Here is a 72089-nt window from a genome sequence, read left to right on the forward strand (position 1 = left end):
CTACTTGTACCTTATGTAAATGTGTATTCAGCCTGTTAACTTGGATTTGCTTGTTTTCCCAATTACATGCGATCTGACTTACTTAATAGTGCATTTCGCAGGTTAATCATGTGTTGATCATTTCTGTAGGTTCATAAAGCTTAAATTTTAAATGTGTTCTTAAACGCCAAATTGTTGATCTTAGCAAAAATTTGCGTTAAAGGTTGAATTCAATGTCAAAATTTCAGAAAATTTTTCTTAAGATTCTTTTCCTTAAAATTTTTACTGAATGTTGTTTTTGGAGATTTCGTAAATTCCATCACCAGTGGCCTTGGTTTCAAAATAAAGAGTCACTAGTAAATTATGATGTAGTTACTAATATTTTTTAGATCTTTTCGATGCGTCAGTAAAGTGGTTTATATTTTATTAAATTTAGTAATAAAATTATGGTCCTGTACCCTACCACTCAACACCAGCTCCCTACCGCGTGTTACTGTTCTTGTTGTTTTTGTTTTCAGTCCAAGGACTGGTTTGATGCAGCTGGTCTATCCTCTGCAAGTCTCTTTCTGCAGAGGTACTGCAGTCTTCATCGATTTGAACGTGCTTACTGCATTCATGCCTTGGTCCCTCTCTACAATTTTTAAGACGCTCACTTCCTCCCATAACTTCCTTAGCAATTCCTCCGTTACCCAGGGTGTGACGTATCAAATGATTCCTTCTTTTTTCCTCAGTCTGATACAGTATCTCCTCATCAGTTACTCAATCTACGAATCGAGTCTTCAATATTCTTCAGCAACATCACATTTCAAAAGTTTCTATTCCCATATTGTCCGGACTGCTTCTCATCGACACACTACGTACAAATACCTTCAAAACAGGTTGCCTAAGATTCCATACTGTGGAAGATAATAGGGCAAACGGTCGAAATCCCTTGGGCCTTCAAATAGTGGATTTAGTCAAAATTCCCATAATATTTCTCTAAATCTATAAACGCTATAAGCGTACATTTTCCCTCGTTCTATCTTCTAAGATCAGCCATAGTATTGGCTCGCATATTCTTGCATTTAAGTGGAACCAAAATTGATCTTCACCGAGGTCAGGTTCTACTGTTTCTTCCATTCATCTGTAAACAATTCATATCAGCAATTTGCAGCTCTGCTGAATATTCAGATGGCTAATTAGGAAGGTTTTCTTTCTTCACCTACAGTTCCTTGGTTAAATGTGAGAGCTGTGCATTAACGTAACTCTTCAGTGTAGTTTACGATAATGAGTTATTTTTACTGTTTACGATGACAAGAGAAGGGAGGGGTAATGCCTAATATCAGTACTACTGTCGAATAGGGAACACCAAACTGGGCATCAAAATTTAACTACGCGGTCTTCTTTCTGTGAGAGACTGCGGAGAGTGTCTGGTGAAACGGAATCTTCCACCGCCATACCCCTTCTTCTTCTAAGCAACGAAAATTTATTTCATCATTAGCATCAGAAGTAGGTTACATCACAACTGAATATCACTGTAGATGCTTGCCTTTGTGACCCCACTTAGGAAGGCGAGTATGTAGAGAGTGTTTCGAAATGAATCTGCTGGTTTTGAAGCACTGTACAATTGATACATTCAACCTACGAGTATAAATAGTACATGAAGTGAATGAGCAACATTTCTTCTTACAAGTACTCATTGTAAGCACCATTCGTCACACATTGCGTTGTTAGGAGAGTTCTTCTCTAAACTTGATCAATGTGTCTGGCATGATTATTGCAACAATATTGTTTTGAAAGTGGCGTATATCAGGTGGTAGTGAAGGCACATACACATAATCCTTTATGATCTGTCAGAGGCGAAAATCGTATGGCGTCAGATCGTGTGTGAACGTGGAGGTGATGCAAAACAAGTTCTGTCATTCGGTTACTTGCGAGCAATCCAGCGGAGGGGGTACAACGTCGTTTAACCAGATGCGTACTGAGTTATGCCAATAAGGCGATGCACCATCTTGCTGCCAAATAACTTTCTGTGGTTTAGCTTCTTCCAATTGAAGAAAGAGTCATAGTTCTGGAGGGTCAAGATAAGAAACACGTGTTACAGTTGCTTCAACGACAAAGAAAGGCCCATAAACTTTCCCCCGGGATGTTGCACAAAAAGCATTCACGTTATGGGAGTTTTGTTCCAACCGTACCACCTCGTGGGAATTTTCTAACCTCCAAGAAGCGCACAGTGTGTGTGTTCAAATTTCCACTTACGTGAAACGTCGATCCATAACCGAAGACGACACGATCAAAGAAAATCCTCGTCATGCAGCAACATTTCTTTTGAAAAGTTCGTAAACCGTAGTCTGTAGGCTTTAGAGCTTGAAACAACTGCAAATGATAATGATGTTGGTGCAAGGGTTTCTTTAAAAGCCGTCGCTGGAATTGCTGATTCACTTCTAGCCTTCCGACCTGATTTTTTGGGGCTACGCACGAAGGACTCTCACACGCTCAAGACCTTCTTCAGTCACTCTTCGTCGTTCCAGTTCCTTCCCTTTGCGTACAGTTATGCAAAGAAAACTTTCTAAGTTTATCTTTCGTTTTTGGTTGACATTAACATGTTATTGAAAAATTAGTACAAATAGAGCATCTGTCCCCTTTATTTAATACATGAACCTTTTTTTTAAAAAAGAAAATAGACACTTTAAGATAACTGTAGCGAAAGCTATCTTAATAACAACTCTTAACTTTCCTAAGGCAGACACCATGAGAACGGTGGCCGTAAAACACTTACAAGATTTATAATTTGTGACAGCAACCAGCCACAAGTGTAGCTTTAAAAAGTTTATTTAGAACTATGCAAATGGCCAAACTAACCATTTCAGAGGCTACTGATAATCGCTCTCTGTATCTACGTATTAATCTATTTATACTGGCTAAATTTTCCTACAACAAATACAAATGCAACTGTTGTTCTCTTTTATGTTCCGCTAAACCATGGACCTTGCCGTTGGTGGGGAGGCTTGCGTGCCTCAGCGATACAGATAGCCGTACCGTAGGTGCAACCACAACGGAGGGGTATCTGTTGAGAGGCCAGACAAACGTGTGGTTCCTGAAGAGGGGCAGCAGCCTTTTCAGTAGTTGCAAGGGCAACAGTCTGGATGATTGACTGATCTGGCCTTGTAACAATAACCAAAACGGCCTTGCTGTGCTGGTACTGCGAACGGCTGAAAGCAAGGGGAAACTACAGCCGTAATTTTTCCCGAGGGCATGCAGCTTTACTGTATGGTTAAATGATGATGGCGTCCTCTTGGGTAAAATATTCCGGAGGTAAAATAGTCCCCCATTCGGATCTCCGGGCGGGGACTACTCAAGAGGATGCCGTTATCAGGAGAAAGAAAACTGGCGTTCTACGGATCGGAGCGTGGAATGTCAGATCCCTTAATCGGGCAGGCAGGTTAGAAAATTTAAAAAGGGAAATGGATAGGTTGAAGTTAGATATAGTGGGAATTAGTGAAGTTCGGTGGCAGGAGGAACAAGACTTCTGGTCAGGTGACTACAGGGTTATAAACACAAAATCAAATAGGGGTAATGCAGGAGTAGGTTTAATAATGAATAGGAAAATAGGAATGCGGGTAAGCTACTACAAACAGCATAGTGAACGCATTATTGTGGCCAAGATAGATACGAAGCCCACACCTACTACAGTAGTACAAGTTTATATGCCAACTAGCTCTGCAGATGACGAAGAAATTGAAGAAATGTATGATGAAATAAAAGAAATTATTCAGATTGTGAAGGGAGACGAAAATTTAATAGTCATGGGTGACTGGAATTCGAGTGTAGGAAAAGGGAGAGAAGGAAACATAATAGGTGAATATGGATTGGGGGACAGAAATGAAAGAGGAAGCCGCCTGGTCGAATTTTGCACAGAGCACAACATAATCATAACTAACACTTGGTTTAAGAATCATGAAAGAAGGTTGTATACATGGAAGAACCCTGGAGATACTAAAAGGTATCAGATAGATTATATAATGGTAAGACAGAGATTTAGGAACCAGGTTTTAAATTGTAAGACATTTCCAGGGGCAGATGTGGACTCTGACCACAATCTACTGGTTATGACCTGTAGATTAAAACTGAAGAAACTGCAAAAAGGTGGGAATTTAAGGAGATGGGACCTGGATAAACTAAAAGAACCGGAGGTTGTACAGAGATTCAGGGAGAGCATAAGGGAGCAATTGACAGGAATGGGGGAAAGAAATACAGTAGAAGAAGAATGGGTAGCGTTGAGGGATGAAGTAGTGAAGGCAGCAGAGGATCAAGTAGGTAAAAAGACGAGGGCCAGTAGAAATCCTTGGGTAACAGAAGAAATATTGAATTTAATTGATGAAAGGAGAAAATATAAAAATGCAGTAAGTGAAACAGGCAAAAAGGAATACAAACGTCTCAAAAATGAGATCGACAGGAAGTGCAAAATGGCTAAGCAGGGATGGCTAGAGGACAAATGTAAGGATGTAGAGGCCTATCTCACTAGGGGTAAGATAGATACCGCCTACAGGAAAATTAAAGAGACCTTTGGAGATAAGAGAACGACTTGTATGAATATCAAGAGCTCAGATGGAAACCCAGTTCTAAGCAAAGAAGGGAAGGCAGAAAGGTGGAAGGAGTATATAGAGGGTCTATACAAAGGCGATGTACTTGAGGACAATATTATGGAAATGGAAGAGGATGTAGATGAAGATGAAATGGGAGATATGATACTGCGTGAAGAGTTTGACAGAGCACTGAAAGACCTGAGTCGAAACAAGGCCCCCGGAGTAGACAATATTCCATTGGAACTACTGACGGCCGTGGGAGAGCCATTCCTGACAAAACTCTACCATCTGGTGAGCAAGATGTATGAAACAGGCGAAATACCCTCGGACTTCAAGAAGAATATAATAATTCCAATCCCAAAGAAAGCAGGTGTTGACAGATGTGAAAATTACCGAACTATCAGCTTAATAAGTCACAGCTGCAAAATACTAACACGAATTCTTTACAGACGAATGGAAAAACTGGTAGAGGCCAACCTCGGGGAAGATCAGTTTGGATTCCGTAGAAACACTGGAACACGTGAGGCAATACTGACCTTACGACTTATCTTAGAAGAAAGATTAAGGAAAGGCAAACCTACGTTTCTAGCATTTGTAGACTTAGAGAAAGCTTTTGACAATGTTGACTGGAATACTCTCTTTCAAATTCTAAAGGTGGCAGGGGTAAAATACAGGGAGCGAAAGGCTATTTACAATTTGTACAGAAACCAGATGGCAGTTATAAGAGTCGAGGGACATGAAAGGGAAGCAGTGGTTGGGAAGGGAGTAAGACAGGGTTGTAGCCTCTCCCCGATGTTGTTCAATCTGTATATTGAGCAAGCAGTAAAGGAAACAAAAGAAAAATTCGGAGTAGGTATTAAAATTCATGGAGAAGAAATAAAAACTTTGAGGTTCGCCGATGACATTGTAATTCTGTCAGAGACAGCAAAGGACTTGAAAGAGCAGTTGAATGGAATGCACAGTGTCTTGAAAGGAGGATATAAGATGAACATCAACAAAAGCAAAACAAGGATAATGGAATGTAGTCTAATTAAGTCGGGTGATGCTGAGGGAATTAGATTAGGAAATGAGGCACTTAAAGTAGTAAAGGAGTTTTGCTATTTGGGGAGCAAAATAACTGATGATGGTCGAAGTAGAGAGGATATAAAATGTAGGCTGGCAATGGCAAGGAAAGCGTTTCTGAAGAAGAGAAATTTGTTAACATCCAGTATTGATTTAAGTGTCAGGAAGTCATTTCTGAAAGTATTCGTATGGAGTGTAGCCATGTATGGAAGTGAAACATGGACGATAAATAGTTTGGATAAGAAGAGAATAGAAGCTTTCGAAATGTGGTGCTACAGAAGAATGCTGAAGATTAGATGGGTAGATCACGTAACTAATGAGGAAGTATTGAATAGGATTGGGGAGAAGAAAACTTTGTGGCACAACTTGACCAGAAGAAGGGATCGGTTGGTAGGACATGTTCTGAGGCATCAAGGGATCACCAATTTAGTATTGGAGGGCAGCGTGGAGGGTAAAAATCGTAGAGGGAGACCAAGAGATGAATACACTAAGCAGACTCAGAAGGATGTAGGTTGCAGTAGGTACTGGGAGATGAAAAAGCTTGCACAGGATAGAGTAGCATGGAGAGCTGCATCAAACCAGTCTCAGAACTGAAGACCACAACAACAACATGGCCTTTAATAAGTAAAAGTGTACATATAAACACAATGAGTATGCGCACTCACCTTGTGCGTATGGGCCATCAGATTTATCGAGCTACATAGCTACCAACAGTTGCAATAAATTTTCAGCAAATGTAGAATTAATCGACTTGCCGTGAATGGCTACGGAACAGATAAATTTCGTACTGCATAAATCATCGTTTCCATATCAAAATGGCTTTGTGCTGCTAAAAACAAGAATGAAAAATGATACATGAGATCAATGACCGAAATTGTGGATTTACTTTTAAGTTGCAGAGTAGGAGGGTGTAACGTCAAAACAAACTTTGGGACTCAAGCTGACCCTAAGAAAAAGTAAGTTTGCTCTGCAGAAAATAACTGATAACTGTATAATAAATTATATTGGCCACAGCTTTACAGAATTAAGTGATGTATAAACGACAAAGTTAAAGTTTTATTTGCATTACAGGCAGAAAATAAAAATTATCTAATGTACTTTTAAATTGTTAAATGTCATATTTCTCCAAACTTCATACGTATCATTTCCTTAGCAACTAAGAACAACTGAAGAATGTTCCCTGTTCAGTTAATGATGTTTCTGTGACATTGTTAAAGATTAATCCAAAACCTACTCTGCTACACTGGCTGACTTAAACCAAAACATCATTACAAATCATGCACATACACAAGTCTGTTACAAGGGCCTCAAAACATAATGGTGTTTCATGAAAATCTTATTAAACATACTTATCAGTGAGAGAGAAACCATTTTACTCTTCCACGCCGATCCTTTCACTTTACGGATGAGTGGGCGCTGTTTTGAAGCTTATTCCAGATTAAAACTGGCGGCTGACCGGGGCGAGCCCGGAATCTAATGTTTCAAAGACATAACCACCTTTACGTCTTTACTTCTACCAGCATCTCCTTCTTACTTTCTGAAATTTACGTATCAGATGCACACCTTGCAAGACTAGCGCTCCAGGAAGAGATGCAAGTTCTCTGGCTCGGGCCACCAGTCCGACAGACACTTAAAATCTGCCAGAAATATCGTTTGGATGTGGACGTCCAGCAAGGTACGTGAGGTACTTCTGTGAAGTTTTGAACGTAGGAGAGAGGCACTGACGTAATTGAACTGTGAGGGTAGTTCGTGAGTTGTAGATGGATAGCTCAGTCGTTAGAGTGCTGCTGACAAGATGACTCTTGTATATGTTATTATTTCTATATACTTGACGATGCTGGTGCTGATTTTGTGTGTAACATTTGACGATGTCACTACGGCTCCAGTACATTAGCATATGTTTTTGTAAAACAGGTCTGAAGATGGTCATTATAGACCGAAACCGGTAGTCTGATGACAAAAGAAATGATGACCATAGACTTAAAGTAAAGGAAATTTATTCTATTTTCTGGTCACTGCTTTATCCCCGACCATGTCGCAGCTTGTGGACGAACTTATTCGTTCCGGAAATGCTTCCATCCTTGGCCCGAAGGTCAATGATAATGCCCATTTGGACTTAGTAGAATCATTCCTTTCTCACATTACGACAATGACCGCACTGTTTTTCTCGCAGTCGCCCCCCCCTCCCTCCCCCCCAAGTTCGCTCTTTTTATATATCATCCAGTGATTGTGCTACCAGCTGCCGTCTGTGAGTAGTTATTGCAGGTTGATATTAAATATAGGCTGTGGCCACATTATAATACGACTGGACTGTTCAATAACAGACGGTAGGAAGTGATATCCTCACTTACGTTTCAGCTGTATCAGCATCCTAAGAAAATTTACTAACGTGCAATCGCAACATATGTATCGAATCTATAGTCTATACTGCATTAGCTTTATTTTCATGTATGGCCTATATTTTCTGTCTGGGTAACCCAACGGAAGCTGAGATAAAGCAGATTATCGTATAAATGATTTAACCCTACGCTGAGACCGAAGGTTAAGTGTAACTCCTCTTCCTTCATATATGTATTTAAGTTGTTGCAAATAAATTAATGCGATTATGTACCGCCGATTCTGAAACTGGATTAAAATTTTAGTTTCATTGTTGTGCTCATAGCTGGTTAGTCCTCAGCAATTGTAGTCAACCGGTGAGGGTGAAGCACTCTATCTCCTGTAAGAAAAATCCGTCTCATTTTGATAAGGTATAATGTATTACAAGACGGTGCCTTGTCCGATATCACGTGAGAGAGAGTTTCACTTCATTAATTTTAGTCTTGTCTAAATGATGCAACAGGCCTTATGCACCTATCGTGATATTTTAGTAACCGTGTAGGAGAAGATAATTTCATATTACGCTTTCTGCTCCTTCTCGTACACGTAGTAAGTAAAGCAGTATGTAACGACAGTCAATTCTGAGTAATAAATGGCAATTCACAATGACAGGACGGTGAGTTTTGCTACAGCGTCTAACAATACCACCACTTGCAAAGTAGGTTAGAAATCAGATTAATAATGTTGCTCAAGCAGCATATGTTCGCTTTATCAGGCAACAACAAAGTTATTGACTGTGGATGGTATCGTCAGAATGGAAATAATGAAGTCACTATAAAAAAGTCATTAATGTTGGCACTTATCTTGAATGGATTCCCACGTAGATTTCGTCGAAGTTGTTATGGTTCATCTTGTTGATTCTAGGGTGATTCCACTTTGACTGCTAGGAGGTCGAGATCTGTATTTTAGCAATATATGAAGACCTAACAAACGCGTTTTTCAGGAAATTCTTAATGATCAAACAATCCCAGATTAGAACAATGGTGTGGTAGAAATAATTTTTGAATTGGTGTTCACGATCCACATTTTTATTAAACTTCTTGTAAATTTACATATACTTCTTCTTAATTGTCACATCGTCAAGAGAACAGTTTTGTATCAATCTTCATATATTTAATTTCCACTTTAACCAAACACAAGACTTGAATGTTCTTTTACAAAGCGAAATAACAACTTAACTTCTGCAAAGTGAAACAAAGACTGCTCTGTGCGCATTAGCGCCAAAACGGTTACAAGTAAGTCAAAGATTATGACAGTCTCACAGAAATGAATACGCACAAGAACCATATCGCTGTAAAATATCGATACATCCGATTACCTATACATTAATAAAACCAAATGTGAATATTGTCACAAAAATATGTCTGTTACTTCGCAGAAAAGTAGTACTATATTACTGGTATCGAGAACTGGGGTTGGATGGTCACGTAAATAAAGAACCATTACAAGCGGCATTGTAAAAGCCGTTGACCTGAAAAAGAATGAACAAAATAAGAAAATTGCTAAATGTAAACTTTGACGAACTGTAATTGCTTTGAGCGGAGTATTTTAGTAAGTGTAATATTGGACACAAACATAACGCTGCAACCACTGGCAGAGTCATCTGTCACTCAGAAAGGCTCGTTATAAAATACAAAGAATGCTAAACTGTCGAAACACTTTCCTTTCAACGAGGTTGACATTTTGTCAGTGAGAGCCCTCAGAAATGCATGTGACTACTGCTGAAACGGATATCATTGATCACACACCGTTTGGAATCACATGGCGTAATGTCTAATTAGAACGAAGCAGAGAAGTGTTGAAACTGCATTCACAATTCTCTTTGCTGGAAACAATCGTTTCCTTACGGGCTAAACGTTTCCTTTGGGAAAAGTTATCCTCATCGCAACTGGCATTGTAATCTCGTCAATTACTGTCTTAATTACTGAGAAACCTTTCGCTTTTGTCGGAAGCCATAAGAACATAAGCAAGTTTTTAATGAGGCGGCTTACTGCTTCAAAGACACCTCTTTGTGAGTCGCACCGTCTTCCGGGTTCAACTGTCGCGTGATTAGCGAGTCATTCGCCTCTGGAGACAGTGCGCACCCAGGTGGAAACGAAAGCAGAAGACTCATCCGTCAAAGAATCACCCACACTTCAGGGGAGGCCGTTACTATTTGCTCGCGCTAAGACATCCCTACATCCGTACTGACTAATGACTCAGACTCGAAGTTACTGATGTCAGAATTTTATTAATGTCAACCGACTTCATTATAGCCGCGTGGGGTGGCCGCATGGTCTAGGGCGTCTTGTCACGGTCCGCGCCCCCTCCCGTCGGAGGTTCGAGTCCTCCCTCGGCCATGGGTGTGTGTGTTGTCCTTAGCGTAAGTTAGTTTAAGTTAGATTAAGTAGTGCGTAAGCTTAGGGACCGATGACCTAAGAAGTTTGGTTCCGTATGACTTACCCCAAATTTCGAATTTCCGACTTCATTATACTGTTTCAATCTGATATACAAACTGACTGTCGTCCCCGAATCACTTAAAACAATGCTGCTCTACAAATACCTCACTAATTCACAAGAGGATTTGACTGTGATAGTAAAACTATCTTTCTCACGACCCTGAGGTGAAAATCAAATACATCTTTTCCCTGCCATGAACTATACCTCATACAGAACATGCTGTGTATCTAGAGGAGAGTAGGTGAATACACCTCAATCAAACCAGATATTACGAATCGAATGGTCGAAAACAAGAACAACAACAAAAAGAGAAAGCTACCGTCGTAGCTGCCGATGCATTACACGTCTATAAAGTAAGGGCGATGCGTGTTCGTTTTCTTAGAATAAAATGCCGGGAGTTTTACAGCTGTGCTGATGTTCTACCCGTTGTACTTTGTTTAATATAACAACATATTATTACTTCGGTTACTTATAACCAGCAGTAATGCGGAAGCGTATTGCAAAAATATTCATGGCTTGTTGCTTGGAATTCCAAACAATCTTCTCGCACTCTCTCCTTTGATCTTATACAGTAATTAAATCATGAGGACGAGGAATAAATTCTTGACTAGCATAATTTAATCGCAGAATCGAATTTAAAGTCGTACAAAAGTTTCGGAGAATATTGACATATAGTGGCTTGACGTGTATTTTTAATAACGAGTGTGGCTGGAAATCGGTACAACTCACACAGCCTCAAAGATACGTGGGGAGGCGCTGGCGCCAGTCGCTTTCACCGTTCGATTCACCCGGATCGATTGTTTCCCTCTGGCGTTGCTTATCTTTGCCTCGTTGGCCGGTGGTGGTGCTGGTGGGCTGGATTTGGGCTTCGGGACGGCCGGTACGTTGTAAGCAGGCTGTTTAGGTTTCTTATTAGTAACGCCACGTAGCAGTCTGTATGAAAATCACTGGCTGTGCTGTGTGCAGTCTGTGGCTAGTTTGCATTGTTGTCTGCCATTGTAGTGTTGGGCAGCTGGATGTAAACAGCGCATAGCGTTGCGCAGTTGGAGGCGAGCCGCCAGCAGTGGTGGATGTGGGGAAGTGAGATGGCGGATTTTTGAGACTGGATAATCGAGAGGTATGGCCATCAGAAACAGTACATTTGTATGAATGGATGTCATGAACTGCTATAAATATTATGACTTTTGAACACTTTTAAGGTAAATACATTGTTTGTTCTCTATTAAATCTTTCATTTGCTAACTATGCCTATCAGTTTCAATCTTTTATTTAGCTGGCAGTAGTGGCGCTCGCTGTATTGCAGTAGTTCGAGTAACGAAGATTTTTGTGAGGTAAGTGATTTGTGAAACGTATAGGTTAATTTAGTCAGGGCCATTCTCTAGTAGGGATTACCGAAAATCAGATTGCGTTGCGCTAAAAAAAATATTGTGTGTCAGTTTAAGCACAGTCATGTACAATTTTTCTAAGGGGACGTTTCATATGTCGACCCTTAGCCGAGGATACCTCACTGGAATCTTTTGATTTTTTCTTGTAGTTTGTGTAATTAGTGCAGCATTTGTTTATTGATAGCGCGTAATTGTAGAGAGAATTTCCTTTGTAGTTGTAGTTTTTCATTCTTGTACAGTAAAACAGTTGTGGCATGCATGTACATTTGCACCAAGTATTTCGCAGCTGCACTTGCAATTAACGAGATATTATTTTCAATGCTACGTTAATGTGTTTTCTCTTCAAATTGTGGTTTTATGTGTTGTCGTGTGAAATATAGTGACAATAATGGCGTGTGAAAAACGTAATACTAGGCTCCAAAGTAAACTGAGAAATGGCAGTGAAGACGAAAGCAGTGTGTTAGCGCCACCGACTAATGAATTAACTAATGTTCAAAGTAGTAATTTGGTAATTGTGCATAGGGAAATGGAGCAGGCTGCAAATAATGGTGTAGGCAGTGAAACAATTAGTGAACAGGGAAGCATTATCGATCGATCGGTCGGAAACAGCTCGCCTCAGGAATCCGAAATGAGAGGACACAATCTTGCAAATACTGTAGATTGAGGTTTTGCGTCCTCACCGTTTTCTCAAATAAGTCAAGACACACTTTCTGCTTGTCAAAATGTGAATGTTGCCGGTGCAAATGCACTGCCGAAAAGCATAGAGGAACAGATTCCAGACACTAATACATTATTATTGCAATTAATGCAACAAATGAAACAAAATCAGAGACAAACACAGCAACAGTTAGACACAACGGAAAAACATCAGAGACAAACACAGCAAAAGCTTCAAAAGTTAGACGGAATGGAACAAAAGCTTCAAAAGTTAGACTCAGTGGAACATACGCTTGAACAAACACGTGAAGATTTAACTACTGAGTTACATAAAATCGAATCGAAATGTCAAAAGTCTGTAATGACGTAAAAACACAAATTTGAGAGCATTTCCAGCCTATTTTTTCGCGGCATGAAAATACATTACAATGTCACGAATTAGTCATAAAAGAACTGCAAACTATTGTTCATGAAAATCATGGGACCTTGCAAGCTAAAATTGACTCAGTTGCATCTACCGATTCGGTTACGCAACTTGGAAAAACTCAGGAAAACTTAAAGGCACAGTAGATACGATTTCAACACAAATGGACACTCTGAAATTTGGTTCAGAAAAACACACTGAGCAAATAAGTACACTATCGGAGAAAGTAGCCGAACTTTCGGATCAGTTCACTAACTTATCTGCAAAGGTAGATGATGATCTGAATTACACAAGACCTGTAGCCATCACTGACACAGAAGAGTATGAACAAATTAAGAAATTCAAACAAAATCAGAATCAAATTAATATGCAATCCGGGAAGTACAAGATCGGTTGGCACAAGTAATACAAGAATTACATATTTCAGAGGACACCCGCGCTCCAACATGGGAAGAGGGACTTACAAATACGGAAAAGCCGCAAAATAATAACACAGGGCATTTCGGAAATTATGAAAGAAATTGGCAAGGTGCACCGAATTTTGAGATGGAACCGCCGACACGACGTAACAATGACCTATATGCTACTCGCCGACACGATGATTTTGACTATACGCTGTTCATTACTACAAGTAAATTCAAAACATTTAAGAATTGTGGCAACGACATTCATCCACAAGCGTGACTCCATCAATTCTCTCATTGTTTTCCTCCCAACTGGTCATTAGAGCACAGATTAGAATTTATGTGTGGCTACTTAGAGAATGAACCAGCTGAAAGAATGCAATAGGTCATTCACGATTGTCACAGTGAAGGATAATTTTATCATGCCTTCCTCTCAAGCTGCACAAGACCGAGTAAAACATAGCATCATAATAATGAAACATTTCGAACAATCTGAATTTTCCAGTCTTGTGAAATATTTTGAAGACATGTTGCACAAGAATCAGTACCTGTCAAACCCATACAGCCCCTCAGAACTCATCCACATTTGCTTAATCAAACTGCCTGAACATTTACGACATATTATTTTGGCAGGACGTTGCAAAGACGACATTGAAGCTTTCCAGGGACTGTTAAAAGAATTGGAAATTGACACTGACAATCGCGGAACGAGAAAACAGGAGCACAACAACTACAGGTCACATCCGTCACAATTCCGTGATGACAGATATAATAAAGGGACACGACAAGGCTATTCTTTCAACGTAAATCGTGACCAAAACAGATACCACCAGTATGACAGCCGTTGGCAGAGACAACCATAGAAACAGACAATGTGGGAACCAAAACAATTATTATCAAGGGAGACAGAATAACTTCAGACACAATGGTCCTCCACTCAGTTACGACTCAGGGAGAAGTTCTCCACCACGTGACTGACAAGAAATTAATTACAGAAATTACCGACATGACGACAGACGATATAATCGTAACGACAGACCTGAATTTCATCAGAACTGGCGGGATTCAAACAGGGCAGGGCCCTCTCGACAAGGTGAATTTGTAGAAGGTAGGTCTCCAAATCCCAATAACGATGCGCGTCAACAAAGAGACAGACAATGACTCGCACGACAGGCAGCCACGTGCGCCGGCTGGCTGAGAGAAAAATAACATAGACGCTAACCTTGAGAAAAATTTGAGCATTCTTTACCGATGTACCATGTACCACATGATAATTCCGTTGAAGCTGGAGCTCTGCGTAGTAGGAAGAGTAAAGACTTGCACATTTCACATGTAAAACCGTTTATTCAAAGATAATCTGCTTTTTCACTTTGTCTTTGCCATAAAACTTTTCACTTTACATTTCTAGTATGCTTTGTCAGACTTAGAATCTGTTAACATGCAACAATGTTTGAAGTTAAATATCCAGTCAAGAACCAAGAGAACTTATTTAAACAGAAATTACGAATGCATTGTTATAGTGAACAGAGGACACGGTGTTATTGTGTGTGTATATTCTTGCTTGTTAATTGCAAGATTACGTAACGACTATAAGGCTTACATACTTAGAACATATATTGCTAATGAGATTTTAATGCAACATTTTGGTTTACTTGAAAAGATACTCTTTATTTGAAGTACATTCGGTGAGATTAAAGATGACATAGCATTTGGTTTCTTTGATAGCTACACGATTATATCGCAACACTACTAATAAGTGACACAATTTAAATTGTTGCTTTTGCGGTGTTTCTGTTTGATATCTGTACAATTTTTCTGTATTATTCTGGAAAGTAAAACATGTTTTATTAGTAACTTTTGTGGTATAGCTACAATAAGACAGCCTTTTCTGTTGCACAACAATATGTTATGTTATAGTACTTTCTTGATCACGGTAAGGTACGTAATAACTACGATATCTATACGCAAAGCATTTCACTTTCGTTTATGATGAGGTAAGTACATTGATTTCAGCAGGCCTTTGCTTACAGAGGACGATAACTACGACACTTCCACAGAGATTATCTTACAACAAGACGCAGAGTTTAGCGCTACAGTACACGTATTTGAGTGATTAATTTTGTACTTAAAACATTTATTTTTAAAGATTTTTAAATTACAAAGATACAAAGGTTTTCCATGATTCATTCTATTGCTGTAATCTGTAACACCTGAGGGTATAATTACATTAATCCTCAGGGGGTACATGCTTACTTTGTGCACCATGTGTTTGGCAAGCACAAGGAGCCCTAGCTAATATGGTATTTGCTTATACAACTTTACACATCGGTACTATATTTCTCTAACACATAAATTACACAGCTATGTGATCATTTAACTGAGAGAGACAAATATTTACTTTACTACATCAGTGACAGATGTTTACGTAATTACACAGCCTGGGGGATGTTTCCAGAATGAGATTTTCACTCTGCAGCGGAGTGTGTGCTGACATGAAACTTCCTGGCAGATTAAAACTGTGTGCCCGACCGAGACTCGAACTCGGGACGAGATACTGGCAGAAGTAAAGCTGTGAGTGCCGGGCGTGAGTCGTGCTTCGGTAGCTCAGTTGGTAGAGCACTTACCCGCGAAAGGCAAAGGTCCCGAGTTCGAGTCTCGGTCGGGCACACAGTTTTAATCTGCCAGGAAGTTTCAGGGACTGATAGTGTTTGCACGTGTATTAATAATTCAGCAAGGGACTGGATAACAGCATTTCTGATTCTAAGGACATTTCAAAAAAAATTTTGTGAATGCACAAGTGAACTGTGGTTCATGGACTTGCTATATTATCCGCAAGACTCTTCAATGGTGATTGTGCACCCACACAGTCAGAACAGACGGCTGCTGGCCATCTCTACAAGGACTAGAGTGGGTCTGCATCTCTGATGGCTCACCAATACCGTAATCTCTACCAGGACTACAGTTGATCTGCTCTGTGATGGCCTACCTACCAATATTCTTCAAAACTTCGACTGACTCTGCAGTGGGTTTGCTCTGTTGTGGCCCATTACCTGTCTGCATGTCAAGAGTCAGCACTGTCTTTCTGTTGGAGGGACAACACTAATTCTTCAAGGCTGCATTGAAATCCACTTCTTCCGTGTGCATTGTCTTTTACTGCTCAAACTTTAAAAAAAGACTGTAATTTTACTGTGATGAATGATCAGGACTGTCTTTATGGGCTGTGAGAAAATTTTAGCTTTTGACCAACCTTGTATCAATAAGTGTGTGTATATGATTTCTTTGTTATTGTAATTGTGAAAAAAATAACAAATATGTATCGGCCAGTGCCCAAAACAATTTGTAAAATTTTTTGTGGGGAGCAAGTGGGCTATGTAAGTAGGCTGTTTAGGTTTTCTTATTGGTAACACCACGTAGCGCTCTGTATGAAAATCACTGGCTGTTCTGTGTGCAGTCTGTGGCTAGTTTGCATTGTTGTCTGCCATTGTAGTGTTGGGCAGCTGGATGTAAACAGCGCGTAGCGTTGCGCAGTTGGAGGCGAGCCGCCAGCAGTGGTGGATGTGGGGAAGTGAGATGGCGGATTTTTGAGAATGGAAATCTAGAGGTGTGTCCATCAGAAACAGTACATTTGTATGAATGGATGTCACGAACTGCTATAAATATTATGACTTTTGAACACTTTTAAGGTAAATACATTGTTTGTTCTCTATTAAATCTTTCATTTGCTAACTATGCCTACCAGTAGTTAGTGCCTTCAGTAGTTTCAATCTTTTATTTAGCTGGCAGTAGTGGCGCTCGCTGTATTGCAGTAGTTCGAGTAACGAAGATTTTTGTGAGGTAAGTGATTTGTGAAACGTATAGGTTAATTTAGTCAGGGCCATTCTCTAGTAGGGATTACTGAAAGTCAGATTGCGTTGCGCTAAAAAAAATATTGTGTCAGTTTAAGCACAGTCATGTATAATTTTTCTAAGGGGACGTTTCAACGTGTCGCTGCTCAGAGAGTGAAACTTGTGTATGCGTGGAGTTAGCTGGATTTGACCGGTGTATGTGACTCGGAGTGCGGAAGCGGGCCTGTTATTGCAAGTTCTTGAGGTGTGACTGGGCCATAGTCTTCTACACAGGACGCTAGTGGAGTTAAACTATGTACCATGCAGCTGTCTATTGAAGAAATACTCATTCAAGCTTTCTAGCTTTTGCGCTCAGGCCTACTCGTGTTATCATTAGCTTCTACCTTTTCTTATGAGTGTCAATATTGTATTGGAACTGCGACGTGCTGCTGTAATATATTATGCTTTGTCTTATCGTTGCCCTTTTAAAACTAGCCTGTTTCTGCTGGTGCAATTTTACATATCTTGAAATTTGAGGTCTACAGTTAATTCTTTTAACCATTTTTAATTTGCTTTTGTCTTGTTGTGATCTATCTTTGCAGAATTTTATATCACTATATTCTGGGGCTGTTAACATTGTTTCTTTTGCCTGTGACTGTGTGTTTGTGCTTTTCTGTTGCAGCACTGCAGCGGGCACCTAGTCCATGTCTAAATCGATGTCCGGAGTACAACGCCTTGGCTGACCAGTACCAGAGGGAAGGGGAGGTTCTTTTGCCGCGGGGAAAATGGCAACCGATACGGCGGCCACTGAGTTCTTCGGGTTGCAGTGAGTGGGGATCTTGCATTAAGTTAAGTTTCCTCTGCATTGGGACGCCAAGGCGTCTGTTCCGTTTGCTATACTGCTTATATATTTACCTTCAAAACCATGAAGGAAGGAGACTAGTGTTCTGAATTATACCTTACGTGCAGCGGGAGTTGAAGTTACGTACATGTTAAAGAGAAATACTTGGTGGGTAGCGGAAATTGGAAATTATGTGAATTGTCCTATTGCGCTTGCCCAGGCGACCTATTTAAAAGAAACTTATTTCACCTTTATTATTCAAGTGCTCTTTGTTAAATGAAACTGATCTTACCTTTTATTATTGAAGTGCTCACATTCAGTAAAGAAGTTATAAGAAGTTCTTGTTTGCAAGTACTTCAATCAGAAAGGTTATGTGAAATGTATTTTTCTGACTTGTGAATGACAGACACTTGCAGAAAATTTTCGGAAAATACTGTGCCCTTTGGGTTAAACTGTTGATCAGTAATATATTAGTTGTATCTTGCAAGTCCTCTGTACTTGTTATTATTTCACTTGTCACCGGTTTGCACGTAAACTCCATATTGGACGCACTAGTTAATTATGAAAGTAACTACAGGGACAAGCCCTTGTATTCTAGTAAAATACAGTAGCAGAAATAGCCTTTGGACATGGAAGAGGAAAACGAAACCCATGCCATTGAAAAATATGGCTGGTCTTGTGTTTCTTCACGTTGGGCAGCAATCGCTTGAGTTCCGATAGAACTATTTAGGTTTTCAGTTAGTTTCTCGTAAGTACAACTTAACTGTAGCTCAGATTATACAGTATTCTCGACTCTGTGAAATTATCATTGATTCTCTTCCGATCGAAATTATTTGTGAATCATCCGTTCTATAAAATTATCCCCACAGAGGTAAGGATACTGGAATCCAACAAGTTTTATCTCTACAACAATAACATATTATTTTCGTTGCAGTACGTGTATCCTATGGTCAATACGACCACATATCCACAATCAGACACCGCGAGACCGAAGTACGCACTTGCATATGCAGGGGGTGTCCATTATTGATAGTCATTTACATCACTCTTTAAAGAAAGTGAGCGGTTGTTACAGACTACAAATATTCAGAAACCTTTTACTTATTCTAAACATTTTCTAGCAGTGGCAGGATATCCTGCCAGGCACAGGTGGTTCCTGTTTATATCTCTTTATATCTCTGGATGACAGCTGCATACAAACAACTGATAGAGTGTTGCAAAAATTCCACGCAACAATATTTTATGACAGAGTTTAAATCATGTAGCTCAATTATGTTCTCCTCATATCAGGTAAGGTGAGTTTCCAGTCTCATAGCTTACGCATAGTGAGATATAAGACATGTAATGAGATATTTAAACATTTTATTTTAATAAACAGTAACATTTGTAACAGTTCTTGTTCACTGTTATGCTTTACTTTATTGTTGATTATGTCTGCCAGGTGTTCGTGTCATTGGTATAAACAGTGAAGCGCCAAAAAATAAAAAAAATTGGGGCAGGCATTCTATTTCAATTACAGAGATATGTAAACAGGCAGAATACGGTGCTGCGGTCGGCAACGCCTATTTAAGACAAGTCGCTGGCGCAGTTATTAGATCGGTTACTGCTACTACAATGGCAGGTTATCAAGATCTAAGTGAGTTTGAACGTGGTGTTGTAGTCGGCGCACGAGCGATGGGACACGGCATCTCCGACGTAGAGGTGAAGTGGGGATTTTCCCGTACGACCATTTCACGAGTGTACCGTGATTATCAAGAACCGGGTAAAACATCAGATTTCTGTGATCGCTGAGGCTGCAAAAAGATCCTGCAAGAATTGGATCAACGACGACTGAAGAGAGCCGTTCAAGACTACAGAAGTGCAATCCTTCCGCAAACTGCTGAAAATTTCCGTACTCGGCCATCAGCAAGTGTCAGCGTGCGAACCATTCAACGAAACATCACCCATATGGGCTTTCGGAGTCGACTGCCCAATGTGTACCCTTGACGACTGCACGACACAAAGCTTTACACCTCGCCTAGGCCTGTCAACACCGACATTGGACTGTTGATGACTGGAAACATGTTGCCTAATCTCGTTTCTAATTGTATAGAGAGACGGACGTGTACGGGTATGGAAACAATCTCATGAATCTATAGACCCTGCATGTCAGAAGGAGAATGTTAAAGTTGCTGGAGGCTCTGTAATGGTGTGGGGCGTGTGCAGAGGTGTGAGACTCCTGACATCTGACAGGTGACATGTATGTAAGCACCCTGTCTGATAACCTGCATCTATTCATCCATTGTGCATTCCGACGAACTTGGGCAATTCTAGCAGAACAATGCAACACCTCGAGCGTCCTGAACGGCTACAGAGTGTCTCCACGAACACTCTTCTGAGTTTAAACACTTCCACTGGCCACTAAACTCCTTAGATAGGAATACTATTGAGCATATCTGGGATACCTCTTATTGTTTTATGGACAGCCCTGCAGGATTCATGGTGTCATTTCACACCAGCACTACTTCAGACTTTAGTCGAGTCAATGGCCACGTCGTGTTGCAGCACTTCTGCGTGCTCGGGGGCCCTACAGTTTCTTTGGCTCTTCACTGTAATAGTCTTATTATAAGAAAGTTGAATCACAGTAACAGAGCAATGGTTGTTCTCTCTAGGGACTTATCAGTCAGTGAAATTATTGATCCATTCGAAACAAGTATTGGTGAGTTGATAGAAACACTGTGGATTTTATTATGTTTTCTCCTGCCAAATTAGCCGATCTAGAAACTGATGGTGATTCTGATACATCAGATAGTCCTGTACATTTCACAATAAAACTATACCAGTGCCAAGCTGAATTTTCACAGCAGTCTACCTCTGAGAAATTCATATAATGAAGTGGGTGACATTAATACGAAGGCAGAAAATGTGTATATAATTCAAGTGAGTGGTGAAAATGTGGCTAGCATTCATGAAATGACACAGCAAGATAATACTAGCAAAGCAAATGGTCCTCCAACTATATGACAAGCAAAGGCAATATACCACATAATAACTAGCAGTGGCAAAGGCCTAAAGAAGAAAGAAAACGAAGATGCATGGAAAGCTGATGCATGTGATTGAAAAAGAAGAAAGCATTTTCATGAGCGAACGTGAAGCAAAACCGGAATCTAAACCTGTTGCTGTCTTAAAAAAGAAACGAAAGTAGTGTACAAATGAAAACAGTGTTGGAAGCAATATTTATTATATTGTGTCGGCCACTGTGGGGATCGGTGCCGACACAAAGAAAGAAGAAGAGAAGTTGCGATGGCCGATGGCAGCAATCAAAATCACCTGTACAAAACTCTTGGATTAATTAACACTTTATTTCTACGAAGAAGAGAAGCATTACTTAATTTGTTGTCTCAACATACGTGCAGGTACATTGATAATCTATTGCAACTCGCAGAACGTAGGCTAAGTCCTGAGGCACTCGAAGTCTGCGACCGAACTGGCCCAATCAGCGTGGGGTGGCTGATTAATCAGCGCTGACACGGGGTGCTGAACTCTGTCTTCCTGGAAGTGCCACTCTTTGCGCCTTGTTGATACCGTTTCACGGTGCTGCGCTCGTCACATTCCTAATGTTAGCAGAGCCCAATGAGAAGGTGGGGGGCTCTGAGCCTGTCGCATGGTATGACTTTGTTTCCCATTTAAGTGCATGTGATCCATTATCGAACGCTCTTAATATATTCTTTCTTACGTTGCAGGTTCTGGACATATTATGGAAGCCAGGAATATGATGGGGATATCTTACTCAGCAAAAGCTCGGTTGGAATATGAACTCGCAACTCGACAGTAAAAATTGTTGGTAACGTGGCGGAATCAGCGCAGTGGCTTCGCGGAGTGCCGGGACGCTGTCTTGTTGTCAACACGGAAATTCTTGTGCTTGTTACAGTAGCCTCTGGAAAGAGCGCAGGTTGGCGTATAGTAATTGCGGCTTAGTGTTCCTAGCCATGCGTAAGTGTTCCGAACGCAAGCTCAAACGCATTTGCTTAATTGCGTTCAAGACAGTGAAGCTTTAAATGCTGACTCTAAACAGAAAGCGGTTATTCACGACTTACAAAATAAAATAAGCAGTAGTTATAACTGCAGTCAGCTCATGCAAGTCCAAGAGGATAAAGAAATGTGAAATAGTTTTACCATACCCTCTGTGATACGCTAGATTCTAGCCTACGTCCTATTTCATTATACAGTATTCGTAGGCGGACCTGCATCTTGGTCGTAAGTTGTTTCAAGGGGAAATACGCTTCATTTTCGTAGCGCAGACCTATCTTACGATGTACAACTATGCAACGTCGTCCGTAACGCCTGCTTGGCTGTGTTTGCATCTCAAATGCTGCTACCGGCCACCGTGATCTCATATTATATATCTCGAATATTTTACGATAGGTTTCAACACTAACAAACGCTACGACATTGTAATTGTCTTCTCTAGAGCTATCGAATGCAATTATAAAAAGTATACGGTCCAATTTTTTAAAAAAATGACATATTTGCTTCTATATCTCCGTTGATACCAGGGCTAATAACATTAAGCAAACAAAAAAATACGTTTCCTACACGCTCTAACATTTGGCAAAAACAGCGTTTAGTCCTGAGACTGGTTTCATGCAGCTCTCCATGCTACTCTATCATGTGCAAGCTTCTTCATCTCCCAGTACCTACTGCAGCCTACATCCTTCTGAATCTCCTTAGTGTATTCATCTCTTGGTCTCCCTCTACGATTTTTACCCTCCACGCTGCCCTCCAATGCTAAATTGGTGATCCCTGGATGCCTCAGAACATGTCCTACCAACCGATCTCTTCTTCTAGTCAAGTTGTGCCACAAACTTCTCTTCTCCCCAATCCTATTCAGTACCTCCTCATTAGTTACGTGATCTACCCACCTTATCTTCAGCATTCTTCTGTAGCACCACATTTCGAAAGCTTCTATTCTCTTCTTGTCCAAAGTAGTTATCGTCCATGTTTCACTTCCATACATGGCTACACTCTATACAAATACTTTCAGAAACGACTTCCTGACACTTAAATCTATACTCGATGTTAATAAATTTCTCTTCTTCAGAAACGATTTCCTTGCCATTGCCAGTCTACATTTTATATCCTCTCTACTTCGGCCATCATCAGTTATTTTACTCCCTAAATAGCAAAACTCCTTTACTACTTTAAGTGTCTCATTTCCTAATCTTGCCGGCCGAAGTGGCCGTGCGGTTAAAGGCGCTGCAGTCTGGAACCGCAAGACCGCTACGGTCGCAGGTTCGAATCCTGCCTCGGGCATGGATGTTTGTGATGTCCTTAGGTTAGTTAGGTTTAACTAGTTCTAAGTTCTAGGGGACTAATGACCTCAGCAGTTGAGTCCCATAGTGCTCAGAGCCATTTGAACCATTTGAACCATCCTAATCTAATTCCCTCAGCATCACCAGATTTAATTTGACTATATTCCATTATTCTCGTTTTGCTTTTGTTGATGTTCATCTTATATCCTCCTTTCAAGACACTGTCCATTCCGTTCAACTGCTCTTCCAAGTCCTTTGCTGTCTCTGATAGAATTACAATGCCATCGGCAAACCTCAAAGTTTTTACTTCTTCTCCATGATTTTTAATACCTACTCCGAATTTTTCTTTTGTTTCCTTTACTGCTTGCTCAATATACAGATTGAATAACATCGGGGAGAGGCTACAACCCTGTCTCACTCCTTTCCCAACCACTGCTTCTTTCATGCCCCACGACTCTTATAACTGCCATCTGGTTTCTGTACAAATTGTAAATAGCCTTCCGCTCCCTGTATTTTACCCCTGCCATCTTCAGAATTTGAAAGAGAGTATTCCAGTTAACATTGACAAAAGCTTTCTCTAAGTCTACAAATGCTAGAAACGTAGGTTTGCCTTTTCTTAATCTTTCTTCTAAGATAAGTCGTAAGGTTAGTATTGCCTCACGTGTTCCAACATTTCTACGGAATCCAAACTGATCTTCCCCGAGGTCCGCTTCTACCAGTTTTTCCATTCGTCTGTAAAGAATTCGCGTTAGTATTTTGCAACTGTGACTTATTAAACTGATAGTTCGGTAATTTTCACATCTGTCAACACCTGCTTCCTTTGGGATTGGAATTATTATATTCTTCTAGAAGTCTGAGAGTATTTCGCCTGTCTCATACATCTTGCTCACCAGATGGTAGAGTTTTGTCATGACTGGCTCTCCCAAGGCCATCAGTAGTTCTAATGGAATGTTGTCTACTCCCGGGGCCTTGTTTCGACTCAGGTCTTTCAGTGGTCTGTCAAACTCTTCACGCAGTATCTTATCTCCCATTTCGTCTTCATCTACATCCTCTTCCATTTCCATTATATTGTCCTCATGTACATCGCCCTTGTATAAACCCTCTATATACTCCTTCCACCTTTCTGCCTTCCCTTCTTTGCTTAGAACTGGGTTGTCATCTGAGCTCTTGATATTCATACAAGTGGTTCTCTTCTCTCCAAAGGTCTCTTTAATTTTCCTGTAGGCAGTATCTATCTTACCCCTAATGAGACAGGCCTCTACATCCTTACATTTGTCCTCTAGCCATCCCTGCTTAGCCATTTTGCACTTCCTGTCGATCTCATTTTTGAGACGTTTTTATTCCTTTTTGCCTGCTTCATTTACTGCATTTTTATATTTTCTCCTTTCATCAATTAAATTCAATATTTCTTCTGTTACCCAAGGATTTCTATTAGCCCTCGTCTTTTTACCTACTTGATGGTCTGCTGCCTTCACTGCTTCATCCCTCAGAGCTACCCATTCTTCTTCTACTGTATTTCTTTCCCCCATTCCTGTCAATTGTTCCCTTATGCTCTCCCTGAAACTCTCTACAACTTCTGGTTCTTTCAGTTTATCCAGGTCCCGTCTCCTTTAATTCTCACCTTTTTGCAGTTTCTTCAGTTTCAATCTGCAGTTCATAACCAATAGATTGTGGTCAGAATCCACATCTGCCCCTGGAAATGTCTTACAATTTAAAACCTGGTTCCTAAATCTCTGTCTTACCATTATATAATCTATCTGATACCTTTTAGTATCTCCAGGATTCTTCCAGGTATACAACCTTCTTTTATGATTCTTGAACCAAGTGTTAGCTATTCTACAAGGTATACAACCTTCTTTTATGATTCTTGAACCAAGTGTTAGCTATTCTACAAGGCGGCTTTCTCTTTCATTTCTTCCCCCCAATCCATATTCACCTACTATGTTTCCTTCTCTCCCTTTTCCTACTGACGAATTCCAGTCACCCATGACTATTAAATTTTCGTCTCCCTTCACTACCTGAATAATTTCTTTTATCTCGTCATACATTTCATCAATTTCTTCATCATCTGCAGAACTAGTTGGCATATAAACTTGTACTACTGTAGTAGGCATGGGCTTTGTGTCTATCTTGGCCACAATAATGCGTTCACTATGCTGTTTGTAGTAGCTAACCCGCACTCCTATTTTTTTATTCATTATTAAACCAACTCCTGCATTACCCCTATTTGATTTTGTATTTATAACCCTGTAATCACCTGACCAAATGTCTTGTTCCTCCTGCCACCGAACTTCGGTAATTCCCACTATATCTAACTTTAACCTATCCATTTCCCTTTTTAGATTTTCTAATCTACCTGCCCGATTAAGGAATCTGACATTCCACGCTCCGATCCGTAGAACGCCAGTTTTCTTTCTCCTGATAACGACGTCCTCTTGAGTAGCCCCGCCCGGAGATCCGAATGGGGGACTATTTTACCTCCGGAATATTTTACACAAGAGGACGCCATCATCATTTAATCATACAGTAAAGCTGCATGTCCTCGGGAAAAATTACGGCTGCAGTTTCTCCTTGCTTTCAGCCGTTCGCAGTACCAGCACAGCAAGGTCGTTTTGGTTAATGTTACAAGGCCAGATCAGTCAATCATCCAGACTGTTGCCCCTGCAACTACTGAAAAGGCTGCTGCCCCTCTTCAGGAACCACATGTTTGTCTGGCCTCTCAACAGATACCCCTCCGTTGTGGTTGCACCTACGGTACGGCCATCTGTATTTCGTGTGATAGAATTACAAATTAACAATTTGCGAATTTTTGTCCTTTACATGTACTGTCAAGCCGTGCTTCATGCCAGATTTCAATATTCTAGGTCAACGGGAAGTGTCCTACATCTTTTGTTGAGTGAATATGCATCAAAGTATGTGACACAAATGGCCGTATCTTTTGACTGCACTAATTCAGAACTTTACACCAAAGGACGATAGACTTCACTATGCGACATTATTGTCAACTTGATATCTTTACCCATTCCTCGAAAAAAAAAAAAATTCAAATGGCTCCAAGCACTATGGGACTTAACATCTGAGGTCATCAGTCCCCTAGACTTAGAACTACTTAAGCCTAAATAACCTAAGGACATCACAGACATCCATGCCCGAGGCAGGATTTGAACCTGCGACCGCAGCAGCAGCGTGGTTCCGGACTGAAGAGCCTAGAACCGCTCGGCCACAGCGGCAGGCTACCATTCCTCGGAAAAGGAGTCTGAAGATAGAGTTGGATAAAAAGGAAAAAATATTTTTCGTGGTTTTTCCATTTATTTGTAATGCGAAACGTTGTTTCTTGCAAATTTAATTGTTATAGGTAAACGCTGACTATCATAAAAATGTGGCATGAAAAAAAAATGTGGCATGAAGGGCCGTATCGTGTGATTGCATTGATTTGGGAGTTTCAAGTTTTTACACCGCCAAGAGATCGTAGGATTTTAACATGGGACTTGAGAAAAAGTGTTTTTAACAGTCGGGCAGACAGACATGCAGACGGGCGGTCGGATAATAAAGTGATCCTATAACATTTTCGTTTTTACCGCTTGGGTTACGAAACCCTAAAAACGGAACTGGAGGATGTTCATGTAACGATTGGAGCTAAGTTTAAAAATTTCTTCTGAATACAGACCACTCACAGAATAGATTTCTTTTGTTGACGTAAGTACATCATTTCAACGTACGGAGCACAAGGCCATATGCGTTCATAAATAAATGCAGTCAAGTGCACTTCATGTTTAAGATCCCGAAAACCTACGAGCTACGAATGTTCTCGGTATACGCAGCCATGACACTGTCAAACTGAAACTAACGACATCAAGCAATCAGCACTGGTACCGCAATCGGGAAAACCGAGCTACATAACAGTTAATATACTCCCGTAATGAGAACTGAAAACTGTACGCTAGAGTGGCCGTCCAAACATTCGTACGGAGTGGTTACATCTGCTGCTAGCAACAGAGCGACGCGGAAATTACAATTTAGCGACGCTGGAAGGGTTTTATTTACCAGTAACTTCTGGTCGAACGCGTCGCATCGCAAAAGAAATGCAGTAATTGCAAGTATAAAGCAATTGATGTTGTATCAGTGTGCACGGTAAAGTCAGATACATTTTGATAGCATCGTATTCGAAGCAGTTCCGCACCTTTTTACCATTTATGATCGCAACAACGCCAAAACATTCGCTGCCGCTCGCAGTTCTACAGGACGTAATTTCCACCAACCGCGTTCCTCTTCCAGCAGAGGTCGCCAGTAGATGAAACTAATATCCGCTTTTAAACAACGTTGTAGCTGCACCTACAGCAGAAACGTTTTTGGCTGAAAATTTATACGGAGAATGCTACTGCTGCACATGTACACATTCACTAAGACACTGGAGCGATTCGTGGTGAGTTCCTTTCAGATTTTCTTCGATACACGATATGTAGCTGACCGGTTGTCGTTGTTCCTTATGACAACTGCCATCTCAGGGATAGAATATTTGCAGAATGCGATAGTTATCGCGCATGTAGAATTCAAGACACATTGTCACTCTCAAAACTGTTACATGCCCTCACCTAAATTGACTGACAAACTGCTATTCTTGACTTACAGTTAGTAAGCCCTACGCCACGTAAGTCGTCTAAGATGCTGCTGTTAGTTACACGGACTAGTCACATTAATGTGACCACAGCCATGCTCGACGTCACTCACAGACAGCGGGTGGCAACACAAGTGGTGGAGGGTACAAAAAGCTTGGCTGGGGAGACGCGGTTAACAGTGCAGTCGTTTTACCAGACGTAGTGAATCGGTGCCAACGATTTGACGAAATCAGCTCAGGTAATGGGGATTCAGATCGAGAAGTAAGGCCATCGACATCGGCTAAAGACGATAATGTCCAGGCAACTGACGAAACTGATTCGCAGCAATCATGGATTTCCCGACAATGAGGATGGTAACGCAGCAGTTCTCGAATGGCTCCGTGACAGAGTTGATTTCTGTCGTCGAGGAACTGAACATTTAAGAGAACTTCTCGATCCTTGGTTGCAGAGACTTGGTGACTATGATAGAAAATAATGTCTTGCATCTTTCTTACTTTGAAGTGTAGTGCAGCATTCAGTAGAAGTTTTAGTGATGACCTTATTAAAGTTTAAACAACTTTTTGGAAGTTCCCTCATATAAGTCACGAGTGGCACCTTTTTAAGTTTTTGCAAAAATAATTAAACAAAATGATTTTAAAAACAGAAAAACAGAGCATTATTGTTCCATAACTGTAGCATTGCGCTTTTTGTATAGATTCACAATCCCCAAATCGTCACATATAACACTCACAGAGCTCTTTGTGATGTTGTATACACTCTATGTTCAGTCTTAAGTTGTCTAATGATGGCTTAGAAAGCCATATATATATATATATATATATATATATATATATATATATATGTGTGTGTGTGTGTGTGTGTGTGTGTGTGTGTGTGTGTGTCTGTGTGTGTGTGTGTGGTTCAAATGGCTCTGAGCACTATGCGACTCAACTGCTGAGGTCATCAGTCGCCTAGAACTTAGAACTAATTAAACCTAACTAACCTAAGGACAGCACACAACACCCAGCCATCACGAGGCAGAGAAAATCCCTGACCCCGCCGGGAATCGAACCCGGGAACCCGGGCGTGGGAAGCGAGAACGCTACCGCACGACCACGAGATGCGGGCTGTGTGTGTGTGTACTATTGTGGAATAATATTACTCTGTGTCTCAGTTTTTAATATGCACTTATCCAGCCAACCTCCGTTGCCGAGGTCACTAACCCACGGACACACGGCTGTGCAGTGGCGCAGACTCGAAGCTACGAAGATGGCGCAGTGATTGACACACAGGACTCTCATTTGAGAGAACGACGGTTGAAACCTGCGTCCGATCACCATGATTTAAGTTTTCAGTGATTTTTCTAAATCGCTCTAAGTGAATACCGGGATGGTTCAAATGGCCCCGCCAGTTTTCGTTGCTATCCTCAAAACAATACGAGTTTGTGCTCTGACTCTAATGACATCGTTATCGACGAGACGTTAAACCCTAATTCTCTTAAGGCACGAAAGTTCAAATTCTGGTCGTGGTTGCTATCTTCACTACCCATATTTGGCTGGTAATGAGAGGAAAGGTCTAGATGAAGACGTGAAGATCTAGATCGCCAGTCTTTGCCCCTGGGTATTGGATTACCTTCCAAACCTGTCACCAGTAATTCATGGAGTGAGAGCATGTAGCATTGTTGATGGTGATCTGTCCATCGAATAAGAACATTAAGCTCGGTGGCCCCTATGTACTACCTCTAGAGGAGTAGGATATGTAATCTGGATTTCACCCTCTCCTTTCCCCTTGACCCAAACCCAACACTACAGTGGACAAGCACTCATGCGACAGCTTCCACTACTACTAAATTTCCGATGAAGCCATCGATTACGTCACCACGTAAATTTGTCAGATTTCTCTCCCCATTCCTCCTTAAACGTATAGGTCACTTGTCCTAGGAGGTTTTCCCAGCCCGATGACGTCAAAATCGAAGACGGCAGATCGGAGGATCATACAATAAAGGCTTTCACGACCGGATGGTACTGTTGTTGATAATTCTTCCGGGTTATATGGCCGTGGTCCATGGAATACTTCTATTCCTAACGTTTCGTCCAATACCACGTTGGACATCCTCAGAGGTATGACTGGTCCTGTTGAGCCCCGGAAGAATTATCAACAACAGACCTGAGGATACCAGGAGGATTACATGCTTATCAGGTAACTTGTGCTAAGTTTAGAATCTATGGTGACTATTGCGTTTTTCCCTCAGGTTACAAATAATTCATCCTAATTTTTAAGTATCAGGAAATTCCTAAATGATAACTTGTACTAAGTACAGATTGTTACCAGATTTACCCTTTCCCTTCACCCTTACCTATCCTTCTGACGTCACAGGCCAATTACCCTATGCATACAGAGCTGTGAAAATCAAAAGATGGTGGGGTTTTGTGTGCCAGATGACCATCAGAAAGATGGAGACAGTTCATCATGAGTATTATTCTTATTTACAGTACAGAGCAGCACATTAATCAGATGGTATAGCTCTATACTCGTCTGCACCCAGTCACTCACAACCGTATAATGTACAGATGCAATGCATTTGCTCTATTTTTTTATGTCTACGTCTATGCGAGTGTCGTGGATGACCACCATAAACCTCACCCTGATGGATCAACCTTCGAAACTTATCCCTGATGTACTGCATTCGAATCATCCATTAGACACTGTTCCGGATATAATGCACGGTGGATCCACCAGCGGGGGGACACGATCGGGTTTGTTGGAGCCATCGGCAACACACTCATGGACACAGAAGCAAATGCATTTTATCTGTAGAATATTTGGTTGTGTGTGACTGGGCGCATTCGAGTACAGTACTAATGTGTTGTTCTCTACCGTACATAACAGTCATACTCACGAAGGTTGGTCTCCCTCCATCCAACGGACATCTAGCACACAAAATAGCGGAATTGGGATGATTATGTGTCGTCATCGTGGATCTTTAAGAGTATAAACGGAGGCGTGATAGGCGCAGCAAGATGCCATGATTTGTTGTTATTACTCGAGAATCTACGCAATATTGTTGTGAAATATTGGTAACATAAACTCGCATCGAAGATGTTATGCTCTATAGCAGGATGAATTTAATTGTGCTTACGTTCTCTACAGAATCGACTTGCTAAGAATTTTTTGCTATGTGCAGGGCAATAGCACTGTCTTAAATAACGTACAAGCAGGTGAAATCGAGGCTTCGCGATGGGTAATATGCATGCATAGTCTCTATGTGTATATGTGTAGAGCTGTCAGTGGTGGACGGTTGCGGTTCGAATTTATAGCTTGCTAACGGTTCACCTATAAATTACTCTGTAGGTACGGGGAGGGGAAACTCTCATGGTTCAGGATGCTAAGTGCCGTCGACACACTGTCAGCTAATGAATAACTTATTACTAGGATAAAAAAACTGAGATCTACAGCTTATAGATATCCTGACATGGTGGTGGGGACAAATCAGAATTGGCAGGTGTAAATGAAAGTAGCGAAGCTCATCCTGTAAGCAATAAGAGCATATAATTATGGAAAAAAAGTCAGAGCAGTAGCAGAAATCAGCTCTGTACACAGGCCAGTTCCCAGTTGCAGATCCCTACACGATACGGTGAAAGTCAGGTTAACGTGTAGAACTGTGCTAGACTTCGAGTTTCCATGAGTGCATCGCCACATGAGTCGACAGACAAGCTCTTTGATGTGCCATAGCAATACCCTGATTTGCTTCCAGATTACCAGTTTCCGATCTACAGCACCCACTAAGTCTCATCTAGGTAAGAGGAGAGTGTTACTGTACTTTTCATGACATTTCTATCCAAAATGCATGCATGTAGATTGTCCGGAAGAAGGAAATTTTTAGGATTTTTAGTAGTGTATAGGACACGCAAATATCTTCGTATAAAATCAAACAACGCATGGGTATTCCGGCAATATGACCGTATACATACGGAAAAAATCAAAAAACCTTGTAAAAATTATGTAATATCGGTAAAAATCGAGGAAAACCTGGTATAATTACGACAATTTGCGGGAAATACATAAAATTGAGGGAAATTGGACGAAATATGTAAAATCGCGAAAAAAAGTTGCAAAATTACTTAAAATGATTGGGAATACGTAAAATTAGAGAAAAACGTACCATGAAATGCGAGGAATTGAGGTGGCTTGGGGGTGCACTCAAGACCGAGAAAAGCTTAAAAATTATGCTGTGGTTGCGTTCACTTTTAACTTCTCCCCTCCCATGTAAACGATGTCGGCTTTACTAACACATACTCCACCAAAGGTGACGTTAAATATTACACAGAAGCGCCACATGAACGCTGGCAAAACAAATGTATTCGGGTCCATAAATGTGTTTTCACACTTTCACTCGATTATAGGTCTCACCGAATTAGAGCTGGCTCTCACTAACAATGTTACTCTTTAAGTGCTAATTAGAAGAATCAATGCGTTTATGAGGCGTAAGCCATTCTCTATAATGTTCTGGAGGAGAGTGGACTGATGTCATATATAACAACTTCAATAGTGTGAGGGTGCGGTACTGAAGAGGTGTGGTGTTAGGATGAAATTGCTATATTATCCCGCACATGAAGGAAACTGCCTAACATCAGACCAGGATTTCTTTGTGCAAAAGAACTGCTATCAGAGCTGTGGTGATACTACTGTAAACAGCAATACGATTGTTAAATCTCCTTTCGCTATTGACCATGGTGCTTACTCGTAAGATGTTGCTGCTTCTTCGTGTGCATTTTAGTGCAGTGGGATGTGGTTGGTGCCTCAGTGTATCAGCTATCGAAAATATTCATGTTAGTTTTTCTTCACTCTATTTTCTACTGAGACAGAGCCACATTCTACTACTACTACTATTAATGATAAGCACGACTGATGTACATCTCCGATTTAAAAATACGCGTAAAATCAATTAATTTCCTAAGACTAGCAGTCTCCAGACTTCGTCCTAGTTGGTTTATAAGAAGCTCGAGCGGTGGATATACACTAATGATGCCCTCTAGGAGACATAGAAGTGTAGAAGTAAGTAGTTTTATTATTTTAAAGTTTGTCATTGTAGTGACTAGGGCTAGGAAACTTGGGGGCGGGTAAGGGAGGGGGCGTGGTTATATGTCTGATGCTGGACAATTATATCCCGCATTAGAGCGTCAAGAGCTCCATCATGTATAAACTATACGTTTTTTCTTAACCGTCTGTTATGTAACTACAACCCTCTCATGTCTACTACATACCGATAAGAGATGCTATCCTCCTCTACACGATGCATGTGGAGAGATCTTGCGCTTTTGATTGGGTACCGCGGGTAAGATTGGTGTTGCAAGGAGATGATTGGTCAAGGACAGTGTGGGAGGGATGTGTCAGTCTCCAACATTATCCTACGAATGCGAGAATACTCCGCGACGCCCATCCACACAGGGAAAGATGGCCAATCCTAATCTTAAATTCTGCACTACGATCAGTCTGCTGGAAATATGTAGATAACGAAATTGTATCGTTATAGGACGTTGTCTGGTATACTTTGTTGTATATGGTCGAATGGACGTACTGCACAGTCATCTGCCTGCATTCGCTACCTAGTATATGGTATCTGGAAAGTAGTGGAGGGGTGATGTAGCGATAATACAGAACCTGGGAAGCATTGTGTTGTGTCATTGGCTGGTGCTGAAATTACTGAACAACTGATATACTTCGATATATATGGCGGAATGGATTTACTGTATAGTCATCTATCTTCATTCGGAATCTATTATGGTACTTGCTGAGTAGTGGGTGGGGTGGAGGGAGATTTAGCGATTTTGCAGAAATTGGGAAGCATTCCGCTATGTCAATGGCTGACATTGAAATTATGAAACAACTGGTACACTTTGATTTATATATGTATGACCGAATAGACGTACTGCACAGTCATCTATCTGCATTGGCAATCTAGTATATGGTATCTGCAAAGTAGTGGCGTGATTTGGAGATGATACAGAAACTGGAAAGCAATTTGCTGTGTCATCGTCTGGCTTTGAAATGACGGAACTTCAGGTAAAATTGCTAAAATTGATTAAGCTATCAACTGTGGTCTGTATTACCATAAATCACCCCATATCAACAGCGTCTTTCGAATCCTGTCCGTCCACTGATATGCTGTTGATTACTGCATAATGGTTGACTGACACCACCTGGTTGAGATGAGGGAGCCTAGACAGGACACTGGATATTTTGTACTTGTTACTGTGGAGCATGGGATTAAATGTAGAGGTCATCACCATGAGACAGTTGTTTGGGAGCATTCCTCAATGCTGCAAACTTTTCGTTTTACCATATGCTGCGATGTCCTCCACATATTTAACTTTCTTTAATTTTTTTTTTCACCAATTGGATAACAGTACCTCTTTTTATTTCTACTACCTTGTGTGTGTTGTGAATGCCACCTTCCGGCGATGGTCAACACCAGAGCAGCAGTCATGTACATGTTCGCAAAATGAAAAATCAATGCTCTTCGAAATGGAACACCTAGACATCCGCTACCCCGTCGCTGTGGAATATGAGATTATAAGTCATCACCTTCAGATAGCTGTTGTAAACGCTCTACAATTGGGCAAACTCTTCCAGTTTCCATATGTTGCGATATCTTTCACATTTTTGTCGATTACAAACGTCGCCTCTGTATTTTATTTCTACAAACATGAGTGTTGTGTGGTTTATACCACGCGATGTTCAACTTCTTGTGAGGGCCAAAGGATCGAAAGTGGTAATTTGGCAACTGACACAGACCTGGAAGCCATGGTAGGAAAACAAATTGTATAGAAATATACAAAGCAGTAGTCATACATTGCTTGAGTATGTTACAGCCCAAAAAGTAGCGTATTAAACTGCTTATTAAGGACCAATACAAAAATCCTCTCTTGTGATTGATAGTCTGTTGGTTATGGTCTTCTTCCAGTACAGTCGACAAAACTTTATGTATATCTGTGCAAGCACTGGCCACGTGCTCCAATGGAGTGATACATGTATATGTAATATTCTCAATGTCAATATGCAGACAGTATTTTTTTATGTATTGGAAGAGAGAGATGCGGTAAAGTCTTATAGGAGGTTCTATTACAAGGAGTGGTATAACTGGTTAAGCTTTGGATGGAAATAGTTCTCTCAAAACTATACCGATTTTGCTCGTAACACTAATAGAAATCAGCTGTATCTATCCTCATGGAATCATGACTGATTTTATTATTATCATCATGTTAGCGTGTTTAAAATATAAGTGGTACCTCAAGTCCTCCGTTATTTCATTCTTCATAATCTCTGATTATAACGTAGACGCTACTTGAATTATAGCTCGTTGTGGAACCTACAAATGATAGTGTTTTATTTACCACATGTGCAACAGACCGTGGTGATCATATTGCTTCTATAGACCACCTGCATCAGCAACCGTAGTAGTTGAGCGCCTCAGAGAGAACCTGCAGAACGTCGTGAAGAAGTTTCGTGATCATACTATTGTAATAGGGGGAGACTTCAATCTACCAGGTATAGAATGGGATAGTCACACAATCTGAACTGGAGCCAGGGACAGAGACTCTTGTGACATTATCCTGACTGCCTTGTCCGAGAATTACTTCGAGCAGATAGTTAGAGAACCAACTCGTGAAGCTAACGTTTTAGACCTCATTGCAACAAATAGACCGGAACTTTTCGACTCCGTGAATGTAGAAGAGGGTATCAGTGATCATAAGTCAGTGGTTGCATCAATGACTACAAGTGTAATAAGAAATGCCAAGAAAGGAAGGAAAATATATTTGCTTAACAAGAGTGATAGGGCACAAATCGCAGAATATCTGAGTGACCACCATCAAACGTTCATTTCTGAGGAAGAGGATGTGGAACAAAAATGGAAAAAATTCAGAAACATCGTCCAGTACGCCTTAGATAAGTTCGTACCGACTAAGGTCCAAAGCGAGGGGAAAGATCCACCGTGGTATAACAATCATGTACGAAAGGTACTACGGAAACAAAGAAAGCTTCATCATAGGTTTAAGAGTAGTCGAATCATAGCTGATAAGGAAAAGCTGAACGAAGCGAAAAAGAGCGTAAAGAGAGCAATGAGAGAAGCATTCAACGAATTCGAACATAAAACATTGGCAAACAATCTAAACAAGAACCCTAAAAAGTTTTGGTCATATGTAAAATCGGTAAGCGGATCTAAATCCCCTATTCAGTCACTCGTTGACCACGATGGCACCGAAACAGAGGACGACCGAAGAAAGGCAGAAATACTGAATTCAGTGTTCCGAAACTGTTTCACTGCGGAAAATCGTAACATGGTCCCTGACTTCAGCCGTCGCACGGACGCCAAAATGGAAAATATTGAAATAAACGATATCGGAATTGAAAAACAACTGCTATCACTTAGTAGCGGAAAAGCATCCGGACCAGACGAGATACCCTTAAGATTCTACAGTGATTATGCTAAAGAACTTGCCCCCTTTCTATCAGCAATTTATCGTAGATCGCTGGAAGAACGTAAAGTACCTAGCGACTGGAAGAAAGCGCAGGTCGTTCCCATTTTCAAGAAGGGTCATAAATCAGATGCGAATAATTATAGGCCTATTTCGCTTACGTCAATCTGTTGTAGAATAATGGAACATGTTTTGTGTTCTCGTATTATGACGTTCTTAGATAATACAAATCTCCTTCATCATAACCAACATGGATTCCGCAAACAGAGATCATGTGAAACTCAGCTCGCCCTATTTGCCCAAGAAATTCACAGTGCCGTAGACACTGGCGAGCAGATTGATGCCGTATTCCTGGACTTCAGGAAGGCATTTGATACGGTTCCGCACTTACGTTTAGTGAAAAAAATACGAGCTTACGAAATATCGGACCAGGTTTGTGATTGGATTCAGGATTTCCTAGAAGAAAGAACACAACATGTCATTCTTAACGGTTCAAAATCTGCAGATGTAGAGGTAATTTCGGGAGTACCGCAGGGAAGCGTGATAGGACCTTTATTGTTTACAATATACATAAATGACTTAGTTGACAACATCGGTAGCTCCGTGAGGCTATTTGCAGATGACACGGTTGTCTACAAGAAAGTAGCAACATCAGAAGACTCGTACGTACTCCAGGAGGACCTGCAGAGGATTAATGCATGGTGCGACAGCTGGCAGCTTTCCCTAAACGTAGATAAATGTAATATAATGCGCATACATAGGGGCAGAAATCCATTCCAGTACGATTATGCCATAGGTGGTAAATCATTGGAAGCGGTAACGACCGTAAAATACTTAGGAGTTACTATCCGGAGCGATCTGAAGTGGAATGATCACATAAAACAAATAGTGGGAAAAGCAGGCGCCAGGTTGAGATTCATAGGAAGAATTCTAAGAAAATGTGACTCATCGACGAAAGAAGTAGCTTACAAAACGCTTGTTCGTCCGATTCTTGAGTATTGCTCATCAGTATGGGACCCTTACCAGGTTGGATTAATAGAAGAGATAGACATGATCCAGCGAAAAGCAGCGCGATTCGTCATGGGGACATTTAGTCAGCGCGAGAGCGTTACGGAGATGCTGAACAAGCTCCAGTGGCGGACACTTCAAGAAAGGCGTTACGCAATACGGAGAGGTTTATTATCGAAATTACGAGAGAGCACATTCCGGGAAGAGATGGGCAACATATTACTACCGCCCACATATATCTCGCGTAATGATCACAACGAAAAGATCCGAGAAATTAGAGCAAATACGGAGACTTACAAGCAGTCGTTCTTCCCACGCACAATTCGTGAATGGAACAGGGAAGGGGGGGGTCAGATAGTGGTACAATAAGTACCCTCCGCCACACACCGTAAGGTGGCTCGCGGAGTATAGATGTAGATGTAGATGTAGAAACCAGAACACAAGAATCTGTTGTATGATAGAAATTTCGCAGACATGTCTGTAGAGGGGAGTTATGAGGCAAAACTGACAAATGTAAACACGAAGACGGTAATAGGTTTCGATGTGTCAGAAGAGAGAGACGCGGTAAATCGTATAGGAGGTTCTATCACAAGGCAGGCTCTCACGATTTGTTTCGTAAACGCCGGTATGATATAGCTTTGAGTTGGTAAAACGGAACTTGCCATAGTTACAAAACAGCAAAGACGAATGAAAAATGATTCTGTTTTTTTCCAACACGTGAGCTAATGGCGTGGGAGGTTGTATTCTCTAACGTTATTTCACGTGTTTGGAATGTTTGTAATACACACAAGCGCTATCGGCTTGGTACGTTGACCCAAGGACACAATTGCAAAACACGTCATTATTGAACAAACTAAGGCCTTAAACTAAACGGCTCTATGCCATCTATGCAAACAAACACACACATTACTACTGCCACCTTTAAGTTTAAGCAGGCAAACAGATGGTGAAGGTATGGTCTCTGCTGGAATCCAAGACTTAAGAACAGGTTGAAACGATAGCCTACTGGAAGATGGGCAGATCGCATTAGGAAACATGCAGGAGCAGCGCCGGTAAGTTACATATCAGAGCATTTTAAAGAACAGTAAATGCAAAGATGATTGGTTGTGATGACGGTGGTTACTCAGTTTCACGTTTCACAAATTATTTGCATGATTTATCATTGCATTGTGGAACAAGTCATTTTACTTTGTAAACATACAGCATCGTAGTAAGGAACTGTGAAACTTGAACTTTCAAAATATCTGGCAAAACCGTATATTTTACTTTCCCTAACAACATAAAGTATTACCAAGAAATGGCTGAAGAAATTTACTATGATTGCAGTACGGTCGTCACTTCCAACTAGGCGTCACTTGATAATGGGAATAAGCGGAAGCAGGCCTGTCGTGCGAAATACTAAAAATACATTACCTTTTTGCAGTTAATTTCGTAGCAGTCATTTTCATTATGTCTTCTAATCATTTTGGTTGGTTGATTTGTGGGAGGGAACCAAACAGCGAGGTTATCGATTCCATCGGATTAGAGAAGGATGGACAAGGATCGGCCATGCCCTTTCAAAGGAACCATCCCAGAATATGCTGAAGCGATTTAGGGAAATCACAGGAAACCTAAATCAGGATGCGGATGCGGGTTTGAACCGTCGTATCGTCCCACCGAATGCGAACGCAGGGGGCTAGCCACTACGACACGTCGGTCGTTCTTATAGTCATTTCACATACATATTAACACACTACTCATAAGCACGTTGCTCCATGTTGGAAGATTTATAAGTCCCCTCTTTTTTTAAGTAGAAATGTGAATCAGTAATCCCTACCTATCACATTTTGGGTATTACATAAATATAAAATCTTCTACAGGGTAGAAGGAGCTGTTAAGGATAAACTTTTCTGGATTATTTCCAAATTTAACTGCGCTCTCTACCAGACATTTTGTATAACTGGGTGAATAGTCAATATTTTTGGTGGTAACATTGCCAACTCCTGTTTGATCTAAAGGGAACATTAATATTGAGCAACGAATATTATTTTTTGCTCTATGTTGTATATGCACATCATTGCTCCTTTTGAACTGCAGTGGGTTATTCACTTCAAACTTCATGATGGAATACATACAGTGTTAAGCAGTAGTCAAAATGACTCTAACTCCTGAAACAGAAATCTACAAAATGACCAGGAATGAGCTACATATTATATTCATTAGGTTCGTTTTTGAGTAAAGGGGAATTACTTTCTTAAAATTGAGGTATTCCAGAACGTTAGTCTCTACGACAGTACTGAACGAAAACAAGATTTGCAGTGAGTCGATATGCAAATGTCGATGGACTAAGCTGGTTTGGAAGTTCAAAAACATGTTTTTACAACTTTGAATTCTCATCAACAGTGATAACTAGAAATTTTAACTGAGTAATTACTGTCTTTCTGATATTTATTATCAGGTAATTTGCAGGAAACCTCTGAGAAACACATTTAAGAACACTATTTCGCATACCACTGCTGTTGCTGTACGGACGACTAAATCAATTACTAGCGTCATATGGTAAAAGATCTAATCTGCTAGTTACATTTTAGATGGAAGGTCGTTTACATATATGGAAAACAACACTGGACCTGAGAGTGAGCATTGCTGAATTCCTTAAGAGAGTTCTGCCGAGCTGGAGCAATCTCCCCACATTCCATTGGTTGTATCATTAAGTAAAAGTTTTTGCGTTTTTTGTTGCGGCGTCATTACATAACTTCACAATTTATCGAGGAGGGAGAAGATGGAAGGTGATGTATTAAACATGATCTAAAAAAGTAATCATAGTAGGTATTATTTTATAAATCCAATTTGGCGTTGTCACTAAACGATTAGTAGACTCGTTTTATAATTGTCCCTCTGACAAGGAACCCATTGAGTTGTGACATGGCAAAATCCCAGTGATGTTTCCGGCATTCAACGTCCCACGTATTTTCTACCGTGCAACCACAATATTCGGTGCTACTGGTTACAGGGGGGGGGGGGGGAGACAGGGGGGGGGGGACAGGGGGGGGGGGGGGACAGGAGGCGGTGAAGACAGTATGAGGCTACGGAGCGTAGGGTGAACTGCTTAGTCGACGAGCAACTCACAACAGTGCTTCAGTGCTACTGGTGTCGATAAAAATCAGAGCAATAGCAACTACGAACAAAGCAAACATTGCATTACATCTGTAACAACAGTTGCCGAAGTTGTCATTTCGTGAGAAAGGAACCCAAAGATTTTCTAAGAGCGAGAAAGATGTGAGATACGATCGACTGTGCGGGCTATGTACATGAGGAGTGCAATGATGCAATGATGAAGACAGGTGTTTAACAAGTGAAAGTGATACTGAAACAGGTGTCGAACCACGTAGTTCATCGTACTTGTCAGACAGGGAGCCACGAATCCCGTCTCCAGTAAAACGCAGTAAAGGACAATCATTGCCCAAGTTGCTGGTACTAAACATAACTGCGTACATGGAAGATCATACGCAAGGTAGCTGAAGAACATTTATGAAAATGCTTGGAATGAGTCCGCAGCAGTATGACAATGTAATGCATAAGAAAAACTATGGATATCAAGGGGATGTGAATATCAACTGAAATTGAAATAAAATGGAGGTAGATGGTACACAACAGGCAAACAGGTGGTGAAAGTATGTTCTTTTCTGGTCTCCAAGACATATGAAAATGCTGAGACGACAACTTACTGAAATATGGGCAGACGACATTAGGAGCATGCAGGAGCAGCGTCGATGCATATCAGACCGTTTTAACGAGCAGTAAATGCAAATGACTGTGATGATATTGATTAAGTAGTTTCATGTACATGGAAAACTTGTTACAAAAACTGGTGTGTGCGTGTTTCAAGGATTCTCGATACAATTTGCAAGATACCCATGATAGAACCTAATTCGTTGTGCATGTCAAACTGCGCGACGTAGATTAGAGTGATTTAGAGGAAAGCAGCGGTTGTTTGCTACGCATTGCAAGACGCAAGACAACAAACTGCGGAATCGGCCGGAAAATTTATAGATGAGATAACCAAACCTATCCCACCGTTCATTAAGGAATTTGTTTTCCATTCCGATAGTCGGTATTTGAAGAGGAAATAAATGTGAAAGATCCCTGGAAATTAGAGGTACCAAGAAAGCTGTATCGCGGTACACAAAAATTAATGTCTTAACGCATTCCTATACAATTATGGCGATTGTTAATCTGGGTGGCTCTAAATTTATTTGTTGCGCTCCGGCAAGTTGGAGGCGCTCTGCCTTCTACAATTTTTTCTCGTGACTGGTTTTACGTCAAAGCACGAGGAGGTAAATGAGCTTAAGCGAACTATAACTATGGTATGAACACTGCTTTCGACCAAAATAACTTTCTTTTTTTTGATTCCTGTTTGCGTATAAAAATCATACGCCTTTAGAGCAAGTAATCCGTCCTGAAAAGTGTATGACATTGCGGCTCATACCACCTGAGACCACTGGACATATTCAGCTTCTAGATATTTGTCTTTTCCGTGCCTGTATGACATATTACCGCAGGCTATATGCAGCTGTGCCTTAAGGTCGAAAATGGCTCTGAGCACTATGCGAGTACAGTAGAATATGGGATTGGTGGCAGGGAAGAGGGAGAAAAAATTTCAATTGGTAATAAAGAATATTCTGTTCAGGAATCACAAGAGGAGGAGGTATTCTTGGAAAACGCAGGGAGTATACGAAGATTGGTTCAAATGGCTCTGAGCACTATGGGACATAACGTCTGAGGTCATCAGTCCCCTAGACTTAGAACTACTTAAACCTAACTAACCCAGTGACATCACACACATCCACGCCCGAGGCAGGATTCAAACATGCGACCGTAGCAGCAGCGCTGTTGCGGACTGAAGTGCCTAGAACCGCTCTTCCACAGCGGCCGGCCTGCGCCTTAAGGGGTAGCCAGTTTCACGCCAAGCACCGCGACAGACTGTTTCGCATTCGGCTGCATGTCATCACATTCCATCATTTCTGATCAGCCCGTCATACCAATACGAAGATATATGCAATGTTTAAGATTGGTCCTGCACGATTTGTAACTCTCAAGGAGTTCGTCCTCGATCTTGATGGTGCGAACATTTAAGATCCTTGTGGTACGCCATTTTTCATTCGGTGTTCATGCTGGAAGTTAATGGGTTGTCTTAGACATTTCTCGGATGTCGACGATGTCCATTTTGTGAAGTGTAGTACATACATCCCAGGGCAGGTTGATCTCTACACCTCCCGGACACTTATTTTCTGTGGCCCTCCTTATGCACATGGTGAGTCATTTGTAACTAATATTTTTCGTGTCATAATGGTAATCACAACACTTTCAAATGAGCCTTACTGAAGATTAAACTTGCGACTGTGCACTCAACGCGTTCCTAACGTTCCGCCTGCAGTGATTAGTTTTCCCCTGATTGCAAACTGCTGGTCTGAAGTTTCAGCGCAATAGCTTAAAATAATCGCAGTTTTAGTACCTCGTGACATTTTAAAATTTTGAAGTCTTACGCTCGAAACTTAATTGCACACAATGCAGATGCGAAAGATTGGCAATATCTACATGCTCATAGAGTACCGTTATCATGCTGTAGCTCTTTGGCTGACAGTCAGTGAACAGCGGACGTAATTTATGTGTGTTTGAAACACCCTGTTCAGAGGCTGCCCGTATATCACCGTATATCAGTTAGCGTTAAATGGCGCATTGAATAAAGTACGGCGAGAATTGATTGTGGATTCAGAACCGTGTTAGGGATACCATTAACATTCCAATTACATCGACTGAACGACGTAGTTTAATTGGCTGTCAGGCTGGTGCAATAGACGCCTTTCATACAAAGTACGGCCCTTTGGCAGACGTTGGCATGGAGTAGTGTAACAATTATCTCGTTAAACAGCATAAATGATAAGCGCGCTACTTTGTCTCTACGTGTGCTCTGTTAGCCATGCATTCACTTACCTTAAAAACTCCATACACAGATCTCATGTAACAGCACCTTATACAGAACTCTTCCTACACGAAGCTCCACCTAACAGTTATAAAGTACTGGCACTTAGGTCAGAAAAACTTTGGTTGTTTTTACCCTTACAGCTACCTCTAGCACCAAATACATTGTTCCCTGAAGACTTCACACGTGGCCTATTGTTCTGTGAGTGTTTCCCATGCGCTCTTGTCTTTTCCTTTTTGAAGAGGAACTCCATGTTCCTTATATTAGCGACCCAACATTATTCTGTAGCACCCCATTTTAAACGCTTCGACACTCTCCTTTTCCGGGTGCCCACAGTCCACGATTGACTGCCATTCGATGAAGTGCTTCACATATGCATTCTCAGAAACTTCTTCTAGAAATTGAAGCCTATATTTGATGCTAGTAGACCCCTTTCCGACGGGAATGGGTTCTTTGTATGTGCTATTTTTTTTTTGTCCCCCTTGCTTCGCCCGTGGTATGTTAGGGGAGAACGGACTAGAATGGCTACCGTAACAGTACGTTCTCGGTGACCGAGAGGTTCTAGGCGCTTCAGTCCGGAACCGCGATGCTGCTCCGGTTCGAATCCTGCCTCGAGCATGGATGTGTGTGATGTCCTTAGGTTAGTTAGGTGTAAATAGTTCTAAGATCTAGAGGACTGATGACCCGAGATATTCAGTCCCATAGTGCTCAGAGCCATTTGAACCATTTTTTTCATCTGTTTTCGTCTAGTGACACGAGAATGCACTCAGACAAGTGTTTACCAAACCAATGTCTGTTACGGCTTAGTAACGTTGCAGCTGTTGTAGCGCGCGAAATATGTAGTCTGCCTACAAAACTTAGCGAGTTAGCTATTCTGTTATAGTTTACTGGACTTTTTCCAAATAGGGTAAGTCTTTCATACTGTCTTATTCATGATCGACATTTAGTCCACCCAAATCAGTATGTTCTTAGCTATCTTTGTGTACAGTGGCTACAAAATATTTTCCCAATAGATACGCGTTTGGAGCGATGGTCTACTAGTACAGTCCATTCCGCGACGGTCACCTTTTACTCTTTTGACGAACTGTGTCGCATGTTTTGTCTTTCTCGTCTGCAGATTGCATATTATGTACGGAAAATGGAGGGACAAAACTGGTCCACGGTAAACAAGGAACAAGCTGTCGGAAGAGTAATCAACAAAAACGATGACCAACGAAATGCGTAGAAACTTTAAAACAATACGTAAAAAAGAAAAGGAAAATCCTATTTCAATAAATGACAAAATCTGCTAAAATTTAATATGTCTTCAATAAAGAGCGAGAGTTAGTGTTGTGGATTGGCAGGAGAGCCAACCCACTAATGTTAGAGGAAGCCGAAAGGCACGCGTTTAAGCTCACACAGGCTGGCGTGAGGTCTGGAACAGGACAAGGAAATTAGAACTTAGAAAAACGGACGCAGATGGTGGAATACTCAACTTTAATCCATTAATGTTGAACGTAGCTCTTGTCTGTACATTATTTACAATATCAATAGCAACTGATAATGGCGCCTTGCTAGGTCGTAGCAAATGACGTAGCTGAAGGCTATGCTAACTATCGTCTCGGCAAATGAGAGCGTATTTTGTCAGTGAACCATCGCTAGCAAAGTCGGCTGTACAACTGGGCGAGTGCTAGGAAGTGTGTCTAGACCTGCCGTGTGGCGGCGCTCGGTCTGCAATCACTGATAGTGGCGACACGCGGGTCCGACGTATACTAACGGACCGCGGCCGATTTAAAGGCTACCACCTAGCAAGTGTGGTGTCTGGCGGTGACACCACAGTTAGAGCTTGCTAAATATTTTAATGGTCTTCAAAAGCCACTATTGGTAGGGCTATCAAGGGACTGTACAGATTAGCGTGGCAACTCGCAGAATGAAACTGATGCCCACATCCATTCAACAACCAAACGAAAATGACTGGAGGGGATTGGGTTCTAGGATTTGTGGTTCGTCATCCTAACTTAAGTTTCTGGAAACCAGAAGGCACAGCCGGGGCGCGTGCTATGAGAGTGAACGGAGTTGCAGTATCTTAGTTTTTTGACTCTTTGACTAAAGTTATAGACAAAAAAACTGGACAAAGAACTTACGTCTTGACGAGACCGCTTTAACTGTCGTACCGAAACAGAACTCAAAAATTATTGCACATAAAGGGCAGAGTCAAGCAAGCTGTACTGCTCACACATGCAGAGCTTGGAAATAAAGCGACACTTGGAATTTGTTGTTCAGTAGATTGAAGATCGACGTGTTTGATGTTGATCGATTTTAAGAAAAGGAAACAGTAAGAAATCTAATCTGGTTTGTTCCCATGAAGTTGGGATGAAGCTCATGATTCTGGATGGATGACAAGTGAAATACTCTTAAGTTGGTACGACAGATTCATCGTCTTTTCTTACTCAAAGATGGAAAGAAAAATGATAGAATACCATAAACCCGGAGATGATTGAAATAGCTGGGAGCAACGATATTATTTTACTGAGCTTTCCGCTACATTGCTCGCATAAACTTCAGCCCCTGGATGTAGCACTTATAAAGCGTTGAGCTTGTATCATGAAGACGAAGTGAGAAGGTATTTAAGATCGAACCCAAGGAAATTTATCACTTTATGTCAAATCACATCCTTGTTTGGACCAGTTCTGTGCATACTGACAACATGAGAACTGCAGCGAATGGATTCGAGATAACTGGTCTTTAGCCCATGAATTTCAATGTCTTGCCAGACGATGACTTTCTCCCGTAAGGCTCAATTTAGATGTAGTGGGCGTCAGTGAAGTGAAATGGAAAGATGAGACCGATTTCTGGTTACACGGTTATAGGATAATATCAACAGCAGCAGAAAATGAAACAACGGGAGTAGGATTCGTTATGAATTGAAAGGTAGGACAGAGAGTGAGTTACTGTGAACAGTTCAGTGACGGAGTTGTTTTCGTCAGAATCGACATCAAATCGACAACGACAATAACAGTCCCGATATACATGCCACTGTCGCATATGGGGAATTGGAATACTGTTGTAGGGGTAGTTCAAAAATGGGTCTGAGCACTATGGGACTTAACATCTGAGGTCATCAGTGACCTATAACTTAGAACTACTTAAACCTAAGTAACCTATGGACATCACACACATCCATGCCAGAGGCAGGATTCGAACCTGCGACCGTAGTGGTCTCGCGGTTCCAGACTGAAGCGCCTAGAACCGCTTGGCCACACCGGCCGGCTGTAGGAGTAGGACTAGAATAAAGGGTTACGCGAGTATATGGGCTTTGTAATGGGAATGAGAGAGGAGAAAGAGTAATTGACTTCTGCAATAATTTTCAGATGGTAATAGCTAATATTCTATTCAAGAACCACAAGAGGAGAACGTATACTTGAAAAAGGCCGAGGGAAATAGGAAGATTTCAGTTAGATTACATCATGATCAGGCAGAGATGCTGAAATCAGGTATTGTAAGGCATACCCAGGAACTGATATAGACTGATTTGTTAATGATGAAGAGTACGTTGAAGAGACTAGTCAGGAAGAATGAACGTACAAAGAAGTGGGTAGGGAAGTACTAAGGAATGAAGAGAGACCCTTGAAGTTCTCTGAGGTTATAGATACTGCAATAATGAATAGCTTAGTAGGGAATTCATTTGAAGAGAAATGGATATCTCTAAAATGGGTAGTTACAGAAGTTGAAGATGAAAACGGAGGTATAAGGAAGGTAACTGCGAAGAAATACTTCAGTTGACAGGAGTACAAAAATGTACAGGGAAATTCAGGGATACAGAAATACAAATCACTTAGGAATGAATTAAATGGAAAGTGCAGAGAAGCTAAGGCGAAATGCCTGCATTAAAAAGTGAAGAAATTGAAGAAGAAATGGACAGAGTCAGCATATAGAAAGTTCCATACAGCCTTCTCTCAAATTAAAACAAGGGCGGTAACATTAAGAGTGCAATGAGAAATCCACTGTTACATGCAGAGGAGACAGGGCATACGTGGAAAGAGTACATTCAGGGCACCTATCCTCTATCGGTGAGAGGGGGGGGGGGGGGGGGAAGAAACTTACTTAATGATGTGATAGAAGAAGAAACAGGAGTATGTAGCGAAGAGGTAGGGTTTCCAGTATTATAATTAGAATTTAGAAGTGATTTCGAAGACTTATTTAGGTAGAAGGGCTCGATAAAATTTCATAGGAATTTCTAAAACACTGAGGGAAGTGGCAATAAAACGATAATTCACGTTGGTGTGTAGAATATAAGAGACGTGTGACATACTATCAGACTTTCCCAAAAACATCAACCACACAATTCATAAGATTGCATTAACCGACAAGTTCGAGAATAAAGCACAATCATCTTAACAGCTCATGTATCCAAGTTGTTACTCTCAAGAATAATATACTGAAGAATATAAAACAATTGACGGTGTGTTGGGTGACTTTTAGTTTGACTTTAGGAAAGGTAAAGGCACCGGAGAGGCAGTTCTGACGTCTCGGTTGATAATGGAAGCAAGACTGAAGAAAAATCGAGAGATGTTCGTTGGACAGGAGTAAGCTATAGAGAAAGTTGGATAACACATAATACGTAAAGAAACCAAGAGGGATCGGTAACAGCGGAAGATTTATAACGAAGTGTAAGACACGGATGTAGTTTTTCGGCCGAGCTTCACAATCTGTACGTCGAAGAATCAGTGATGGAAATAAAAGAAAAGTTCAGGAGTGAGATTACAATCCAGGGTGAAATGATATCAATGGATATCAATGTTAACATTCGCTGATGACATTGGTATCATCAATAGCCTAGATTCATTTACATCGAAGAAAGACGAAAGTAATGACAAGTATCATAAACGAGAACAGCGAAAAACTTAACATCATAATTGGTTATAATGAAATAGATGAAGTTAAGGCATTCTGCTACCTAGGCTGCAAAAGAACTCTTCACGGACGGAGGAAGGAGGACATAAAAAGCAAGTTAGCACTGTCCAAAACGATATATTTGGTCAATAAAAGTCTACTAGTATGAACCATAGATATTAAAAATGAGGAAGAAATATCTTGGAATGTACATCTGGAGCACACCACTGTATGGCAGTGAGACATGGACTATGAGAGAAATATAACAGAAGAGAGTCGGAGCATTTGAGATGTGGTGCTACAGACGAATGTTGGTAAGTTAAGGAATGAGGAGGTGCTCTGCAGAATCGCTGAGGAAAGGAATACATGGGAAACCCTGACAAGGGAAAGGGACAGGTTGATAGGACATCTGTTACGACATCAGGGAATGACTTCAATAGTACAACAGAGAGTTGTAGGTGGTAAAAACTGTAGAGAAAAACAGAACAGGGAAACATCCACCAAATAATTCAGGGAGTATATTTCAAATGATACTCTGAGATAAAAGGGATGGCAAAGGAGAGAAATTCGTAGCGAGCGGCGTAAAACGGGTCAGAAGACTGATGGCTCAAAATAAAAAATCAATAAAAATAACCTTCTGACTTCTCAAACCCACCTCCTGAAACCGTACAAACTAATTACAATACCAGATCACAAACTACTGAATTGGAACATAGACGTCACTGATGCGTGATACTCCATTTTCAATCACCAGTAACTTCACTGAGTCAAACCTCCCTACTTTTAGACCGGAAAAAATTGTGTGATCTATACCCAGAGTTACATCAGGGCAGGAATGAGAAGGAAAACCGCCATTCTCACATAATCATCCTACAGAATGAGCTGCATGTAGCGGTCAAAAAACGCCTGGAAGCTAAAGAGAATAAAGGAAAGATCGGTCGCTACCTCGAGAAGAGAGGAAGAAAGTGAAAGGAAAAAGCTTTCACTTATAGAAGAGGAAGGAAAAAGAAAAATAAATTGACTCAACATCAAATGAAACATCCGAAGACGACGGAAGTGCAGCGTCTATGTATTGCAAGTAATTATATTTCACTTCAGCTGAACGCTGGACTGCATGTTACAAGCGCAAGCAAGGGTTCAGGGGTCTATGCCAACTTGTGTGTTGGCATACATGGTGAAGACGATGAAGCTCAGCTTATTTGTAAGATGTGTCATCAAAGAAATAAAAAAGAAAAAGGAAAATAAATCGGGGTCCACTCCGCTTCGTGTACGGGTGGAATGAACTTTTTTAGCTTATGCATGTAACAAAAGAAATGTATTATTTTATATTACCTCCTTTGCAAATCGCGTCAGTCTTTCTTAGGTAGTCGTTGGATGGTTTGCATTGTCTTTCACAAACTGCGAAATGCGTTCGTCATTCCTTATCTGTTTTTCATTTAGGTTGGAAATACCTTTCACGATTGTTTTCAATAGTGCAATAAAATTTGTGTTAGACGATGGCGCTGCTCCCATCGCGTTAGTAGCTGAGGCGTGAAAGGGCAAGCTTGGTTCGGAATTTGATCTTCCGTGAGTTGACGGGAAAGAATTGAAATTATTTTCTGTCACAATCTGATTTTGAATTTGGTTATTCCTACAGTAGTAGAAGTTTATATGCCAACTAGCTCTGCAGATGATGAAGAAATTGATGAAATGTAGGATGAGATAAAAGAAATTATTCAGGTAGTGAAGGGAGACGAAAATTTAATAGTCATGGGTGACTGGAATTCGAGAGTAGGAAAAGGGCGAGAAGGAAACATAGTAGGTGAATATGAATTGGGGCTAAGAAATGAAAGAAGAAGCCGCCTGGTAGAATTTTGTGCAAAGCATAACTTAATCATAGCTAACACTTGGTTCAAGAATCATGAAAGAAGGTTGTATACATGGAAGAAACCTGGAGATACTAAAAGGTATCAGATAGATTATATAATGGTAAGACAGAGATTCAGGAACCAGGTTTTAAATTGTAAGACATTTCCAGGTGCAGATGTGGACTCTGACCACAATCTATTGGTTATGAACTGTAGATTAAAACTGAAGAAACTGAAAAAAGGTGGGAATTTAAGGAGATGGGACCTGGATAAACTGAAAGAACCAGAGGTTGTGCTGAGTTTCGGGGACACCATAAGGGAACAATTCACAGGAATGGGGGAAAGAAATACAGTAGAAGAAGAATGAGTAGCTTTGAGGGATGAAATAGTGAAGGCAGCAGAGGATCAATAGGTAAAAAGACAAGGGCTAGCAGAAACCCTTGGGTAACAGAAGAAATATTGAATTTAATTGATGAAAGGAGAAAATATAAAAATGCAGTAAATGAAGCACGCAAAACGGAATACAAACGTCTCAAAAATGATATCGACAGGAAGTGCAAAATGGCTAAGCAGGGATGGCTAGAGGACAAATGTAAGGATGTAGTGGCTTATCTCACTAGGGAGATAGATACTGCCTACAGGAAAATTAAAGAGACCTTTGGAGAAAAGAGAACCACTTGTATGAATATCAAGAGCTCAGATGGAAACACAGTTCTAAGCAAAGAAGGGAAAGCAGAAAGGTGGAAGGAGTGTATAGAGGGTCAATAGAGGGACGATGTTCTTAACGACAATATTATGGAAATGGAAGCGGATGTAGACGAAGATGAAATGGGAGATATGATACTGCATGAAGAGTTTGACAGAGCACTGAAAGACCTGAGTCGAAACAAGGCCCCTGGAGTAGACAACATTCCTTTAGAACTACTGACAGCCTTGGGAGAGCCAGTCCTGACAAAACTCTACCGTCTGGTGAGCAAGATGTATGAGACAGGCGAAATACCAACATTCTAGCTCATTCACCCACTAGCTAGCCTAGCATCACAAGTCCCATAAAATGTTAAAACGCTTCCTAAAAGGATAGTAGGCCATTCTGCAACAGCGTCTACATCTACATCTACATCCATACTCCGTAAGCCACCTGACGGTGTGAGGCGGAGGGTACTTTGAGTACCTTTGTCGGTTCTCCCTTCTATTACAGTCTCGTACCGTTCGTGGAAAGAAAGATTGTCGGTATGCCTCTGTGTGGGCACTAATCTCTCTGATTTTATCCTCATGGTCTCTTCGCAAGATATACGTAGGATGGAGCAATATACTGCTTGACTCCTCGGTGAAGGTACGTTCTCGAAACTTCAACAAAAGCCCGTACCGAGCTACTGAGCGTCTCTCCTGCAGAGTCTTTCACTGGTGTTTATCATCTCCGTAACGCTTTCGCAATTATTAAATGATCCTGTAACGAAGGGCGCTGCTCTTCGTTGGATCTTCTCTATCTCTTCTATCAACCCTGTCTGGTACGGATCCCACACTGGTGAGCAATATTCAAGCAGTGGGCGAACAAGTGTACTGTAACCTACTTTCTTTGTTTTCGGATAGCATTTCCTTAGGATTCTTCCAATGAATCTCAATCTGGCATCTGCTTTACCGACGATCAACTTTAAATGATCAGTCCATCTTAAATCACTGCTAATGCCTACTCCCAGATAATTTATGGAATTAACTGCTTCCAGTTGCTGACCTGCTATATTGTAGCTAAATGATAAAGGATCTTTCTTTCTATGTATTCGCAGCACATTACACTTGCCTACATTGAGATTCAGTTGCCATTCCCTGCACCATGCGTCAATTTGTTGCAGATCCTCCTGCATTTCAGTACAATTTTCCATTGTTACAACCACTCGATATACTACAGTATCATCCGCAAAAAGCCTCAGTGAACTTCCGATGTTATCCACAAGGTCATTTATGTATATTGTGAATAGCAACGGACCTACGACACTCTCCTGCGGCACACCTGAAATCACTCCTACTTCGGAAGACTTCTCTCCATTGAGAATGACATGCTGAGTTATGTTATCTAGGAACTCTTTATTCCAATCACACAATTGGTCTGATAGTCCATATGCTCTTACTTTGTCCATTAAACGACTGTGAGGACCTGTACCGAATGCCTTGCGGAGGTCAAGAAACACGGCATCTACGTGGGAATCCGTGTCTATGGCCCTCTGAGTCTCGTGGATGAATAGCGCGAACTGGGCTTCAGACGATCGTCTTTTTCGTAACTCATGCTGATTCCTACAGAGTAGATTTCTAGTCTCCAGAAAAGTCATTATACTCGAACATAATACGTGTTCCAAAATTCTACAACTGATCGACGTTATAGATATAGGTCTATAGTTCTGCACATCTGTTCGACGTCCCTTCTTGAAAACGGGGATGACCTGTGCCCTTTTCCAATCCTTTGGAACGCTTCTAGAGACCTACGGTACACCGCTGCAAGAAGGGGGGGCCAGTTCCTTCGCGTACTCTGTGTAAAATCGAACTGGTATCCCATCAGGTCCAGCGGCCTTTCCTCTTTTGAGCGATTTTAATTGTTTTTCTATCCCTCTGTCATCTATTTCGACATCTACCATTTTGTCATCTGTGCGACACTCTAGAGGAGGAACTACAGTGCAGTCTTCATCTGTGAAACAGCTTTGGAAAAAGACATTTAGTATTTCGGCCTTTAGTCTGTCATCCTCTGTTTCAGTACCATTTTGGTCACAGAGTGTCTGGACATTTTGTTTTGATCCACCTACCGCTTTGACATAAGACCAAAATTTCTTAGGATTTTCTGCCAAGTCAGTACATACAACTTTACTTTCGAATTCATTGATCACATCTCGCATAGCCTTCCTCACGCTAGTCGTTAAATAGATCTGTGCTGTTTTTTCAAGTTTTTAGGAAAGGCAGGAAACATTTATTTGCCCAAATATATCACTTAAGAAGCTTCTAGGGCCTACCACCCACAGACAGAGTTCCGTTCTCTGAAACATTGGCTTTTTATCTCGGCCACCTGCTTACCGTCCTGTAAATGGGTAATGTTCTGTCCATCCGCTCTCCATGTGTCAAAGCGACTTCCATCCTTTGCCAAGGAAGCTTGCACCCCACCTACTATTTCTCCTCCCCCTGTTTCTGCAAAAGCCGGCATTCCCACGGCTCCCTCAAGCCTCGTTCCACCGAACCTCACAACACATTGCCTTTCTCGTATTCAAAGCACACCTCTCTCCCAAAGTTAGATTGTAAAGCAAGTGAGTGTACCTAGAACCATGTTAGACTACAAAAGCTTAAAAAGAGGAAATGAAGACAGATCTCGCAGTCAGTGTGCTATCAGTTCCCATTAAACAAATGTAACTCAACCCCCCCTTCCTCATTTCTATAATTAAAGGTGAACAAAAACGAAAAGAGCTGACCAAGGGACTTGCTGGGTCTCAACTTTATTAAATGATAAATTATAGTACCAGAGCCATATGAATGACAAATCCCTTGTACTCAGCCACGTGGAATGAGCAGTTCCGTACTCTGGTGGTACAAGAATTCAGAACAATATTTCTCTTCAGCAGTAACATAGTTTAATCTTATCTCAAAATAGATAAACTATAATATACCACAAAATTAACTCTAAAATACGTGCATACATTATGTTGGTAAACAAAAAGTAATGTAGTTTCCGCCCACAAAAACTTTGCAAAAGGACAACAAAAAACGATGACTGCTTGTTTCTACCCATAAGTAACATACAGGGGCACCCAAAACAAAGTGACATTCAGCACTAATATAATTTGCCAAGCTGAGTGACTCACTATTATTAACTAATATTCGCTACTACTAATCTTTACCGTACCCTAGACAATCTCTGTATTACGGACACACAACACCGTGATTCCAATACAACATTAATTTATCTCTCTCCAAGGAACGTACATCATGGAATATAAAACATTAATTCAAGGATAATCAATATTTACAGAGCGTCTATAATTACAAATATTAACCCGCAACACCCTCCCCACCCTGGTCAACTTCTAGAGGAATGACCAGTTGAACGGGACGTGAGATTATGGATCCTTCTGAAGTTCGTAAGGCTACAGTTCGTATTTTTCCATCTCTTCCTTCATGAAAATCTTCTATCCGCGCCTTCCTCCACATGTGTCGTGGACGAACATCCTCTTGTAGAAGAACGACATCACCCAGCTGGAGTCTTCCTGAACCTGGCCTTGGTTGATGAGTTTCATCGAAGTTTTTGAGCTGGATCAGATATTCTTTCTTCCACCTGTTCCAGAAGTGTTCTACCATCTTCTGCAGCCGTTGAAATTCCTTGGACAAGTCCCTTCTAACTGGTGATTCTGGGCCAGTAGGTAGTGTTGTGAGTCGATCACCTACAAGGAAATGTGCGGGCGTCAGTGGCTCAGATTCCTCTCCCCCTTGCGTAATTGGTCTAGAGTTTAGTGCTGCTTCTATGCTGACCAGGACTGTGTTGAGACCCTCTTCGTCCAACTGTGACTGTCCTAAAACTTTTCTCAGGCAGCGTTTGACGGATCCCACCATCCGTTCCCAGAATCCTCCCCACCAAGGCGCGTGTGGGGCGATGAATTTCCAAGTCATGGCTTGCTGGGCGAGGTACTTGTGCGTCTTGCTTGCCATGAGAGCCTGCCAGAGCTCCTTCAGCTCTAGTGCGTGGCATGGAAGATAGTAGCATTATCTTGCAATAACGCCAATACCTTCTGATCGAGAGTTGTTGTTTCATCTTCTGTGATTCCCATTGTTTCTAAATTCCAGAAACGTCGTAAAATATTGTCTGTTCTTGTCGCTGTCTCTAAACTGATGTAGTTTGCCGTCACAAGGTTAGCCGTGGTGACTGATTTGCTTCCACTAAGAATCCAACCTAGAATGGAAGGTACCAGAACAACTGATGACGTTAGTCGAATCGGAGGGGAATCTTTAACGATTTTCCAGTAGTAATCTGCTCCGATAAGAATCTCGATGGGAAGGTCTTCTGTACCATCCCTTAGGCCCGCAAACTGAAGTCCCCGTGTGCGTACAAGTTTTCTTAAATCGGAAGGCACAGTTGGGTGCGCGGAAAATGAGTATGTGCTTTCAAACGCAGTCATAGATGTCTTGGAATTAGTCCATGTATCCTGTAGTGTGAATTCTACGACTCTACGACGTGTTGAAGTTGCGGATGGCATTTCAAAGGCGTTGACAGATAGATCACGATGTTCTATAGTTCTTAATCCTAGCTCATCAATCAGGAACTTGGGAATGAAGCTTGACTGACTACCGCTATCCAGAACGCAGCGAGTAAGTTTGCTTGATCCTGCGGGTCCACTGACCCAAACTCGAGCTGTCTGAAGATAAGTAAAACCTGCTGAACTTACGTCGATTCTCCCTACGGATGTAGAGCTGAGAAGGTGAAGAAGAGGCAGCAATGTCAGTACAGATAGCTTTGTGATGACTTTTCTTGCACTTAGAACACGAGACCTCGCCCTTCTTACTGCAGTTTCTAGCATTGTGGCCTCGGTTTAGACATATAAAACAGCGATTATCTTGCTTTAGTTTATCGATACGTTGTTGTCTGTCAGTTACTATATTGCAGTCTTGGGCCCAATGAGAGCGAGCTTCGCAAAATACGCAATATGGCTCTACCGGTACTTCTCGTTTAGGCTTACGCGGATTTTTCGCTTGCTTTGAATTGCGCTGCTGCAATGGGCGTGAAGCTAAGAGATGACTAATAGTCCGCAGCTCGTGGTCGTGCGGTAGCGTTCTCGTTTCCCATGCCCGGGTTCCCGGGTTCGATTCCCGGCGGAGTCAGGGATTTTCTCTGTCTCGTGATGACTGGGTGTTGTGTGCTGTCCTTAGGTTAGTTAAGTTTAAGTAGTTCTAAGTTCTAGGGGACTGATGACCATAGATGATAAGTCCCATAGTGCTCAGAACCATTTGAACCATGTTTTTGATGACTGATATTCTGTGCGAATCTTTTGTGCAGTGAGAGCACCACGAACTTCTTCTTCCAAAAAGTTAAGTAGTTTCGGTACATCTCCTTCCGCTACTTCGGTTCTTCTAGCATGAATGACCCATTTCTGGCACATTTCAGCGGGAAATGCACGCAGAATAGAGTGAGAATTTTACCGTATGCCACGACGTCTTCTCCTAAGGCACGCAGTGCTTGAATACGACGGTTACATTCCAGGAATGTACTGTTCAGCGTTTCAGGTGTCGCTGACTGCACAGGCTTTAGCGCATCCAAACAATCGAGGTGCGCCTGTATAATGCGATTGCTATCTCCGTATCTATTCAATAAAATTTTCTTTTTTTCTTCATACGTGTTAGCCGATATAGGTATTCCATCTACCAGCAACTTCGGTTCGCCTGACAGATACTCTCGTAGGAAAACATGTTTGTTTACTGTAGAAAGGGTTGGGTCTTTATCAATGGTCGATTCAAATTGTTAAGAGAAGCGGGACCACATTTCGACATCTCCACAGAATGACTCAAGCTTAATTGCTGGTAGCTTGACAGAGTGGAATACAGTTGGTTGTGTGAGCACTGGTGGTGACGTGATATTCATCTACGACGTTGCGGATGAAAGCTTGTAATCAATTGCTTTTGTAGCCTTCTGTATAGCGCGTTTGACTTTGTCTATATATTCCTCACAGCTCAGCACGTCTGCATTGTATTCATCGCCAGAGAGAAAATTATGAATAGCGTCATATAATGAAACGAGCTTCTCTAGAGTTTCTTGAAGACGTTCCCTGTTCAAAATCATCAAACGGGCTTTCTGTGGTAAGAGCATCAATAGCAGCTCAAAACTGCGTAGCATTAGTCCTCTCCCTAGTTCGCTTTCTTTTGAAGTTTACTAACTGTATCTCTGATTCGTCCTGCATTATGTCTTACTAAAGACGTCTGTTGTAAGATTGGTTACGAGTGCGCTTGTGAATAGCTTAAACGTTACACAAGCAGCGTATGCGCAATCGTAAGTGAACGAAAACCTTTTAACAAAACTAGCTACTCTGAGTGCAAGTTTCAGCCTTGCAGTACAAAGCTGCAAAAATTGTTTTGAAGCACCAGTTCATGGGATCATATTATATTGGAATAGACTTAGCTTGTGATGCGGTCCGACGTCGCCTCTTGTTTCCTATAGCGTGAAGTAAGCCGTTAATTGTTGAAATCACGCAGGAAATCGCAATTTCCTCCCGGGTTTCGGCACCAAAATATTACGGACACACAACACTTCCATGACGCCTACCGTTGGTCAGTTTCGTTTCTGACGGCTGGTCTTCCCGCAAATATATATATGTGATTTCTCTCTCACAAGAAATTATTAATTCAGTCCTATAGCTCATCGGATACTAGAAAAGCCCGCAGTTTGTTTCTTTATAATAAACGTCGCATGCAAATACATACAAGAGCTTATTGTAATGAAATTTAATACGACAAATGTTTTATTTACTGTTTTCCAAACGTAATTAATATTTATGTTTAAACAGTTCATATGGAATATTTAATGCTTTAAAAAGAATTAAATACAAACACTGCGATATTCCAATGAAAAATTACATTTATCACTGTCTGATTTTTATTTTTATATTGTTCACTTCGATTCTAGACGCTTATTACCTCACAAATAGCGTTCGAACTTCTGCACAGCGGAAGCCTCGATTGCGAACCTTAGACCACCCGTGGAAAATACATACGAAGGAACAAGTGCATTATCATGATAAAACCAAGCTTTCTTTTTCGCTAACTGCGGCCGTTTCTGCGTAATTTCATCAGTAAAACACTGCAGTAATATAATATAATACTTGAAATTGACTGATTTTCCTTTTTGAAGATAATCAATTAAAATTTTCCCCAGCGAGTCCCCCCCCCCCCCCTCAACAAAAAAGCTGACATCATGAATTTTCTTGCAAATGGATCTGTCTTCGCCTTCTTTGGAGCCAACCTCCCCTTTCAGTTCATTGTTTTGACTATTCTTTCGTCTCAGATGGGAAGTAATAAATCGATGGCAATGAATAAACTCAAAAAACTCTGCTTCATTGCGGAGAAACATTGGCAAACGCTCTACTGAGACATACTAAAGACATTGTTCTTGTTCCATTGTGAGAAAACGCTGCACCTCCTTGTGCACAGTTCCTGTCCAAAATTTCAGTGATTATCCGACCTGACGGCACCTTTTGAAATCCCTAAGATGTCTGCTAGCAGGTACATTTTTCAGTCGACGTTCATCCAATGTCATTTTGCGTATTTTCTTCACAATTTCTGATGTGGCCACTTCATTTGGTTGATCATTGCTATGTTCGCCTTCGTAGCTCATACGGCCTCGCTTCAACTCTGCCACCCAACATTTTACTGTTGTAAACGAAGAAGCATTCTCACCCGAGAGTAGAATCTAGCTCAGCTTTAATATTAGCTGGACTTAGACCTCTCAAATGAAAGCATTATACCACATCAGGATGACCAGTTTTATCCCTGTTTAGCCGGCCGCTGGTGGCCGAGCGGTTCGTGCGCTACAGTCTGGAACCGCGCAACCGCTACGGTCGCAGGTTCGAATCCTGCCTCGGGCATGGACGTGTGTGTTGTCCTTAGGTTGGTTAGGTTTAAGTAGTTCTAAGTTCTAGGGGACTTATGACCTCAGCAGTTGAGTCCCATAGTGCTCAGAGCCATTTGTACCATTTTTTTTTTATCCGTGTTTACAAATTCACAGAGAGCGTTCTCTATTGATGCCTGCCAAACAAATAAAGGCCTTGCTCAAAGAAGGCCGTACAAGACATTTTTGACAATATTGAGTTTTCACCGGGATAAAGTAGTCCATCACATGGGACATGCTACCATAGCAACGGGTGTGTTTGTTGATCATCCTGGAAGAACGTTGTGGCTGATGTAGGCATCACTCCAAAGGATATTGTGTGTTCCAAGAACCTACAGAACAGTCAATCAATGGATATTATATCGTTAAATAAAAGAATAGGAAGAAAAGCAGAGCTATCAAACTGGAGTCAGAATGTTAAGGTAAGCAGGAGGAACAGAAGAAAAAATTACATTTCTGTATCTGGTAAAGACGTGTCTCAGAAAACTACATAAAATGTGTTACATACAAGAACGTTGTATACCACTATAATGTAAAAATTGTGCACTAGAATAATTTGTTTGATCCGACCATTGGTTTGGGCAAAACAACAACGGAAAAATGACACTTTCATACAAGTAATTTGTTTTGACTGATTATTTTACAGCACTAGAGCAAAAATTTATTGTTTTGGGACATAGCTTTTCGCCCTGGGACAATATTTTTGCGTTAATCGGAGAAAAGAAGAGTAATAGATCTCAGGGTTACCAAGCGAATGGAAGTATGTAATATCTGAAGCCTGTTTCATAACACCTGATACTATGAAGGAAATAAACTAGAACGACTTTTTTGCTGAAGAATGCTGTGCTTTAAGTAATTAGGAACTGTGACCGAAACTTGAAAATTACTAGTTACATGGTTGAATAGCGATGAAGAATCCAAATTCAGTGTATTTGCATCTTATTGTTAGTCATAACGTCATTGAACAATGTGTACGACATTCTCTACTAAAAACAAAGGCGAAACTCAACCTTCAGTTAACATCCTTATACCAGTTTTGAGGTTTCCTACTTCTCTGCTATTCACACTACGGTGCCTGAAAGGAGAGAGATCTCTACATCGACGCAAAAACGCTTCCAAAACAAGAGTTTTGCTGTCCAGATCCCAGCTGATACAGATCTTGATTACTAGTGTCAGGAATGTTATATGACCATTTTCAGATCATACATCAATTATAAAGACCCTACGTGCGCAACATTGCCATCTGGCCATTGAAAACATGGAGTTAAATTCACAGAAATGGTGCTCTCATGAAACACAGAGTACACTAAAATAAAAGCCATAACTCATGAGCAAGGAACAGAGGTGTCCAATACATCAGAGGACATCCATTGCTGTCGGATATCTTCATGTTGATAACCGGCTCCGTACTGGCTACACAAGGATCACACAGCGGCGGTAGATAAATGTCACGCTGTACACATGCTTACTATACAAATGCAGTGCAGCCTCATTAGGTCAGACCTGAGAACGAACCAGTTGGTCCGAAACTTCTCGCTAAAATATATGCATTGCAAACGGTTCAAATGGTTCTAAGCACTATGGGACTTAACATCTGAGGTCATCAGTCCCCTAGACTTAGAACTACTTAAACCTAACTAACCTAAGGACATCACACACATCCATGCCGGAGGCAGGATTCGAACCTGCGACCGTAGCAACAGCGCGGTTCCAGACTGAAGTGCCTAGAACCGCTTGGCCACAGCGGCCGGCATATGCATTGCAGCTGTGACGGATTTATAACAAACACTTCATAAGAAGTTAGTCCAACCGATTGCCTACCGTCATGAATATGACGTTCTTTAACGTTGTTGTATCACTAGACTTGCAGAACTGCATTCTGTTACTTCGAAGCAAGCTAAAAAGAAGTCCACTAATGTTTTTTACGTAATAAGATTAGGCTATTCTGCACATAGAAAGATCGCTCTTCTGCCGCTACCCAGTCCAAATGTTAAGCGCAGTAGTTTCAATTACTTATATGCAATACTTGGTTTTAACAACCACTTTCACACTATTTCTCTACCGTATCTCTCTAGCATCGCACGGGAGAAATGCTCTTAAATATTTCCGTTCCACCTCTGATTTCTATTATTTTAGTACAGTGACAGTTTCTATGGATGTCAACAAAACATTTTAGCACTCAGAGAACGTTCGTCATTGACATTTCGTGAAAACATCTCGCCGCAATGAAAAACGACTTCGTTTTAATGATTGCCACACCAACTCATGTATCATATCCGTGACACTCTCTCCCTTATTTAGTTATAATACAAAACGAGCTGCCCATCTTTTTAGTTTTTAAAGTAATTAAATAACCTTGGTGTAGCGTGGTGGATAAGTTGTTTAGTGTCAGACTACAAAGCAAATGTCCCATGTTCAATCCTTAGTTTGCCCTCAGATTTCTTTGCCTCTTTTCGCTTCGTTTGACATTGCAAATTATTTGTCCACGCAAATAACCCAAGCTTTAAAACTTTCTACCTAAGTTACTTCAAAAGAAGGAAGAAGAGAAATAGTGTGAAAGTGGAAGGAGGGAAGTAGGTTACAGTACGCTTGTTCGCCCACTGCTTGAATACTGCTCAGCAGTGTGGGATCCGTGTCAGATAGGGTTGATAGAAGAGATAGAGAAGATCCAACGGAGAGCAGCGCGCTTCGTTACAGGATCATTTGGTAATCGCGAAAGCGTTACGGAGATGATAGATAAACTCCAGTGGAAGACGCTGCAGGAGAGACGCTCAGTAGCTCGGTACGGGCTTTTGTTGAAGTTTCGAGAACATACCTTCACTGAGGAATCAAGCAGTATATTGCTCCCTCCTACGTATATCACGCGAAGACACCATGAGGATAAAATCAGAGAGATTAGAGCCCACACAGAGGCATACCGACAATCCTTTTTTCCACGAACAATACGAGACTGGAATAGAAGGGAGAACCGATAGAAGTACACGAGGTACCCTCCGCCACACACCCTCAGGTGGCTTGCGGAGTACGGATGTAGATGTAGATGTAGAAGACAAGGGCATAATAACGCCTAATAGAACCATATCTAACAAAGCACTGTAATGTTCAAACTATCACTCGCATTTTTTCCCCTTATTCCGCCTCAGTTACACTATGTAGGTGATTGTTGCGCAAACACGTTCTCCGCGTACACGTACACCATAATTACTCTACCACGCAAACATTGGGGTTACACTCATCCGGGGAGGGGGGGTGGGGGGGTGTCTGCTGTAGCCTGTGGTGGGGTTGTGAACCACTGAGGGCTACGGCGGAGACGAAGCCTCTCCGTCGTTTATAGGTCCCCAGTTCCATACAATACAATAACAGCTTTACCTTGCGTACCACTGAACGGAATATTGTATCAGGGAGACAGCCGATTAGGTCAATATTGTCAATACGACTACATAGCCATACAACAATAAGCAAAACTTAAGGACGGAAGTAAGTTTCGCATGAAGTTTCACTGGCAAGTGATAGAGCTCGGTGATACTTGAACCATATATTGAAAGAACTGCTACATCATAGCACAGAAAAATGAAAGAAATACACGACACGAACAGAAATGACACTTTTGTTCGAAGACAAGAATTACAGTTACACTGAAATCGCCGCCTTTCATGATGGGCCCCTGGACATTACAAACGGTGGCACATGGTCCACAATAGGGTGTGTGATGACCATAGAGGGCAACGCATGCACTACAACGGGCTCCCATGCTGCGCAGAAGGTTGGCAAGGAGTTCCTGTGGCAGGACGTTCCATTCCTCTAACGGAGGGGTTGACACCTGCACAATGGCCTTTGGCGCATGCTGACGTCGAAATTATTGTTTGTAGATTCACAGTGGATTTAAATTCAACACAAAGACGAAGCCCTCCAGGAGGCTTTGATAAGATGAATAAGACAGAAGACCATTAACTAGCCTGGAGAGGAGCACTGTCTTGGCATTCTTTAAGTTCAGTTCCAGCTTTGTCTCTAAGTGCATGAGGAACGGGATGTGCACGAGAAAACTTAGGTTGCGAATTGTCCTTATTGTCACGTGCACCATGAAATTATTTGCTCTTCTAAGTCTTCCAGAAAATAGATCAGGAAACTGCTCAGTCAAATAAGGAACACTGTCTTTTGGGTTGAAAGCTGAAAGTACACTACTGGCAATTAAAATTGCTACACCTCGAAGATGACGTGCTACAGACGCGAAATTTAACCGACAGCAAGAAGATGCTGTGATATGCAAATGATTAGCTTTTCAGAGCATTCACACAAGGCTGGCGCCGGTCGCGACACCTACAACGTGCTAACATGAGAAAAGTTTCCAACTGATTTCTCATATACAAACAGCAGTTGACCGGCGTTGGTCAAATGGTTGGTGAAATGTTGTTGTGATGCCCCGCGTAAGAAGGGGAAATGCGTACCATCATGTTTCCGACTTTGATAAAGGCCGGATTGTAGCCTATCGCGATTGCGGTTTATCGTATCGCGACATTGCCGCTCGCGTTGGTCGAGATCCAATGACTGTTAGCATTATATGGAATCGGTGGGTAATACGGAACGCCGTGCCGGATCCCTCGTATCACTAGCAGTCGAGATGACAGGCATCTTTCCGCATGGCTGTAACGGATCATGCAGCCACATCTCGATCCCTGAGTCAACAGATGGGGACGTTTTGCAAGACAAAAACCATCTGCATGAACACTTCGACGACGTTTGCAGCAGCCTGGACTATCAGCTCGGAGTCCATGGCTGCGGTTACCCTTGACGCTGCATCACAGACAGGAGCGCCTGCGATGGTGTACTCAACGACGAACCTGGGTGAACGAATGGCAAAACGTCATTTTTTCCGATGAATCCAGGTTCTGTTTACAGCATCATGATGGTCGCATCCGTGTTGCGCGACATCGCGGTGAACGCACATTGAAAGCGTGTATTCGTCATCGCCATACTGGCGTATCACCCGGCGTGATGGTATGGGGTGCCATTGGTTACACGGTCACCTCTTGTTCGCATTGACGGCACTTTGAACAGTGGACGTTACATTTCTGATGTGTTACGACCTATGGCTCTACCCTTCATTCGATCCCTGCGAAACCCTACATTTCAGCAGGACAATGCACGGCCGCACGTTGCAGGTCCTGTACGGGCTTTTCTGGATACAGAAAATGTTCGACTGCTGACCTGGCCAGCACATTCTCCTGATCTCTCAACAATTGAAAACGTCTGGTCAATGGTGGCCGAGCAACTGGCTCGTCACAATACGCCAGTCACTACTCTTGATGAACTGTGGTATCGTGTTGAAGCTGCATGGGCAGCTGTACGTGTACAAGCCATCCAAGCTCTGTTTGACTCAATGCCCAGGCGTATGAAGGCCGTTATTACGGCCAGAGGTAGTTGTTCTGGGGACTGATTTCTCAGGATCTATGCACCCAAATTGCGTGAACATGTAATCACATGTCAGTTCTAGTACAATATATTTGTCCAATGAATACCCATTTATCATTTGTATTTCTTCTTGGTATAGCAATTTTAATGGTCAGTAGTGTAAATTGTCTTGAATACAAAAACCAAACAAATGAAAGGAATCTAAAACAAAAATATTTTCACGGTCTCATGAACGCAGAATGGTAGATGTCACTGATCTGATGCGAGACTGGAATCAGGCAAACTAGTTGTAACAAGCACTGGAATGTCCTGACCATTATACGCAGTAAGTAGCATGCAAGATTTTGTCAGTTGTTCATAAACGGTACAATTAAGCAACGTAACGGAAGCGCCAGTGTATAACTAAAGTCGCACATGCCGTCCGGCAATGACTAAGTTCACAAACATTTTGTTGGACTGTCGCTGCACAGCACCTGGATGGAGTGTAGGCATTTCCTGAATTCGGTCATTACCAGTACCGCTGGCGTGTTCAGAAAAAAAGTACGTTGACTGAGTGAGAAGGTGCTCCGCGCTTGCGAGAGCGAATGTCGGTAGAGTTTCTAATTCTTTTGCAGGCATACAGATTGTACATGAACTGGCCTTCCACAAGCAAACCAAGTCGGGTTCTGCGAAGGGCAGTTTTGTCGCTTGCGTGTGGGAAAGCAGCAGGGACACGATTTCATAGCAGACGCACGAGTTGAGACTATTTCACTTTGTTCACAGCGCATTGGCCCGTTTGCGTTCATTGGTCGGTCGCAAGGCCACACCTCTTTGCCACTTTGCGTTACCCTGCAAATGGAAGCTACCTCAAAGTTTTCCATGGCAGTGTCACACGCGTACTGATGTTCAATAATTTGTAACATTTGCTTCAAGGTAGGATCAGAGTGTTTGAGAATTTGTTTACGAATCCTACTGTGTGGCACACTGTACGCAAATCCATCATGAATCATTTCCCGACTGTAGTACTGTGCAGAGCTACACTGGAAACGACGCTTTCGTGTCAAACCCTGAAGTTCAGTGACCCACTTACGGTACGTCTGTTCTGACTTTTTCCGTTGTCGAAAGAACTTTTAACGAGCTGCACGAATCTATAGGTAATCCTCGTAATACTTAGTGAGCGTGGAAACTAAAATTTCAAAAACTGGCAACTCCGGCCTACTAGTCGGGAATAACTTTTGAGCGAGGCGCTAAACTCCTGTGCCGGCCGCTGACAGCAAATAAAGTTTCACAGTACCTTACACTTGATGTGTAGCACAATGAGCGCTGACCTGAGAGCAGTACTCGTTCTATCCCTGTTGCTGGTCATTGAAAGCTGGGAACGGTGCAATGCACAGAGTCGGTACCGTAGATGGGGCTGGCTGTTTTGGCGGAGCTGATGCAGCAGCGGCCTGTGCAGTAATGAGTTGCTGGACTGCCGCCATCAACTGCGACGTTTGGTGGTTAAGAAACTGAATAAATGGAATTAGATCAAAGCCAGCAGCTGAATACACGGCATTAGATCTAAGCCAGCAGCAACCGGAGGGGTAGGCGCAAGTGGTGTAGAAGCCTGTTAGAGGCAATTTTAATTGTTCAGATGGTTCAAATGGCTCTAAGCACTATGGGACTTAACATCTGGGGTCATCAGTCCCCTAGATTCATAACTACTTGAACCTAACTAACCTAAGGGCATCACACACATCCATCCCCGAGGCAGGATTCGAACTTGCGACCGTAGCAGCAGCGCGGTTCCAGACTAAATCGTTTAGAACCACTCTTCCACAGAGGCCGGCCCATTTTAATGAGAGGAGCGCTGCAACAAAATAATTATACACAAACAGCGAAAGCATTGCGGCTAGACTGCAAGAAAGAACACAGTAGCAATGTTGTTGTTGTGGTCTTCAGTCCTGAGCCTGGTTTGATGCAGCTCTCCATGCTACTGTATCCGATAGAAGCTTCTTCATCTCCCAATACCTACTGCAACCTACATCCTTCTGAATCTGCTTGGTGTATTCATCTCTTGGTCTCCCTCTACGATTTTTACCCTCCACGCTGCCCTCCAATGCTAAATTTGTGATCCCTTGATGCCTCAGAACATGTCCTACTAACCGGTCCCTTCTTTTTGTCAAGTTGTGCCACAAACTCCTCTTCTCCCCACTTCTATTCAGTACCTCCTCACTAGTTATGTGATCTACCTATCTAATCTTCAGCATTCTTCTGTAGCAACATATTTCGGAAGATTCTATTCTCTTCTTGTCTAATCTATTTATCGTCCACGTTTCACTTCCATACATGACTACACTCCATACAAATACTTTCAGAAACGACTTCCTGGCACTTAAATCTATACTCGATCTTAACAAATTTCTCTTCTTCAGAAACGCTTTCCTTGCGATTGCCAGTCTACATTTTATATCCTCTCTACTTCAACCATCATCAGTTATTTTGCTCCCCAAATAGCAAAACTCATTTACTACTTTAAGGGTCTCATTTCCTAATCTAACTCCCGCAGCATCATCCGATTTAATTCGACTACATTCCATTATCCTCGTTTTGCTTTTGTTGATGTTCATCTTATATCCTCCATTCAAGACACTGTCCATTCCGTTCAGCTGCTCTTCTAGGTCCTTTACTGTCTCTGACGGGATTACAATTCCATCGGCGAACCTCAGAGTTTTTATTTCTTCTCCATGGATTTTAATTGCTACTCCGAATTTTTCTTTTGTTTCCTTTAGTGCTTAATCAATATACAGATGGAATAACATCGGGGAGAGGCTACAGCCCTGTCTCACTCCCTTCCCAACCATTGCTTCCCTTTCATGCCCCTCAACTCTTATAACTGCCATTTGGCTTCTATACAAATTGTAAATAGCCTTTCGCTCCCTGTATTTTACCCCTGTCACCTCCAGAATTTGAAAGAGAGTATTCCGGTCAACATTTTGAAAAGCTTTCTCTAAGTCTACAAATGCTAGAAATATATGTTTGTCTTTCCTTAATCTATTCTCTAAGGTAAGTCGTAGGGTCAGAATTGCCTAGCGTGTTCCAACATTTTTACGGATTTGTGCCTCTGAACGGAAAGAGAGAAATATTAGTGACGCGCTGGACGGAACAGCGTAGGTTCTGGAATCCTCGTCGCCACATGTTGTGTCGGTTACTGTTGAGAGTCAACACCGACACAAACAAGAAAGAAGTTGCGATGGCCGTTGGTAGCAGTCCGTAATGATCTGTACATAGCACTAGACTTTTAATTGAACACTTTCTTTCTAAAACGAAAATAAACTCTCTTCCTCTGCTTCCGACAGGCCGGTACTTTTAAGTGTTACTACTCGCAGAGCGCAGGCTAAGTGACATCTTTATATTACTCAGCACTGATGCTCTCAAAGTCTACGACCGAACTCGGGCGTTCAGCGACGGGCGGCTGGTTAAATCAGCGTTGACAGCGGGCGCAGAACTCTGTCTTCCTGGAGATGTAGAAGTGCCCGCTCTTTCCAGTGGCGCGCGGGTCTTCGCCCTCTCGATGCCGTTTCGCGGCGCTGCGATGATCAGCCTGCTATTTGCGTCCAATAATGCGACAGGAAGCAGCAGAGCCAAACATACACAGCTAGTGTTAAACAATGTTTATCAGCCTGCACAATTTAAATACAATAAAAAAGATAAATTTCACAACCTCACAGGAGCACAATGAAATTTTTCTTAAACCCATGTTAAAATCTGCATAACAAATGAACACAACATTAAGATAATTCGCGTTTGTGTAAATGCTTAACACAATCAAACCTTTCCATACTCTGAACCCGCAAGACTATCTTGTACTAGGACTTCCCTTTTGCAATATAAATTGATACCAAGGTATAACATTAAGTCATATTATAAGACACACTCATAAGAATTAGGCAACTTCTAAAACTTCAGCGCTTGGCAATGAAGTCGCCGGGCACACGAACCTCAGACTAAGGAGTAATGCAGGTGATGCCAGTATAAATAGGCACTAATTAAGTAACAAACAATTAATAAAAAAACAGCGCCTCAGCCTTTCAACATTCCCTGAGAACAGACGTACATGAAATCCTTTATACAAATAATACTTCACAATCAGCTTAGAAAGTAGAAATATGATACAAATGGTTGATAAGGGAACACAGAATTAATAAGGCGGAGCGTCCAGCAATCTGATCGGTCACTAATTACAGACTGGCCCAGTTTTACAGGTTTACATTCATATTTCGAGCGAAGGTGCATCCGCAAAGGCGGCGGTGGAACAAGCGAAAAGCTTAACGACATGACAGAGGCAGGAACAAAGACAACAGAAATGCTTAACTTTAAGACGAGATCGAGACAGAAGGCCAGGAACCTGGAGCCCGGTCTAACGTAACACAGTTCCAGTGGCAACGACCAAGTCGTCAAGCCCCAGTGCCATGTCCCACTATACCGGACGAAATACACTGAGCTCAGAAAAACTGAAACATAAATCGGCTACAACAGCACAGTTGCAACTGCACATTCACATTACACAGAAGAATAAAACATATCAAAACAGGAAGGATCGCACCAAAAACTCAACACTTAAGAATTCATTTAGACACTGCAGTGCACGTGTAAATAAGATTGTTCTTTTAAAGGTAATGGCAACAGCTGAGTATTACTTTAAACGGCCAAAGCCCACCTAAACTTTACTTTCATAGAATCTGGTGTAGTTTCACAAGACAGCCGGCCAGTGTGGCCGTGCGGTTCTAGGGGCTTTAGTCTGGAACCGTGTGACCGCTACGGTCGCAGGTTCGAATCCTGTCTCGGGCATGGATGTGTGTGATGTCCTTAGGTTAGTTAGGTTTAAGTAGTTCTAAGTTCTAGTGGACTGATGACCACAGATGTTAAGTCCTATAGTGCTCAGAGCCATTTGAACCATTTTTCACAAGACAACATCCTCTTTCGTTAAGGTGCAAATTCTGGTACTCAATGACCAAGATTACAACAAATTTAGATATACCATCACTCAATAATATGGAGCTCACCGTGTTTCCTTACATATAGCTGCAGGTCCTTCCTCAAGTGGTTGAAAACTAGGATGGAAAGCCCAAGCCCCGTTATCATGGTATGTTTGACACAACCTTAACATATCAGACTCGTCGCTGAAGACTACGTAACATTATCAAATATATATAAGCACACAACTGAACCTGTTTAAATCAAACACACGCCATATGCCCAGGCGAACAGTTAATGCCAGACGACGCTCCGGGAAGCTCTTCTTCTCAACATGCACTGTGTGGCGAGAAAGCCAAACACCACCCCTCGTGCCGAAACCCGAAACCTTTCCACCGTCTCCGGCCGCAGCACTCCAGTAATATCACGCGCAATGAGCATGCGTACCATGTAGGGGCCGATCTGCCGACCGTATTGTAACCACAACCGACAGACCACACAGTGGGAGCTGCTTCGTCGACGTCGCAGACGTAAATAGCCGATCCCGCGATGAAAAACTGACTCGCGGTCAGCCAAAGCGAAATCGATGGTATAGATGACACTACAAGAAAGGGGTACTGGCGCCAGGCGCGCAACCTACCAGGTATGCAGTCGATGATCTATTTTGTGACGGCTCCCAAACCCAAGGTCCTCGGCGGTACTTTTGGGGCAGCCACCATAAATTGTATAAAGCGTGGGTAGTGACCAGGATGTAGCTATGTCTGTTGGCCGAAAAATAGTTAATGACAAGAAATGCGCCAGCTAGAATGAAGAGATAACTTATCTTTATTTCTGACGAAACGTGCACCAGCAATACAAGTCCAAGTAATATCCAAGAGTAATCCGCGTACTGAGCCTAGTCGCATACAATAGCAAATATCACACTGCAATGGCTCCGCTATAAACTCCACGAAAGGCTAGCAATAGACAATCGACAATAGACTGTTCGTCTCGGGGCCAGCGCTCCTCCTTATATGCAAAAGGCAGAGGGCGCTGCGGACCCGAGCTCAGCCATGGCACGACCTCTTCCGTCGGCGGTAACGCCCTGAGACGCCGACGGCCGCGACAGGAACAGTGGCTAAAATGGCTCTGAGCACTATGCGACTTAACTTCTGAGGTCATCAGTCGCCTAGAACATAGAACTAATTAAACCTAACTAACCTAAGTACATCACACGCATCCATGCCCGAGGCAGGATTCGAACCTGCGACCGTAGCGGTCGAGAACCGCACGGCCACTCCAGCCGGCGGAACAGTGGCCAGCGATGTCACGGTCAGGGCGAGCGTGCGCGAGTTGGTTGGTTGGTTGGGTCCGTGGATACAACAATCCAGGACTGCACACAGACAATAAATGAATAGAAAATTGGTAAAAGTGGTGCAAAAGAAGTGTGCTGAAAATAAAATGAGGAGGAAGAATTGTGGAAAATTAATATGTCTTGCTAACAGAACACCTCCTGAGGCATAAAGGGACCGCCACTTTAGCAATGGAAGAACGTGGAGGTGATACAAACTGCAGAGGAAGACCAAAGGCCTGATAACACTAAGCAGATTCATATGTACGTAGCGGGTAGATTGCAGTAGTTATTTTGAGATGAAGAATCTTACAATGGGAAGATTTGATTTAAGAGCGTCTTCAGTCGAGTCTTCGGAATGAAGACCGCGGTAACAAGCGTGAACCATGCTGCCGCTCGCGTTGGGGCTATTTGTAGATTTACGTCTTCTGTTGGAGGCCAGACCGTATCGTTTAGTTGACATGGTTGTGTTTGTTTGTCTTCTTCTCGTGTTGACTGTTGCCACTTGGTTTCGCAAGCGTTGCCTGTCCGCTAGTGGCAGCAGCGGCGGTTATCGATACGTAGTAACTGTGGCCCTACCTTTGGGGCGACGTCGTGCTTTTTCCGGGTCGTGTCAGTGTGCAGTTCGGTTGGGGACTCAGGAGGAGCCAGGTCCGCGCAGTGCGAGAACACTCTGCGACCGCTGGCAGCGCGCGTGGACTGCCGGATCGAAGGCCTGTGGTCACGAGGGTGCACGACCTCGTCGTAAACCGGATCCTGCAAGCTTTCAGCTGAGTGCATTTGGAATCAAGGAGAGAAACCTCCACCATTGTGAGACCTTGCGATTCGCCAGTGACTTGGGTTCGTGTTGCTGCTTATAGTGTTGACGAGGCGAAGAGCAGCGAGTGTAGTGTTTGGGGAAGGCGGATCTGATTAGCTTCCCTGGAGTTCTAATTACTATTTATTGCGTTCAGTTTGTTACGGTTTGTTAAGTTCAACCAGCGGTATTTTTCCTGTCTCGTAGGCGCTAACGCCCCAGTTACCTGCCCTGGGGTTTAGTGTATGTAACGGCAGTGTACGCTTTCTCGCCTTGCCGCTGCTGTCTGGTGAGGCATGCAGTTTTGACAGCTTTCTTGATTTTAGTTTAATTGGCGATTCTTCTACTCTGGTGGTAGTAATTCCTTTCTCGTTCCAGGCGCTCTAAGCACAGTATTCTGCGCACGGAGTCCGGACCGCCCGTTCCCGCTTTGGCGTATTTTTACATCTTCGGTTTATTGGACCTCATCTAGCCTCAGCAAGATTATCATTAGTCACTCGTTAGACTGCCACTAGTCTGACTTATCATTTTGTGAAGTGAATGCAACTCTTGGTTGCCTATCTCAGCGCTCACGAAAATGTTTTTTGCTGGACCAACTTAGAGGTTGATGTCTGCGTTTTATTATTGTATTTGCTGTTATATTGTATGTTTCTAAAATTTTTTATGTAACTGCCATTCTTTCCATTACTGCAGGTTTAAATGGTTGTGATACCAAGTTTACCATCATTTTGTCTCACCCATTTGGTAATCAGTTGCCTGTGTTTTGAAATTAACGTTTGCTATTCCATTGCTGTTTTACAATGTGTTTGTTAATTTTCTTTAAAGGCTTTCAGCAGTGACTGTGGTTACTTGCATTAAAATTCTAATTGGGATCACACTGGCTTGTTTTTAAAACATTGTTTGCTGTCTCTGTATTTTATGCTCATGTGGTAAATTGCAACGCACTAAAAGCACTATTAACTACACAGTTGTTTATTCTTTGAGTAATAAC

This window comes from Schistocerca piceifrons, chromosome 6, assembly GCF_021461385.2.
Source record: "Schistocerca piceifrons isolate TAMUIC-IGC-003096 chromosome 6, iqSchPice1.1, whole genome shotgun sequence".
Classification (NCBI taxonomy): Eukaryota; Metazoa; Arthropoda; class Insecta; order Orthoptera; family Acrididae; genus Schistocerca; species Schistocerca piceifrons.